The sequence below is a fragment of the Rosa chinensis genome, chromosome 4 (genome assembly GCF_002994745.2).
Source record: "Rosa chinensis cultivar Old Blush chromosome 4, RchiOBHm-V2, whole genome shotgun sequence".
NCBI classification, from domain to species: Eukaryota; Viridiplantae; Streptophyta; class Magnoliopsida; order Rosales; family Rosaceae; genus Rosa; species Rosa chinensis.
The window spans coordinates 54,314,192-54,383,686 of NC_037091.1; the positions used below are offsets into that span (position 1 = coordinate 54,314,192).

Consider the following 69,495-nt stretch of genomic DNA (forward strand, 5'->3'; position numbering starts at 1 on the left):
TGTAGGCTCATCTGTGGTAGACTTTAACTTACAATTGTTCGAACATGCGTAATTATGGATCCAATCCATATACATTCATGAACCACTTCGTGAAGAGCAATAATCTTTGCATTGTTCGAAGATATAACGACTAAGGCCTGTTCTGTAGACTTCCAAGATATCACGGTCTTTACCCATGGTGAACACTTAACCAGTTTGGGAATGACCTTTGTATGGGTCAGAGAGATACCCAATATCAGCAAAACCTTCCAAAACGCTTATCGTTTTTGGGATGGGGATAGTGGACGCAGGCCAGTGTTGGCGGTGTTCCTGGTGTGTGATGGGTCTGAATCCATCGTCTCTCTGTAGGGACAGAACAAGCCCATATCAATCGTACATCTCAAGTATCGAAAGATATATTTTTACACCAATCCAATAGTGTCGCGTTGGTGCAGAGCCATACCTTAGCTAACAAGTTCACTGCAAATGAGATGTCCGGTCTTGTGCATTGAGCTAAGTACAATAATGCGCCTATTGTACTTTAGTAAGACACTTCTACCTCTAGCACATCTTCGTCATCATCCTTTGGACGAAGAGAATCCTTTTCAGGATCAAGACTATGGACGATCATGGGGGTGCTTGAAGGTTTGACCTTGTCAAAATGCCTAAGCATCTATCAACACGATGCTCAAGTTCCAAACTGAGACATAATCGTGTTCTCCCAAAATCCTTCATCTCAAACTTAGATTTCAAGTGTTCAACGGTTTCCCTTAAATCTTTATGGAAACGCGCGGGCATATCCCTTCCCAATCAAGTAGTCACTTCAGTGAGCGTTTCAACCTCTTTGTAAACGCGCTCCATGGTCTAGAGCCACTTGACTTGGGTAAATGAAGTTCACCATGAACCTTCACTTATATTCCGTACCTAGATCCTCATAGAGATACGTAGTGACCATATTTGTAAGCTGCATAATTAGTTATTCGGAAACTACCAAACTGACAGGGTAGTGGAATGCAATGACATCCATTACGAGAGAATATGTCTCATCGTAGTTGATTCCAGGGCGTTTTGTGAGAAGCCTTGTGCTATAAGGCGAGATTTCCATCTCTTTTTCTCACCACACTTTCTAACGAAGACCCATTAGTGAATAGGTTTTGTGTCAGGAGGTGTTGGCATCACTGGCTCAAAAACCTTCCTCTTCGTTAGAAAATCCAACTTAACCTGGATCGCATCTTTCCATTTAGGCAAAATCTGTCTATGTTAGCATTCATTCATCAACGGAGCGTGGTTTGATATCATCTGACTCAACAAACTCATGCGCAACTAAATGCGCAACTACATCATCAATTATAATGGAGTTTCTATCCCACGTCTCATGTACACTAGTGTAATTTTCATAGAGCTCTATATTCTCAGGAATAGGTTCTGACGTTGAAGCGTCCCACAATGATAACCATAATCTGGAAGATACTCTTGAGACGGATTTTGAGTCTTGATGATCAAAGGATTGGAATGTGCCAAAGTATCATTCGAACCCACGAGCCTCCCACGCATCCTAGCTGGGGCCATGGCCTGTAACGCCAAAGTGCCACTCTCCATGGCGTTAGCGCCATGCCTACCTCATTGTAAGGGGGCGCTACGTCCTTTTGTAAAGATGTCCTTCCTTGCAGACATGTTTGCAGCATATTTGTGTGATCTCGTCACTTTAATGGGGATCGAGATGAGACATAGAGGGGACAGGCCACGACAATTCCTGTCGTTCCTACTGAACATTCGTGTTCTTATCTCTCCCTAACGAAGGGAAGACTGTCTCATCAAAGTGACAACCCGCAAATCTAGCGGTAAAGAGATCGCCTTGCAAGGGCATTAAGTGGCGGACGATTGTTGGAGTCTCAAATCGTAGTTGCCCATTTTTCTGTAAGGACCCATCATAGAGCGTTGTGGAGGCGCAATTGGCACATAAATGGCACACTCAAATATGCATAAGTACGATACTTGTACTCAATCACTAGCTGTAACGCAGAGGTAGATTGAGTGGCAGTGGGTTATAGAAGAATTAGCATAGCTGCATGCAATATTGCATCACCCCAAACAGATAAGCTGCATGCAATATTGCATCACCCCAAACGGATATAAGGAGATTGGTGCTCATTACCGATGTCCTGACTACCATCGTAGTCGTTTCCACGAGACCATTTGGCTGTGTTCATGGGAATATAATGTCCAACATCAGTCCCAATGCAATAACCATCGAAAGTCTTCGATGTAAACTCTTTAGCATCGTCAAGTCTGATTAACGGAATAGGATGATTCAGGCAGTGAGCCCGTTGTTATATGATATGTGCTAGGAGTGTAGCACAAGCAGCATTACAAGTGGACAATGGCACAACACGTGACCTGCGTGTTTGCGTGTCAACCAACATCATGAGATATTTAAACGTTCGCAAGTTGGTTGAATCAGATTCTATGTAAGAACAAAATGAGTATTATCATATCCTTTGCACAAGACGGTCTCAATCCTAATTTCCCTGATAAACGGGCTTTGTAAAACGAGCGAGAGGCTTTAGAAGTAACCAATGAGGATTTTAATTGGGCCTGAGCGTTTGAAAAGCTATTTGAAGCAAGTTGGTGATTGCAGCATCACCTGGGGTGCCATCACCATGATGGACGCCATCCATGGCGTCATAGATAGGGACTGCGCGCGGTGCCCTAGGCAGCAACGTCGGTCACACTTAGTCTAGGAATCAACTTTTGATTCATGCTTCGTTTTGCTCGAGAGAAAGGATGTCCATGTGAAGTCTTTAGTAGACGAACAATCATATCATGACCAGGATGACCTATCCTGTCGGGACAAAGCCAATATGTGTCTAAATCCAAGAGATCTTCTCTCATAACTTCATTGGATTTAATAGCTCGAATAGTGACATAGAGTCCACTAGAGAGACACATAAACTTTTCTAAGATGCGCCTTTGTTCGCAATCATTAGAGGTATTGCAAAGGAACTCATTTCCGTTCTCTACATGCGTTTTCGCATGGAATCCGTTGGCTATTCATAGGTGCGATTTGCCTTAGGAGCGTAGAGAGTTTCTGTGACAATAATCAAGGTGCCATTTGGCAAGGGGAACTTAGACTATTCCATGTCCTTGAATTAATATTGATGGACTAGCCATCGTAGTCACAAAGTCATATGCTCAGAATCAAAATTGAGTCATAATGAAAAGAATTTGAAATTTTATTCATAAGCCAATGGAGTTACATCATTGTCTCTTTGACCAAAGAAAATCTAATCCAAAATGCTAGCTAATGCAAAACAATGGTAGTCATCTAACTTCTTTCGGTAATTTCAAAATAAATATGACCAGGTGAGTAGAGAGATGTCGGTGGAGCAAGGCTCGCTTAAGTACCACTAATCTCATAACCTTCCTAGACATCACACTTACTTTGGGTGAGCCTACTTTGAAGAAAGACTAAACTATTGGCATTTACTACAAAGTATATGGCAATTTCCTATTACATCTCTTGGAAAAATAAAGACTTAAACAGAATTGACGATCTATTGATCCCAGCCAGATTTGTAGTCTTCAACCCTTCACTCTAGATCATCTTCTTAATTTTCTTGTTCCACATAGTGAGCTTCTCTTGCTTCACAATATGCTTTGTAGGTGGTGACAATTTCTTCACGAGCTCTACAAATGTGTGCCCAATAACCGGATACTCCACATCGAGAACATACATCCCTTTGCTTAGACTCCATTGATTGAGACACTTTGAAAGCGTCATTTAGATGGCTCTTAGTGTTGGTGGCCCCACCAACATGGCTAGAGTTGTTGCCTCCCTCTCTCTTTGCACGTTGACCTCTTCAGTTCCGTGTTCGCCTATTTTAGCGGTTACCTTCCCAAGTAGAGTGATTATATGGACCAGAAAGTCCAGAAGTATCCTTAAGATTAGGGTTTCGCTCTTGGCTCCCTCTCCTAAGGGCGCGACTATAATTGGATTCTGGAATAAGCTCTGTTTCCACGGATCTCGAATTATAGTTCTTCACAGGGATGTTGTCATGCTTTTCAGCGACATTCATAGCTCCAATGAGCTCATGAAACCTTGTGATCCGTCCTGCACTTAACATCGATTTGATAGTTCTTAGTAACCATCAATGCAGAGAAGGGGAAGGTAGAGAGAGTCTTCTCAATCAACATCGCATTTGTGATCTCTTTACCACAAAATTCCATTAAGGATTTAATGCGAAATGGTTCCAATTTGTAGTCAAGAACTGACTTGAAATCATAAGAGTGAAGGCTATGCCATCTCACTTCTAGGTCAAGAAGCAGGGAGTCTCAGACGTTGCCAAATCTTTCTTCGAGTGAGACCCACAGCCTTCTGGGGTGTTCTTCATTCATACACTCGTACTGGAGCGAATCATCCATATGATAAGTCATTAGGATGATGGCTTTCGCCTTATTTGCCTCTAAGGTTGCTCTATTTGCTTCCAAAGCTTGAGCTTGCTCAACAGTTAGCACGTCCTGGTTAGACTCGAGAATCGTATCCAGGATTCCATCGGCCTTGAGATTCTGGCGGACATCACGAACCCACCTATGATATCCAGAGCCAATTTTTCTCAATGGAGCAAAGTCCAATTTGTTTAGGTTACTCATCCTGAAAGAGAACAAGAAATTAAGGTTAGTTTAGGAGCGTAAAAGGCTACCACGAAAACATATAAAATTTCTGAGCATAGTTGCTCCCAAGAAATTATGAATTTCTAAGCGTAATCGCTTCCAAGAAATTCAATTCCAAGTGGTATTGGATTAGATCGAAACAATGACGTAAATGGTTGATCATAAATTCTCTACAAACTCTAAGTTTGGAGATCTCAACAAGCTCCAAGCTTGGAGTGAGCACAAACCCTCGCAGTTCGGCTTAATTTGGTCTCCCCTATGATGAAGAAAGGGGGGTAGAAGAAGGGAGGTTGCAAGTCCCCGAGAAAAGAAGAAAAGAGTGAAAAACTTCAAAAATGGGAACTTCAATCTTAAAAACTTACTTGTTGTTTCAAGGCTTGAGAACATGCGCGTGTTGATGCAGGAGTGTTGGAAAACAGACTGAGGGGATGTGCAAGGCTAGCTGAATGCGGGAGCTATGGGGGTAGGATGCGGGCGCTGCAGGGCTACGGGGCAGCAGTGGTAGAGCGCGCACGCATGGAGCAGCGAGTGAGCGTAGGGTTGCGGGGGAAGCGAATGCAGGGGTGCTCGCGGGGAGCAGCGAGCACAGGGGTGCGTAGAAACTGCAAGGGATTTGGTGAGAAGAGTTTTAGGGTTTTGGTTTTTAGGGCTAGGGTTAGGGCTCGTGCTGATAACGTGTTTAAGGAAAACTGAAATTTGGAGAGAATTGAGTCGTAATTTCATTAATAATAGGGGCCTCTTTATATAGAGGATTACAATGCATAGAATCATAGTTCTACAAGGAAAAGTAATATTACAATTGATTGGATATCTCCAAGATTCTCCGATATTATCTCTAATTCTAACTCTATTACCACTAGGTCAAGTAACCTAAAGTTTGGGCCAGACACATGTTTTTTTTTTTTTTTTTTTTTTTTAAGGGAAAAGAGGTTAGATTTTTATTGAAAAATAGAACAATTACAGAGTAGTAGCTTCAGCTGCTATTGCAACAAGCAAGAATGAAGGAGAAGAAAAATAAAAAAACTCTTGAGTTGCAGTACTAGCATAAGCTGCCATAAGGTGAGCTACCTTATTGGCACTTCGATGAATATGCACTATCTTCAAGTTGGAGTGACCCTCCAGAATCTTACTTAGGTCTTCATAGATTCGACCCAACAGAGAAGTGTTGATGCATTCCGGATGCGTTAACTGCCCCTGCACCAATTTAGCATCAGTTTCCAGAAAAGCTGGAACCAAACCATTTTCCACAGCAAATTTGATTGCCATCTTGCACCCCACCAGCTCGGCATGCTCAGGACCTAGCAATCCCTATAAGGGCTTACCTCCAGCATCCCTTACCACAAAACCACAGCCTCCACACTTTGTAGAAGAATTAAAAGCCCCATCCACATTAATCTTACACCATCCCAAAGGAGGAGTAGACCAACGTATTATCCTTCTATTAAGAGGAATAATAGGTTTCAAATTATGAGATCTAAAGTCTTGTAGTCTAGCCATAGACATAAACAAAACCTTAGAAGCAGTAACACTCTTATTTTCCCAAGTCCTGCAGTTTCTTTCCTTCCAAATACCCCAAAGTAAATAGAGTAGATCGCCCAAATCCTTGAGAGATAGTTCATGAACACAAAAGCTTAACCATTCTAACAAATTGAGATGTGTAGCATGAGGATTGTAGCATACCTGGCTAAGCACAACATTAGTTTGGAGAAGCTGCTTGGTAAATTGACAGTCTCGACATATATGCAAAGTAGACTCCAATGCATCAGAGCAAAGGACACAAATATGTGAATCTAGAGTCACCCATTTCGAAGCCAACCTTTCCAAAGAAGGTAGAATGTTATGGCAAACTCTCCAAATATGCACTTTAGCAGAATTTGGAATAACAACCTTCCATAATTTCTTCCAGAAGCTCACCCCCACAACAAATTGAAAAGAACTTCTTGAGTTGGAGAGTGAAAAGTCAAGAAGATAAGCAGACCTTACTGTAAATTTACCATTCTTTTCCAGCCTCCACACAACCCTATCATCAACACTTCGTGTACTTAAAAGAATACTTAAAATGGCTTCTGCCTCCCAACAGGAACAACCTTCTAATTAAGCATTCCTTCCACCCTCCAGTTTGATCACGCAGGTCACCAACCTGCTGTACTTCATTAAATGCCAACACATTCTCAATTGGTTTATAATCAGGAAGCCCAGGCACCCAACAATCTGTCCAGATATTAACAGATACACCACTCCCTATTTGCCAATAGGGGCCCTGCTTTAGAAAGTCTCTTGTGGAGAATAAACTTCTCCAAGAATAAGAAGGAGAAGAAGCAGCTTCTGCCAACCAAAAAGAGGTATCCGGAAAATATTTTGCCTTAAAAATTCGAGCAACCAGAGAGCTAGGATTATTCACTACCCGCCAAGCTTGTTTAGCAAGCATGGCAGAATTAAAATTCGACAAACTTTGAAATCCTAAGCCACCCTCTTCCTTAGGATTACATAAAGCATTCCAAGTTTTCCAATGGATTTTTTTCTTGTTAAGAGTGCTGCCCCACCAAAATCGGGCACACATTTGTTCCAAATCATCACAGAAATTCTTCGTTAGTTGAAAGCCACTCATTGCATATGTAGGCAAAGCTTGAGCAACAACCCGAATTAGAATGTCTTTTCCTGCTCCAGTTAACATTTTCCCTTACCAATTTGCTAACTTCTTAGCCAAGTTATCCTTTATAAACTGAAAAGTAGAAGTCTTCTTCCTCCCAACGTAAGTTGGCAATCCCAAATACTTCTCATGATACTGAACTACCTCTACTCTGATAGGAGCATAAATGTGATAAATATAATGTGAAACCTTTATACTTTTCTTAGCTATTTCCTTTAAAAAGTCAATTTTAACTTTGTTTTCTTTTTAGGTAGTTCGTGGAGTGATTCAAGAAAAATAAGAGCTTAAAGAGAGAAACAAAGCCATGGATCATGAAGTAATGATGCAAAGGACCAAAATTGATCAACCTTTTGGCTGGAAATTACAAGGGAAGTCCACGAAATTTGTTGTGCAAAACAGTTGCTGCAAAGCAGAAACTGCAGTTTCAGAATCAGCTTTCTGGGAACGGTTTTGAGGAGCAATTATTGCACTCTTCCAGATGCACCTTTGCAGAAAAAGCCAGCTATCCTTGAAGAAATGATGTTATACTTCAACAAGAGCCAAAGAACTGGTCATAAGTGTCAACGAGGCAGTGGGAAATCTAAGTCGAAATATGCTTCCCGATAAGGCAGAAACTGTCAGCTTTTCACGAAACTTTTTGGGAGATCTTTTCCGGAGATTTTATTGGAGTTTTTCCAGAAGGTTGTTGATCAATTTAGAAGATGTGATGTCATAGAACAAGTGGGAGTCAAGAACCATCCAGAAACTTGTCAAGACAAAGTTGTTCCTTGTCCAAGAAGGAAGATTCAGAGATAGAAATTGAATCCTAGTCAAAACAGGGCATTTTGGCCGAGATTCTTCTTTGGACGGATTTCCAGGGCATTTTTGGAAGATTATTGCTGCTTCAAATATTAAGGAGAGTCCAAGAATAATTCTACAAGATTACAACAAGATTACCAAGGCTTGAAAATCATTTAATTGTGCACCAATTAAAGGAATCCTCAAGCAACAAGGGAAAGTTTTAAAAGCATTGTTGAAGAAGGAAACTAGGGCTGAACTTCTCCTATATATATTGAGCTTCTGCACACATTGAAGTGAACCACGCCTTTCACCTTCTCTTCTATCTCTCTTTCTCATTCATCCGCCATCATCTTTTTCTTCTTTTTCTCTATTTGTTTTATTTTGGTTTTTAAAACAATGTGTAACTAACTATCTTTTTGTTAGGGGCAAGGTTTGAAGCCCCAATTATGTAGAACATATGTTTGTTTAAATCTAGTTTCTTGATCTTTGGTGTGAATTGGTTGTTTATTTCTGCTTGATTGAAAACTTTTATGTGTTTATGTTCTTTGGGTCAACACTTAGGATATATGCATGTAATTGGAGCTAGGTTTAGAAAATAATTCACCTAATCGTCTTGTTTTCTAATCCACAAGAATGCAAGGCTTTGGACAAAGGCTGATGTTTTAAACAACTAGAATAGCATGCTAGGTAGGCGTTCCACACTAGACTGCAACTCTATAATCAATCGTTTCCATGAGATCTTAATGCTTCAAATGTGTTGACACTATATGTGTTGTTGATAGGATAGCGTTCTATACCTTGATTGCATGTTTGATAGGCTTAGCTATTGTGCGTTCACGTAGACTAAGTAATTAGGGAAACATTAATAAGGGACATGATCTGCTCCGACTTGTTTCTTGGTTGATTTCTGTTCATACCTTAGTAATTGAAACTAGGTTAACTTAACATTGTTCGAAAGTAGTTGGTGGTGGATTTCCGAGTCTCTAACGTCTTCTCCATATTGTTTTTCAAACTCTAAAATCGTTTTTGTTTTCTTATTTTCCTTTTATTTTCATAGGAACATAAAAACCCCAAATCTATTTCAACTTAGGATTGCAACGCACCCTTCTATCCCCATCTTGTCCTGCCATCTTTTTCCCTCTTTGACGTTTTTCTTTTTCTTAGTTTTGTTATTTGTTTTGTGCTTTAGTTAGTTTAGTTTTGTTTTCTTTTGTGTGAATTATAAAGTTACCCTCAATCCCCGGCTTGAACGATCCCTGCTTACTCTATATTGCTAACGACTACATCTTGCAGGGTTAAGTTGAGCGTCTATTTTGGGCGTATCATACTCCCAACAGGCTGGCAATTTCTTCTCTCATAAACTCTGAGACATTTTTACTAAATACAACCGAGCTCTTGTCAAAATTGACTAATTGACCCGAGGCTCTCCCATATATCTCAATAACTTCCTGAATTTGGTAACAATCTTCTAATGAAGCATTAGCGTAAAGCATGCTATCATCTGCAAATAGTAGATGATTTACAGGAGGAGCACCCCCACATACCTCAATACCAGGTAACAATCCAAGCATCTATTTTTGTTGCAATAGAGCTGAAAACCCTTCTGCTCCAAGAAGAAACAAATAAGGTGACAAAGGATCACCTTGTCTCAACCCTCTGCTAGGTGTAACCAAACCCCAGGGTTTGCCTCGAATTAAGAAAGAATATCTTACAGTGCTAACACACTGCATCACCATCTCAATCCAACGAGAGGCAAAACTGAAACTCTCCAACACCTTTCTGAGGAAACCCCACTCCATTCTATCATAGGCCTTACTAAGATCTAGTTTCAATGCCATGAAACCCTCAATGCCTTCCCTTTTGTTATGCACAAAATGTGCCACTTCATTTGCCACCAAAATATTGTCTGTAATTAATCTCCCAGGCACAAATGCACTTTGGTATGGGGAGATCAGAGAAGGAAGAATCACCTTCAGCCTATTAACAATAACCTTTGAACAAATTTTATAAATTACATTACATAATGCAATAGGCCTTAATTCAGACATATGTTCCGGATTACTCACCTTTGGAATAAGGCATATATGAGTAAAGTTGATCTGTTTCAACAACTGACCGGTATGCAGAAAGTTTTGCACAGCCTCAAAAACATCACCACCAATCGTATCCCAATAGTGTTGGAAGAATAGAGGAGGCATTCCATATGGCCCCGGTGACTTGGTTGGATACATCTGGAATAATGCACACTTCACCTCCTCTTGAGAATATGGTGCACATAAATGCTCATTCATAGTGTACCTACATGTGCCAGAACGAGCATAATTAGCTATAATGAGCCACGCTCATGGTACCGCCAGAGGTACCGACTCCCACCAAGGGGGTAACCTGCGAAGGCACGGCCAGGCGGGCTACCGCTCGAGCCCTGGATCGCCCCCAGATCACCGCTGACGCGCCGCGTCAAGATGGCATCAGAAGCTCCAGACGCTGGGAATCGAAGCACATCAGTCCCACATCGGAAACAAGAAGAAGATCAACCTCTTCCTCACCTATAAAAGGTTCTCTCCTCTCCCCTCATTAATTACGCAATTACTACTCATTTATTGTTATGCTGCCCATATACAGTGACTGACTTAGGCATCGGAGAAGTGAAAATCGCCCAACGCGGTCTCCCTCTGACGCCCTGTCTCTTGTGTTGCAGTAAACGGAAGTCATCTAATCCTCGGAGTAGTGGTCCGCCCACCGGACCCGAGTTAAACAAAGAGTCGGCTACTGCCGGACTTGAGCATTAACACATAGCTAGCGAAACACAAGGTTGTATTGCTTCCAAAGTAATATTCAACGCTTCCATATCAATATCAAAGGCAGAAACATAGAAGAAAAATAAGAAGTTACCACCTTCTCCCTCCTCGTTAAACAAGCCACAAAGAGTATTTTTCCTCTTTCAATTAGCAGCTTTTCGGTGAAAAAAATTGGTATTACGGTCCCCTTCCTTTAGCCATTGAACTTTGGACCTATGCTTCCAGAAACTTTCTTCCTGTGAAAGAAGTTGTTGTAGGGTTGCCAATAGTTGTTGCTTCTCCACTACAACGGCCTCTGTTAAATGGGCATCAATAAGCTCCTCCAGCCTTGCTCTAACTCCGAGCATCTGCAGTTGTCGACCCTTAAAAGCCCTCTTCTGCCATTTATCCAATGCCAGTCTAGTATAACTGATTTTTTGTGCTACTTGGTACATAGGAGATCCAGTAACATCCCTAGCCCATGCTTCACTCACCACACCATCACATTCAGCATTCTGTAGCCAATAAGCCTCAAATTTGAATCGATGGTGCCTTCCCTTCACAACCAATGGTGTTGTGCTTGCTTGCAGCAATATTGGAACATGATCAGAGTCACTTGGTGCTAGATGCCTTAACCTAGCATGAGCATATATGTTGAACCAAGCCGGCGTGCAAACAGCTCTATCTAGACAGAGTTGTGTCTCTGAATTCCACCAAGTTGATTGAGGTCCCTGAAACCCTAGATCAAGCAAGTCACCATACCCTAGGGCATCACGGAAGCCTCTCATTTGTCTCTCTGCTCGTACAGGACCTTCCAATTTTTCACTACTGTTGAGGATTTCATTAAAATCCCCAATCACCACCCATGGCAAAGCATCAATGTCGCTCAAATCCCGTAGTAATTGCCAGGAATTATCTCGCTCAGAAGTACGGGAAAAGCCATAAAAACCCGTCAATCTCCATCTAGGGTTACCAACACCACAGTCAACAAAAAGATCCATATGGTGCGCAGAAACTGTCCCAATCGTAGCCTGCACATCATCACACCAAAACATCCCCAATCCACCGAACTGGCCATCACTTAGCACCTCACAAGAGTGAGGACACCCTAATGCTGCATGAAGAGCAGCAAAATCAGATAACCGACTGATTTTGGTTTCACAAAGGAAAACAATTTGGGGACGATTTTGAGAGATAAGATCTTTCAAAGCCCTAGTAGTAGTGTCATTGCAGATGCCTCTCCAATTCTAACTAAGAATATCCAAATCCATGGAAGGAGATCTTGCTTTCTATAATTCTAGAAAGTAAACCCTAGCAGAGGCGTGCTAGGTCAATGTGGTTAGTTCAGTAACTCAAACTTAGAGACCAATATCTATGCATTTGCCAGACACATATTCTGGATTTACTTGAACAGTTTAACTATTTTTGTATTTTGCTTCTTTTTAGTTTTTTTCCTTTTCCATATAAAAACAGACAATTATTTCATTTTCTTTTCCTTTTTCATATCAATAACTAATTCATTTCCTTCTCTATAAAAAAATTTTGACCAAAATTCTATATATTTACTATGTTTAACTATTTTTGTATTTCAGATATTTATTTACGAATAAAAATTCTTATATTTTTGTTTTGTTATTATTTCTTCAAATCTTCTTCGTCTCAGATCATTAAAATCTCAGAAGCGATCCTATAAAAATAGTATAATTAGGAACAGCTAATTTCACCTCAAGTCGAGTAGACTGTAGACATATATCGATCTCGAGTCTGCATCATTTGTTCACCACTTCAACTAATGCAACCTGGCGGGAAGGAACTAGTCACCTGCATTTGCACGTGCCACCTACTATTATTTAGACTTTAGACTTGCTTCGGTAGTAGTGTAGTACTAGGTACCATTTTCACAGATCTAGAACATTGTCAAATATTCCACTCAGAGAAAACTATAATTCCATTAGAGTGTGTTTGGATGAGGGAAAAAATGATGGAATTTAATTGAAAGTGAGGATTTCATAATTCTTAAAAGTCAATTCCCTTGTTTGGCATTATCAGCTTGGTAATTTTGAATTTCTCTGTGGAAAAAAACGAAGGAATTCGTTATTTAAATTCCTCACTTCAATTTCCACCAAAATAGGTGTTATTTACGAATTCCTTTACAGTATTCAATTTTTATTTCCAAAACAAAACTTTTTTCTATTTTATCTTTTTATTTGTTTTAAACTTTCTTAATTTATTACACATTTCAAATCCTAAATAGATGCAACCAAACAATAGAAATTGTAATTAATGGAATTTTAGATTGATGGAGTTAAAAATTCCATCATTTATAAATTCCTACGGATTTTATAATTTTCTCATCCAAACGCACCGTTAGGGTGTGACTTGTGAGCTCTAGACAAGGTGGCCCGAAGTCCAATTACAGATCCAAAATTAAGATTTACATATTGGCCCAAGCCTGCATTATATACACAAGGATGAGAATCATGAGATGTTTTTCCCTTTTAAAAATATATGGTCTTTCGTGAAAAACGAATCAATAGTAATTCAATATCATTTGATTTAGTGATATTATTTCTTTCTTTGTAAGTAGAAATAATGAAAAAAAACTGAAGCAACTTTTAGCAAATAAAGCTCATTACAAATCATAATTGAGCTAACTTGTTAGAGTAAAACAAACAAAATGCTATGCCTTGTTTGTCTTGAAGGGAAAAAAAAACACCAATAAAATTGCGACAATTCTAAATTCTTAATCGATGAATCATGAACCCGAAAAATAGACTAGAACATAAGACTAGTCATCCATGATTTGGGTTTGGCCCGGCCCCTCTGACGTTTCCAGGCTGCTGTCGGACGGGTAGTGAAGCTATGGCCGTGAAAGTTCTTGGTTGGGGTTCTCCTTAAGGTTTTGCAAGTCGGCTTTCGGCTTCTAGTTTTGCTTGACTTCTCTGAGGCGGGTTGTCATGCGAAACAGTTTTGGAGGGCCTCGTCAGTGGCGGCTTCGTTTTGGTCGCATCGTGGGTCTGATACGATGGCGGCATAGATCGTGGGATGCTGGTCGATAGGGTGCTGCTTCGTGATGGCTGGTGTCTAAGCGATGTAGAGAGCAGCGGCTCAGGTCGGGGCGCTGTGGATCGCGGCTGTGCAGGTCAGGGCGATATGGATTGCGGCGGAGCTCTACCGGAACTGAGATGTGCGACAGGGAAGATGCAGGTGAAGACTGGGTTTGGGCCAAGCTGGGCTGCGGGAACATTGGGGGGAACCCTCCTTGGACTGTCTGTTTGGGCCAAAATTTGGGCTGCTTTAACTTTAGGCCCTTTAGTTTAGTCTTTTGATTACAATAATTCCCTATTTGTTTAGGGACCTATATATGCTTCTAGTTTTTTAGTAAGCATCATCGAGTCTAGTTTACTCGGCCTATTTACTATGTAGTAGTTAATAGTTTATAGGATCTCCTTATGAGCGTGGAACCGTCAAATCATGTATCACTGTGCTACTAGCTACCACAAACTCTTTATCTACACAGAGATGGTAGAGGGAGGATATGTAATGGTCCTTTCTGGCCTGAGATTTATTAATATATCGACATGATATTCTTCAAAAATTAGGTCGTGACACCAATATTATTATTAAAAAATAAAAACGAAACTCCACGGTTCGCAGAAATTGTCTTCTGACAAAAGTATGCAACTCTTCACTTGACCTCCCGATTTTTTTAAAGCCAAACTCCACAGTCTGGGCAAATGGACGTGTGGACTTGATTTGCTGAAATCCTAATTTCTATGAACTATCGATTATTACCATGTTATGATTCAGATTTGTGATTGGTTTGGGATGATGCTTTGGTCAGGGTCTAATGTTTGTAAAAGCAATTTTGTCTGGTCAGCTAAAACGTGGAATCCCAAAGCTTGAACATTTAAACAAAGCTCTTAGTTTTCTTGAATTTCTCTCTTCTTTTTGCTTTTGTCGATTTCTTTATTGTTAATGATTGGTGCTGGAGATGCAGTACGCGCGTAAACTCTACTTGGGATATGCTTGACCAGTTGATTGCTATGATTTCAATGAATTTGAGAATCTGAAGGTTCTGGTGTTGAATTGGTATAGGTTTGGAATTGCTTGATATATATATATATATATATATATATATATATATATATATATTTCCAATTACTTGTTGCTTTTGATTCCATGAATTAGATAGAGAATATGTTGTTGCGCACAAGTGTTGTTTATAAATTGATGCAAGTGTCTGGGACTTAATGTTTATTAGGGCCCATGGCAGAAAGAGTTTGGTTTGAGAAAAAGGGAGGTCAATGGAGAATTGAAGGTGGTATTCAGAGTAATAAAATTGGCCGTTTTTCATGCACGAGTCAAACACAAAAAAGCTCCAAATTCAGTTTTATTTATTTATTTTTATTTATAATAATATAGGTGCCACGACTTGATTGGCTAGTTAGAAGAGGGGTGAATGAGTTGGTTCGGGGATGAACCTAAGAATTGTCCTTTTAACCCAATCTCCCCACACGGAACTCGTCTGCCTCTGGCAATCCACCCTACCAACACATGATAGCAGCCGCTGCGAGCTAGGAAAGGAAGAAAGCCCTTTTGAGTCCATCAACGAGAGTTGATGAGAATGAGTGGTGACAATCGTTATGAGTAATCAGAGATTCTAAAAGAACACCACCGCTAGTCCTACTATATTCGATCAATTAATCCATGAGTTCGATGTCTGGATATATAAACAAAGGATTTTAAAACTCAATAGAGAAAGCCTGCAACAATAAACCTGTGGAGCTGTTCTGAGATCTGAAGTTTTCAAAAACGATAAGAAGGGCTGGCTGTTGTCACTGCCGCTTACCTAGAAACCCTAGGAATGTAAGAGGGCTGGTAAATATATAGATAATTAGAAACCCGACCATAACCCCATATACGTAGAATTAATGGTTTGGTCAGTCGAAGTTTCTAGTAGTAGTGATATGACCAATCAGCTACCATGTGGCCATAACACATAACAATTTAATTAGATAGGTTAATTAAATTACACAACGTGACCACGTCGTATCTAGAATTCTAAACTATTGTTTGTGCACAATGACAAACTATTGTTTTAGTACATAACTCCACACGAGTATGCATGATACGATTCCAAAGTGATTCATAAATTAGAGTTTCATGCACAGAGTGGAACAGTCGTGGGAAGCACCAAACCAACCCTACAAAGAGGTCAACGGTCAACAGACCAACTTCCACCTCCCCTAGAACTAACGGCCAAAATCACCATTAAAACACAAGATCAGAACATCTTCGATCTCCTAAAAATTAAACTCCACCCTATCCATACGTATTACAACTCCCTCAAATTCCTCCGAAAAACCCTCCTTCATTCATTTCCGTTCTTTGTTGCGGATCCAGATTCTTGACTCTCTCCCAATTCCATTCCCATTTTGTTACCGCTATTCAATTTGCTGAGATTTTTTTTTTTTGCCAAAAGAAAAAACAACAGTAAAGAAGAATTTTCCGATAATTATAGTTGGCCGGAGAGTATCATCGATAGGACTTGATGGAGAAAAACGCACAGGCGCCTGAAAAGTCCGCGAGCTTCCCGAGACAACATTCCGGCAAGAAGAACATATTTTCAGGCCCCACCACACCAAAACACCGCTATGAAACAATCGACGAAGAAGAGACCGAAGAGAAAGAAGGTGGCGCCGATGAAGACCCTAATGTCCCTGTCATGAGCTACGATGAAGTCCTTGAAGAGGTCGATTGCTTCTACGTGCTCTTGTCCGAATCCGTCGAAGAAAAAAGGGACCCACCAAAGGTTCCCGGGTCGGTGGAGAGGCTCTGCAAAACCCTCGACTCCAAGATAAAAAAATTCGGCAAAGGCTTGGCGAGGTTCGGAGAAAACGAGGCCGAAGACTCGTCGTTCACGCAGGCGGTGGTTAGGGTTTCCAAGATCTCGATCAAGTTGGGGGATATCCCTTCCAACTCGGCAACTGCAGAGACGTTAAACCGGACCAGTGCGGTTCTGCAACGTGCCATGGCCGCATTGGACGAAGAGTTCCGCAGCCTTCTGAGTCAAGAAGAGAATAATAATAATAACAATAAAACGGACTCTAACCCTAGCTCTGAGCAGAGCCGGTCTCAGAAGCTAACTGCCAAGCTCTCCTCCTTCAACAATAACAATAACGATTCGGATCGGAAGCCAACGGAAGCAACCGAACCGGACCCATTGGAAGAGTTCCCGTCGTTTTCGCCGGAGAGCATAGTCGCCATGGAAAAAATAGCCAGCACAATGATCGCCTCGGGTTACGAGAACGAGTGCTGCATGATCTACAGCATTTCCCGGCGAATCGCATTCAAATCGGCGCTCAACGATCTCGGATACGAAAACATCAGCATTGACGATGTCCAGCGAATGCAGTGGGAGGCTCTCGAAGGAGAGATCGCCACGTGGATCACCGTCGTCAAGACGTGCTCCACCATTCTCTTCACCGGCGAGCGGAAGCTCTGCGACGCAGTCTTCGCCTGCCACTCCTCCATATCTGACAACATGTTCTGCAACATGGCGCGCGGTGTCGTCATCCAGCTCTTTAACTTCGCCGACGCCGTCGTGCTGACGAAGCGGTCGGCGGAGAAGCTGTTCAAGATATTGGACATGTATGAGTGCCTCCGCGATCTTGTCCCGGCTATTAAAAGCTCATATGCAGAGGAGGTTGCCAAGGACCTAATCTCGGAGGCCGAGGCGGCCATGAACCGTCTCGGCGAAGCAGCCGTGAGCATTTTCTGTGATCTAGAGAATTCTATCAAGTCCGATAACGGAAGAACTCCGGTGCCAAGTGGCGCGGTTCACCCCTTGACACGTTACGTCATGAATTATGTGAAGTACGCCTGTGAGTACAAGGACTCACTGGAAGAGGTGTTTCAGCAAAACCATGACACAAAAGGAAGCAGCGGAAATAACACCCCCGGAACGACGCCGTCCTGGTCTCCGTTTCAGTTGCAGTTAATTACCGTTATGGACATGTTGGACGCGAATTTGGACATGAAGTCCAAGCTGTATAGGGATTCTGCATTACGGTACATTTTCTTGATGAACAACGGTAGGTATATCATGCAGAAGGTGAAGGGTTCTAACGAGATTCACCAATTGATGGGCGACAAGTGGTGTAGAAAGCGGTCGACGGACTTGAGAGGGTACCATAAGAATTACCAGAGGGACACATGGAGCAAGGTGTTGCGGTGCCTGAACCATGAGGGTTTGCAAGTGAACGGGAAGGTGTCGAAGCCGGTGCTGAAGGAGAGGTTCAAAAGCTTCAATGCTATGTTCGATGAGATACACAAGACGCAGAGCACGTGGGTTGTGAGCGACGAGCAGCTTCAGTCGGAGCTTAGGGTTTCGGTGTCTGCAGTAATGATTCCGGCGTACAGGTCCTTCTGGGGGAGGTTCAAGCAGTACTTGGATTCCGGGAGGCAAACGGAGAAGTATATAAGGTATCAACCGGAAGATATTGAGAATATGATTGATGACTTGTTTGATGGGAACCCTACTTCTATGGTGAGAAGGAGATGAACTACTGAGTAGGCATTTGTCATGCTAGCTGGTACTGTTGGGAAATTTGAAATTAAGTTTCTGTTTTTGTTGTATCCTTATTTTCAGTTTGGAACACAAATTAAAACTATATGTTGGAATTATTTGACTTCGATCGTAGAATCTTACAGGAATTTTTGTAGCATGCATGCATGTAATTAATTATTTTGTATCATTTTCAAGTGGAGCTCTTCCAGGGACAGAATGTTGAAAGCTTATGAAAGCCTTAGAAGTGATACTGAATATTCAAATAGAGCTTTGCTAGGGTAATAACTTATCCTTGGACTACCGATATTTCCATTGAACCATTGAGGATGGTGTCTTTTAATAATCAGTGATTAATTAGTTGGAATATCATACGTGCATGGCACGAATGCAGTCAAGTTTTCAATTGAGATAATTGCGGACGATTTCAGTCACTATATATAAAGAGTTGAATCCTTTCCAAAAAAAAAAAGAACAGAGAAGGAAAAAGAGAGTTGATCGAATTGGATTATTGTTAAGATCTGTCAAGAATGTACGTGGCTTGTGATCACGATATACAGGTTCTCTAAGCACTTATTTAAAAGTTAACGGGGTGTATGAAGGATATATATATATATATATATATATATATGTTAAAAAGTATTGACTTACTTTGTAGAGAGTAAGAAACGTATGAAGAGAGATGAGGGGAAAATAGAGAAGTGTATTATTCAGTCTTAGAGGTCTCCCTTATATAGAGGTAGGGTTTATATGATAAGTGTTTAAACTATTGATATATTACATGTAGGTTCCTAACCAATAACGTGGACAGCCACATAAGAAATAATATTTACAACACTCCCCCTTGGATGTCCACCAATTGATGATGGCATTGGACGCGCTTATTGTTGCCTCGTTAAAAAATCTTGCCAGGTAACAAAAACCTAGTGGGATAAAAATAACCCTGGTCGAAGGACAAAAAGAGCACAACGCGCATATGTCCTAGGTAGCATGTTTCTTGATGCTCCCCCTGATTGCAATCTCCCCCTGATCTTTGCATGCGTCGCTTGATAGCTTCGAGAGTCGTCTCAATCCGATCCCTTCCACTAACTTCTGGAAAGTACACTTAGGTAGAGATTTGGTGAATAAATCAGCCAAGTTTTCGTCGGATCGAATTTGCTTCACTGCAATTTCTTGATTCTTCTGAAGCTCATGAGTGTGAAAGAACTTTGGTGCGATATGCTTAGTCTTGTCACCTTTGATGAATCCTTCTTTAATCTGAGCAATACAAGCAGTATTGTCTTCATACATGACTGTTGGTTTGTCAGTTACTGAAGGTAAATCACAGGTGCTTCGAATGTGGCGAATCATGGATCTTAACCAAAAACATTCTCAGCCAGCCTCATATAAAGCAATTATTTCTGAATGATTAGAGGAAGTTGCCACGAGTGTTTGCTTAGATGATCGCCATGAAATTGCTGTGTCTCCACAAGTAAAAACATATCCTGTTTGAGAGCGACCTCTATGCGGATCAGAGAGATATCCTGCATCAGCATATCCAACAATCGTGGAATTATCAACAGATTTATTTGTATAGAATAAATCCATATCTGTTGTACCACGAAGGTAGCGTAAAATGTCTTTTACGCCCTTCCAATGGCGTGATGTTGGAGCAGAGCTATATCTTGCCAATACGCTAACTGCAAATGCAATGTCTGGTCTTGTACATTGCGCCAAATAAAGAAGGGCACCAATAGCACTAAGATATGGTACTTCTGGACCAAGGATAATTTCGTCATCTTGTCTTGGACGAAATGGATCTTTCATAGTGTCAAGACTCCGAACAACCATTGGGGTACTCAGTGGGTGAGCCTTTTCCATACCAAATCTCTTCAGAATTTTTTCTGTATAAGCAGATTGATGGACAAGAATCCCACTATCCAAATGCTCAATTTGCAGCCCGAGGCAATACCTTATTTTTCCAAGGTCTTTCATTTCAAATTCTTTCTTTAAAAATTCAGCAGTTTTTCCAAGTTCTGAAGAACTTCCAATCAGATTCATGTCATCGACATAAACTGCGACTATTGCAAAACCAGAATTTGATTTCTTAATGAACACGCAAGGACATATAGGATCATTGACATATCCTTCCTTAAGTAGATACTCACTGAGGCGGTTGTACCACATTCGTCCAGATTGCTTCAATCCATATAAGGATCGTCTCAGTTTGATTGAGTACATACTGCGTGGTTTTGCAGTTGCTTCAGGCAACCTAAGTCCTTCTGGGACTTTCATGTAGATATCAGTATATAACTCACCGTATAGGTATGCAGTAACAACATCCATAAGACGCATATCAAATTTTTCTGAAACTACTAAACTTATTAGATAGCGGAATGTGATAGCATCCATTACAGGATAATATGTTTCCTCATAATCTATCCCAGGCCTTTGTGAAAAACCTTGCGCAACAAGTCGCGCCTTATATCTTGCAATCTCATTTTTCTCATTACGCTTTCTCACAAATACTCATTTATATCCAACCGGTTTGACATTGGGTGGTGTTTGGACAACAGGTCCGAAAACACTGCGTTTTTCTAGAGAATTTAATTCAGTTTGGATTGCATCTTTCCATTTGAGCCAGTCATGTCTCTGTCTACATTCATTAACAGAGCGAGGTTCAGTGTCATCGCCTTTTATTATTTCAGTAGCTACTGCGAATGAGAATATATTGTCTATGATCATATCTCGAAGATCCCACAACTCATTAGTGTACACATAGTTTACGGAAATTTCCTTATTTTCAGGTACCTGAGCCTCTTCATGGGCTGGTGTCTCACCAATGTCATTTTCCTCTTCTGTAGTCACAGAATCATGAATTGTGGATCGGACATTAATGTCTTGGCCAATATTCTCTTCAGGGGCGATTTCATTAGGATTCAGATGTGCCTTTGTTTTCCTCTTTCTAGGAACTGAATCTTTTGAACCTACAGGTCTGCCACGCTTCAGGCGTGCAGCAGATGGCTCATTGGCCGCCACATTATTTTGTCCAATTTGGACATTAATTCTTGCCGGTGCATTTATTGCTGGGATATGTGATCTTGTCACTTTTGCTATGTCAGTGAAAGCATCAGGCATTGTGTTAGCAATATTTTGAAGGTGCAGAATCCTTCGTACTTCAATTTCACTTTCTTTAGTACGAGGATCAAGATGAGATATAGTAGGTACAATCCACATTAATTCACGACGTTCATTTGGAACAGTCTTATCTCCCCCTAACGGCGGGAATATTGTCTCATCAAAATGGCAATCTGCAAACCGTGCGGTGAAGGTATCACCCGTCATGGGTTCTAAATACCGAATAATGGATGGTGAATCAAAACCAATGTAGATTCCCAATCGACGTTGAGGGCCCATTTTTGTTCGTTGTGGCGGTGCAATAGGCACATAAACAACACAACCAAATGTTCGAAGATGGGAGATATTGGGCTGGCTCCCAGAAACAAGTTGTAATGGGGAATATTGATGGTTGGCTATGGGCCTTAACCGAATTAAAGCTGCTGCATGCAAAATTGCATGTCCCCATGCAAAAACTGGCATCTTTGTTTTCATTAGCAAAGTGCGAGCTATTATTTGAAGTCTCTTAATAAGTGCTTCTGCCAAACCATTTTGTGTATGAACATGAGGAACTGAATGTTCAATTTCAATTCCCATAGACATGCAATAATCATCAAACGTTTGAGATGTAAATTCACCAGCATTGTCTAAACGAATGGACTTGATAGAGTAGTCCGGGAATTGAGCTCATAATTTAATTATCTGAGCAAGTAGTTTGGCAAATGCCACATTACGGGTAGACAAGAGGCAAACATGTGACCATCTTGTAGAGGCATCAACTAGGACCATAAAATATCGAAATGGTCCACAAGATGGGTCAATAGGTCCACAAATGTCCCCTTGAATTCTTTGTAGAAAAGATGGGGATTCGATATCTATCTTTGCATAAGATGGTTTAACCACCAATTTCCCTTGTGAGCAGGCTTTGCAAGGGTTGCTTGACAAAACAATATGTTTAGTCATCAATGGATGTCCATTGGAATTTGTAATGATCCTACGCATCATGGTGGATCCAGGGTGACCCAAACGGTCATGCCAAAGCATAAATGTATGTTGATTTTTGAACTGCTGGTTCACAACATGGTATGCCTCAATTGGTTGAATGGTTGTGTAATACAACCCAGATGATAGGGCAACCAATTTTTCCAATATATGCTTTTGGCAGTTTTTATTGGATGTAATGCAAAGATATTCCACATGATTATCATTTGTGGTCTCAATGTGGTATCCATTTAAACGGATATCTCTAAAACTGAGGAGATTTCTTCTGGATCTCGAAGAGTATAAAGCCTCTTGAATGGACAATTGAGTTCCATTGGGTAGCCTAATGTGGGCTCTTCCAGAGCCTTCAATCACGTCTGCAGGACCTGAGATAGTAGTCACATTGGCTTTAGAAGGTGTTAAAGTGGAGAAATAAACCCGATCGCGAAGGATCGTATGTGTGGTGGCACTGTCAGCAAGACATATTTCTTCTCCATCCTTCATAAGTTGAGAGCATACAAAATCCATGTTCATGCCTTCATAAAAGAAATAATAATAATAATTAATTAATTAGTCTGACTAAGGCAATAAAACATGATATTATAGATCATTTATAGATAAAAACAATTTAGTCATTCATTTGGGTACGAGAGAAAAAAAAAAATATATATATATATATATATATATATATATATATATACCCATCATAATTCCTTTTTGCAAACTGACGTCAAAAAAATAGATGCATCATAGACCACATGCAATTTAATTAATGAGCTCCAGAAAAAAATAGGGAGGCCCCTTATGCAATTTAATTAATGCATCATAAACCACATGATAGAGCAAAAAGTATCCAGAAAAAAACTTCTTTTTATTGCCTTGCAAAATATCTAGGAACAAACCAAACTAAAAAAAATCAGAGGCCTAAACAAAAGGTGACTAATGTAGAAAGAAAATAAAAAAAAGCCTAAACATAGGCTGACAACTAGTAGTCGTCAAGAATTCCACCACTGGTCATATCATCAAAATTGCTTCCATTGTTCGCAAAAAAATCTGAGACATCGAGCGGAGTAATGTCTATAGGCTCAGATGAATCCCAAGGGTCAGAGTGGTCAATGTAGTTTGTCTCCACATGTTTCTTTTTCAAGGAAGCTTTGTAGAGGGCCACCAAATGGTCTTCTACACGACAGGTGCGAGCCCAATGGCCTTTACCACCACATCTAAGACAAACATTGTCTTCATTTTTATGAGGTTTGATCATCTGACCATTTCCTTTAGTAATCTTGGCATTGTTCCTTGGGCCCAACTGCTGGTTGTAGCCCCCACGAGCTTGGCCATTTTGTCGACCCTGACCACGTCTATGACCACGGTTACGGGCTTTGCCATGCCTTCCACCACGTCTATTGCCATAACCACTAGTAAAAGTAGCATTCGCTTCAGGGAATGGTTGTGATCCTGTAGGGCCAGACTGATGGTTCTTCATTAAGAGCTCATTGTTTTGCTCAGCCACCAGAAGACAAGAGATGAGATCAGAATATTTGGTGAATCCTCTTTCTCTGTATTGCTGCTGTAAGACCATATTGGAGGCATGAAAAGTGGAGAAGGTCTTTTCAAGCATTATGGCCTGAGTTACAGTTTCTCCACAAAGATTCATTTGGGAGGTGATCCTGAACATGGCAGAATTATAATCTATCACAGAACTGTAATCTTGAAGGCGCAGATGCGTCCATTCATAACGTGCTCTAGGGAGCACAACAGTCTTTTGGTGAGCGAACCTATCTGCCAAACCTGTCCATAGCTCAAGTGGGTCTTTGACAGTTAAGTACTCGTCCTTCAATCCCTGATGGAGATGGTGGCGCAGAAAAATCATAGCCTTAGCTTTATTCTGCGGGGACGCTGAGTTTCCTTCCTTGATTGTAGGCCCAAGGTTTTGGGCTTCGAGATGAATCTCTGCATCAAGGGCCCAAGACAGGTAGTTCTTGCCAGAGATGTCAAGGGCGACAAAATCCAATTTTGCCAAATTCGTCATTTTCCTGCCACAATGAGGATGAGGTATGTTAGGATCCATGTATAGTGTTAGAACTACAGGTTCTTAACAAATAAGTAATCAATATCGAAACTTCAGGTTCGAAAAAAAAAATGAACATTGGATCGCAATTATATACACGAAGCTTCAGGTTCGTGGTCTTATGATTAGAACTTCAGGTTCTAAAATTCCGTATTTTTGAACTTCGGGTTCAAACAGATATGTACTCGAAACTTCTGGCTCGAGTAGCAGTAGTGAAACTTCAGGTTCACTTGTATTATGAATATTAAGTATGTTTAATTGATAAAACATATAAGATAAATTTAATTAAATAAATATCAGATATGCTATAAGGAATGAAACAGCAAAAATATATCCATTATGTTAACAACATATACCTCATATATATATATATATATATATATATGTATATGTATATGTATACAGGAACATGCGATTAGAGAATCATATGAAACCATATATATATAGCTAGATAAGTGCGATTAGAGAATCATAGCTAGTAAACCATATAAGTATAAAGGAACGTGTTTGTGAAGCAGGATACACTACTAGAATTCTGTTCATTTACATCAGTCCAGAACCTATGTAAAACTAAATTCTGACCGATGTCTTTGTGGCTGATGTAAAAGATATAGACATCAGTATAAGCGCGTTTTTAACTGATGTCCCAAACAACAATCAATATCGATTCTAAAAAACAAATCGATGTATAATCATTATAATCATCATAATCTTATATGTTAACTTTATTTAATTCTTCAAATTTTCACATTTTATGCTTTATAAAGTATATCTCGAACAATACTTAAGTGAACATTTAAATCGATTTCAATTTCAGAATTGATGTCTAATACACTCGTAGACATCAGTCTCCAAAAATTTTTGTTTGTTCGTGTCCATTTTTATGTGCATCTTGCCGCCTTATTCTCCTGAGAACGATGTATGTACCTTTAGGCAACATCAGTTAATCTATTAAGAGTGATGTTTTATGTTACTAGGAACATCGCTTTTCGTTTGTTGAAACGATGTCTAGTAGTTTTGTAGACATCATTTTTGGGTGACATTTTGATATGTTCATAATCATGAGACATCAGTCCAGTTTTAGGTACTGATTTGTAATCTCTGAATTGACATCGTTTTCTTTGACATTAGTGTTTTGTTTCCCATTTATATACATTAGTTCATATATATAAGAATGATGTGCAAATAATCATCTAGCTGGTGGTGGTTGGAAAAGATCTAGAAATACATTTCTCATCATCCAAAAATTAGGGCTTTCCATTAATTTTCTCATCTTCATTCATGATTCTACATAATTCACAAAATAAAACCCCAAAACCTACAAAGGCTAGCCCATAAACATAATAGCAACCAACTATATCAGTTCTACATATATACACCAAACTTTCCTTCAAAGCAAAAACTAGCTAGCCTTACTCAAAAATTTCTTCGTAGCCACAAGTCCTACACCCAACTCTGTATATAATCAGCCACTTCAATGCGCATCTCGTCAATTTGAGCTTGGCTATATGATTTGCGCGTCTTTACCGCCCACTAGAAATGTATTAAAGAACATAAGTCACAATGGGGCTAAACAAGCTAATACTTAATTAAACCAAAATGTTCTTCATAATAATGCATATGCCACTAAACTATCAAAGGAAAGCTAATCAGCACGACAATATAGCTAATTAGCAAATATACCCCCAGTTCAAAGTTTCAACTTCTCAGCCACAAGCAAGTTCCAAATGATTCAAAGGCTCACTAACATTAATAATCAAATTCTCAGCAATCTATATAATTTCCTAACTCTACAAAGCATTACCAGCTATATATTCAATCCAAAATGCATGAACATCACCTACAAATTCTTATTTCCATACTCCTAGATGCAGGTAACCATCAATATTTCCAAAGGTAACGAGTATATAGTACCTACCGAGAAGATGTTGCATTAGCCTCCATGCTTTCAGTTTTCCGTCGGCTGTTCCCCACGTTTAAGAGTTCAAGGATCTTATCAGCTGACTGAACCTGAATTAGTGGCACATGTCATAAAGGATCAGTGAAAATTCTGCCCATAGTACAGACATAGTTGCCCTTGAATTAACACATGCTGTTGCTTACTGTAATATAAAAACCAAATTATTTTAAGAAAAACATTTGATATATAAGGTAGAATGGCAGATTGATAACACTTGTGGAAAGTTAAATGGGATGCAACTAAGTGGCCAAGTGTGGACCTTTATACACCTGAGGCCAGCAACAATGATTCCTTGCTCTGGATCCTCTCTGAGTTCCAAATGGCCGGATGACTTTTCAAGCAAATCATAGATAACCTATATTTGATGAAATTAGAATATTTACACATTTTTCTACGAGAATAGAGGTAAGGCATAATAAATTAAATTTTCATAACACATTGCATGACCCACTTCATTATAGACTTCAAGATAGGAGCAGGTAACTTCAAATTCATCAGAGCTCTTGTCCTTTTTTATCAGATCAAATATTGTATGCAAACTGAGAACCATGAGCCCGGGATCATTTTATGTCCCCACCATTGTATATATTTTACCACTGAAACCAGAAAGACAAAGATGTAAGACATAATGGAGAATATTTATCAAGTGATCGACAATGCAAATGACAAAAAAGCATGGTGAAATCACAAAATCAGAAGAATACTTGCACATTGGACATTGACCTCAGAACTCAGACAAACACTCCCAAAAAGTAAATTAGTCACACATGCAATGAACAGTTATTTGAGCATAAACGCAAACTACCTCAGCTCATATGGAGAGCATAAAGATGAAAATGAAACACAAGAATACATGTTCTTAGTACCTTCCCGTAGAACCATACGCAAACATAGTTGCATTGAGACCATGAACAACCCCAGAGATCACGGACGATATGCATTTTGTGTTGACATCCTGTATACATATATAAAACACAGTCAGAAGAATAACTCCAATCACAGCTACCAGAAATCAACAACTACATCTTCTGTGGTTTACGCTAAATTTCAAGAATCAATTTACCAAATTAGTACAGTCAGGATCGAATGCATGATCAAAGCAATACTTCTTCTCCTTGGTTCGATTCTGTATCCTCTCCAGAATTGATAACGTCAGGCCATGCAAGCTGCACAGTCATGTAAACTAATTGCAAAAGTTCTTTCTACTAAGTCAAAAGTTGAAAGGAAAAGATTAGAACTTGCCTGAAGCACAACAGAATTGATAACGTCTGCATATCTAACAGCTAAGTTCCATGAAATTAAACAATATCACCAAATACACACACACACACACACACACACATAAACAAACCTTTGCTTGAGAAAGCTCATATATTTCCAGGAATAGCTGCTTTGGAAGCTCTTCTAACGATTGCACCTCTGCTTCCATGTTATATATATATATATATATATATATATATATATATAGAGAGAGAGAGAGAGAGAGAGTATTAGGGAGATAAACTGAATAAAACAACTATGGAAATTCATTATATAGAAATGAAATAATGATGATCCTCTGAAAACTTAATAATACAACAACATATTTTGATTGTTTTAGATGCATGCAAGTAACTTGGCTATAAAAGTATAAAAATTAGAAACGATCAAATTCTACAAGAAAAATATGCAGTACGTATTCTATTCTAAGGAAAAACATAAAGATACCAACCTTGCTCCTTTTGATCCGCTTGCATAGATCACACAACAGTGCCAATAATTCTTTTAAAGAAAATTCTAGCTTTAATTTTTGCAACATATAAATTTAATAAGGCAAAACCAGGACTTGGGTTTATAAACAATGCTAGTGACTAGAAAGTTATAGCATATACTAGTAGAAATTGAACCAAGGGGCACAAGTACTAGAACTATTGAACCAGAGGATAAAACATCCAGTCATAAACAAACAGTCCAATTAGTCTATCATTCATGGTGCCTGAATACAAATCCTGACCAGAAGTGAATGCCAGAAAAAAAAACGATCAGAGTATCTAAAATTTTTTTCTATAAATTCATTACCATAATTTGTAAAACACAAGAACAGAAACTGAATAGCTAAAAATGAGTACCATACAACTAACATACCAATCTTCTCTGCTTGCCGCCACCATTTGACGCAAGTAGTCCGTCCACATGAGGATGATGATATGATCATTTCTGTCTCATTGTTTTGTATCTCACCTTTGTTTCTGTAGTTAATCAATGAATGATACATGAGCTACTTTAAAGCCAAACACCAACACTAAAGATTGAAACAAATTGGGAGGTGGCTAATAAACCCTCTGTCTATACAACACATGGATGAGATTAATAGATAAATTAAGTCTTTTGCCTTTTTTGCTTATGGTTGTCACTACCATCTTTTCTTTCCCGTCTTCCTGGCATTAGATTATAACAAATCAATTAGCAACTTCTGGTCTCTGCCTACCAACATGAAGTATAATCATGAAGAAATAAGTCCAAAAAGGAAGCTAAAGTATACCTGAGCACTGAGTGACTTAAGGGGGTCCTTATCTTTCTTGAATCCATGGCGACCAGGGTTGTTGTTACCCATTGTAGCTCTCGCAAGCTTAACTTTCTCGTTGGCTTCTTTAGCTGTTGCATCCAACAGATAATCAGGCACAACTCGCAGGTGAGGAGCAGGGGGCTTCTTGCTCAGAACCTTGTCACTTTTTAGAGGTGAGAATTTCATTCCTCAAATCCTGAGCTCGGGATTCTCTCACGGAAAGTTTTGTCACACTCTTTGAGACATCCTGCATAATTCACATTTTACCATTAATGACCGTCCACCCTATCTTTCTATCATCCAATGCAATGTCAGAATTAGGAATCACAAGAGTGCAACTTAAACAAGGTGATTAAGACAATTAAAGAATAGTACAGGGGTTCAGAGCCAGCAGAAAAGCATAAAACTTTACATCAAAATCCCAACTTCTGGACACCCAAATACACCCAGTCACCAGATCTCAAACAAAACACACAAAACCCATCAACCCAACTATAAATCCATCCTTCACTCACTACCCAAAACCTAATTAAGCAAAATTCCATCAATTTTCTTCAACAATATTCCAAATAAACCAACAAAACCACATCAAAATCGCACCTTGATGAGGATTGTGTCGCCCCTAAAGAGCTAAAGCTTCTCCATGGTCTCAGGGTGGAGAGTGACGACGGAGTTGTCATCATAGATGGCCTCATCGACGACGAGGACATTTACTGCCTTCTTCCGCTCGAGAATCGCAGTGCTGAAATCCCTCTTGGTCCCCTTATTGCAACAATTTTCAAAGCAATCGCATCAAAAATCAAAATCCCTAAAAAATAAAAATTTCAGAAAACCAAAAAAGTTAGGTCAAAATCGAAAAGAAGAGGAATTGAATCTGAGGGATTACGGGTCGGACGATTCAGCTTTATCGGTCATGGTGGAAGAAGAGCAGGAAACTGAGACTCATCCATAACTCATTCTCCTTATATGTGAGGCCGGGCTCTAGCCCACAAATCCATAGAATAAAAGCAACTAGAAGAAAACGTCGAAGAGCGAAAAAGAAAAATAGGGGTTGGATTTAGAGTAAGGACCTCAGAATGGCGGCGAGTTCGAGTGAGCTTAGGGTCCCGAATGGAGGTCGAGTTTGGGAGGAGATCCAGTTTGGGGTGAGTTCCATATGAAGGAGTGGTCTTCGATCTGTTTCAGTTTTGGGGTCAGGCGCAATTTCTTTTTCTAAGTGTGAAAATTTTAAGTTTTCCTCCCCGCGTACTTGAATTCATTAAAACACTTAGCGCGTCCACGAAAAAGAGGTTCCCGCAAATTTTCAAACAAAACTTTTAACACTGGTCATTTTAAGAACTGATGTTAATAGTATACATTTAAATCGGTATTTTTCTAAAACGATGTTAACTTACTTTTTTACATCATGTGTAAGTCTGACCGATTTAAATGACGTGATGTAAATGAAAAGATTTCTAGTAGTGATATATTAAACTATATATATATAGTGTACTTGATAAAGTGATATATTAAACAAAACAACCATATCGCAACAAGCCAACAACCATATTAAACTATATACATATAGGATTGCAGAAGCACATGTCAGATGAAGAATGGAAAAAAAAATAAACAAAACCCCAACATACAAGGGACAGTTCCCGTGCTATTAATTAACAAAACATTGATATGATGCCGTATATCTCCATAAACCCTAATATGCATAATTGATATAGATTATAAATAAACTCATAGATCATGAGTTATAGTTAAGAGCAACAACGTTGCACCATAAACTTGTAGATCATCATAGAGTTTTAAGAAAAATAGCGGAGCGTGCTGATAACGTGTTAAAAAGTATTGACTTACTTTGTAGAGAGTAAGAAACGTATAAAGAGAGATGAGGGGAAAATAGAGAAGTGTATTATTCAGTCTTAGAGGCCTCCCTTATATAGAGGTAGGGTTTACATGATAAGTGTTTAAACTATTGATATATTACATGTAGGTCCCTAACCAATAACGTGGACAGCCACATAAGAAATAATATTTACAACAATATATATATATATATATATATATATATTTTATCCAGATCAGAGTTTCGCTATGAAATTAAAGTGTGAACTTCGAGTTTTTGGTCGCTTTTCAGTCGCATATCCACATCTCGACCGTTCAGTTTTTAGGTACTAGTGTATGGATCATCTCTGCAAATTTTCAGCCAAAGGCATTGATTACTACCTTAAAGCTAGTACGGTTCAGGTTGATAGATTCAGTGTGTGTGTGTGTGTGTGTAATCAGATTCTATTCAGAGCGGAGGTCCGCTTTGAAATTAACGTGTGAAGTTCGAGTTTTTTGTTGCTTTTCGGTCGCACATCCACATCTTGACCGTTCAGTTTTTAGGTACTAGTGTATAGATCATCTTTGCAAAATTTTCAGCCAAATTAATGATCGTTAAGGCATTGATTACTGCCTTAAATCTAGTACGGTTCAGGTTGACAGATTCAGTCCGTCGATTTGTTTAAGCGAGTTAGATACCTTAACGATCATCAATTTGGCTGAAAATTTACAGAGATGATCCATACACTATTACCTAAAAACTGAACGGTCGAAATGTGGATATACGACTGAAAAGCGACCCAAAACTCTAACTTTACACGTTAATTTCAAAGAGGAGCTCCTATATATATATATATATATATATATATATATATATATATATAGCACCTTTAATTACATTCATTTTTACCTCTAACGTACACTCAAGTCAGATCTATTTGTTCTTTAAACTAACAAGAAAACATATAGGGTACGCAAAAATGGGTTTGCTCTATGGTGTAGGCTCTCCTTAGGGTGTTTGGGCGGCGTCTATGCACGCTGGTTTCAGAATGGTCTCAGACCCTTTTCGACCTCTCGCTAGGTTGATAGTGGTCTAATTCGATATCGTCTAGCGCTTTTGTCTACTTTGTCTCCTTTATATACCGTTCTTTATAAAGGGGCTATGATCGAGATCCCCGTAAGGATGGGATCAAGATCAATCCTCGTCAAGATTGTATGGCAGTTCTTCTCTTGCAGATTAGGCTCCGATGATCGCTAGTGGGCTAGTTCTGCCGGACAATCATTGTAGCAAGGGAAGCAATGACTTTGGGGCTGGTGGTTTTCAACTATTCATGGTAGCATAGTGGATCGCAGTCATTCTACCCGCAGTGATAGTGGTCGTGTTGTTCGGCAGCACAGTCTTTCCTGAGCATCTACTTAAGACGTACGGTAATGCGGTACGTGGTATTGGGTAACTCCCAACTGTGGCAATGGCAACATTGTTGGTTAGTTGGTTTTGCAATCAATCCTAGCCTCTATTTAATTTATAAAAAATAATAATAAATAAATAAATAAAACTTGGTTGATTGCAATTGAATTAGAGTTTGTTGTCCTCATGGGGCTTGGTATTTTCCATGGACCCTTGGACTTTGGTTTAGCGCCTAGCATTTGGACTTTAGTTCACAAGTTTCAGGCTTCCAAGTTTGTAGGCATTAATTTATGGGGAAGTCTCTACATAGGGAGGTTTTAGGGAGTTTGAATAAATTAGGGTTAAATCTTGAATTGTTCAGTGACAACCTTAGTGTTAGGTTACTGGTTACTGGTTACTTTAAGTTTCTCTATAGTTTAGCATTGCTTAGGTAACTTTAGGGCTTCCTAAGCAATGATACAATTCAACATAGTCCTCCTTGAGAATTGTTACCTACGTTTACTTTTAATGAACCGACACCCAATTTCTTAAAAAAAATATATAAAAAAACATAGAGTATATTTTTTTGGTGTAATGCATGTTTTGTAATTGGTGTAATATCACTACTACAAAAATTGAATCAGACAACGGCTAAAAACCGTCGTCTAATATGAAGCCAAACCGTCGTATATCGAGGCGCCGTCTGATGAAGGTCGATTGTAGGGAACCATCGTGTGAAGGACTCGGCAGCATGCCGGCAGCCTGTCGACAGCATTAGCTATTACGTGACTATTCTTCAAACGACGGGCAACTTTAGAAACTGTTGTGTGATTGCGATTTAGAGGTCGCTTTATTTTATAGCCGTTGTGTGAGTTTTATTCAGACGACAAATTTTATTTTGTAGCTATCGTGACTATTGTATACATTCGACTTCTTTTGACAAAAAACGTGGTGTGAAGACTAACAATTAAATGTATTTATGCTTTGAGACGACACATTGAGCTTTTACCATTGTGCTATAACGTGTTGGACAATACTTTTCATTTATTCTTGTTGTCTAATTGTTACAAATGTTCTCAAAAATCATATTAACACAAATCCCACTATATATAAAATGTATTCAGTAAATTGATATCAAAACGGGAGTATCCCTAATCTCCATACATAAAAACACTAAATGCATTTGTTCCTTCCATGCATCAAAACCAAGTCTCTTTTATCTAACTCTCATCTTCCTTCCATTTTTGCTGCTTGAAATCAATAGTAATCTGCAAAGTAAGGCCTAGAATCCCATTTCTTGACTAAGAGGCATCTCTTTGCAACCTCCTGTTGACATCAGCAACTTATTTATAATACATATTCACCATACTTAAAACTAAAGCCTTATGAATTCCTGCAAAGGAGTACAAACATAAGCTACTTATCTTGCATGAGTCCAAGTAGTTACCAGGTTTAATTAATTAAAGAAATTGAGTATTAATGTGTATTACACTATTTTAGTATCCCACTATGATGTTAAAGAAACACATATTGCATAATGAAGATATTGAGATAATTACCTATAAGGCCATTCATTATCATACCAAGAGACAAGCTTCACAAAGTAGTCATTCAAAGCAATTCTAGCCTTGGCATCGAAAATGTTCGACCTACAACATAACATAAGGTGCACTCACTGAGAAATAGCTCATGCAATATTTGCCATGAAAGGCATACAAACTTGCCATAGCAAGAAAAAATCCAATTCTATTATAATCACACACACACACACACACACATATCCATCATGATCTAATCAAATCCCATTATAAAAACACATATAGAACACCGAACCCACCATTTATCAAAACTAGAAAAAACCAACTAAGCAATCATATGCAGGTAAGGTTAGTTAGTTAGTTACAACCATTAGTTAGCTTGAAAGAATCTTTATGATCATATGCTTCTGCATTTTCTAATACCATGTACAAGTATCACTGCATTTGTAAGGAATCACAAAGATTCGTTCACTATTTCTTAAAAATCTGAGTTCTAGCTAGGAAATTGTGAAGTATATTCCCATAATTAAAGTATGACACAAGGAGTAATTCATATCAAGGGTTTGGAGCATGCATATTCTAAAAAGAAAGAAAAGAAAATAGAGAGAGATAGATGGAGAACCATTTTGTTCTCTTCTGAATGATTTAATCACATAGTTTAAGGATGAACTTAATTTATATTTTTCCTAGTATTAGCAGTTTCGGAGTATCAATGTCAAAGCTTTGTGTTCTGTAACCACTAGTTACTGCCTAAAAAGAGTCCATGGACTATACATATTTCTAACTGCCAATGCATACATCAATTTGAATGTACTATGTAGTGCTTATGGTGAGTGACTTGCTGGGCCATTTGGTCAATTCTGAAGTAACAGCTGCTAGGTTGAAAACGTGAAACTTGCCCTTAATGCACATCAAAATAGGGCAGAATTCAATTGTAGATGATGTACATGGTTACAAAGTATCAAGTTCTAATGCAGTAACAAACAACATAGATTTGCCCATGTGCTCTAAAAGAAAAGGATGAATATATGAACTTATAGATTGATGAGTAAATAGCTTATGAAGATAGCCTGCAGTAGCCTCAAAACAGGCTCATACCCGAACCTGAAAAATGTTGAAATGTTAATAGTTCTGGCACACTATGGAGCTTCAAGTATAATAAATAGCAGGTGGGTTTTCAACTGATGGCGACGCTACCTCTATCAATGATTCACAACCACTTATGTCTAGGCCAACCTTTATTAGTGTAAGATGGCCTGTAGCCTTATTATGTCTTTGAGGGCCCAAAAGGCGCATCGAGCCTTCACATAGTATACCAATATCAATGATTATTCAACTAATGTAAAAATGTTGGCACTAGACAAAAACATACAATAGACTGAAATGTTTTCTTTTAAAGTGGACAAAAACATACAATAGACAAAAATAAAGTGGAAGTTTCTTTTAAAGTGAAAACACAATTTGAATACTATCACAATTTCAATATACATGAATTACAAATTGAAACACAAGATAAAACTAAATTAATGGAATGGATTCCAAGAAACAAGAAGAATATCATATAATGGTATTTTTGAAAATTTTCCAGAACCAAATACTGTAAGAGCAAATCTCTGGATGCTTATGATAACACCAGACAACTGATGAGGTATTAACTTCAGACAATCTAAAAGAAAAGGCTTTATCATTTTAGCTTAGTCAATTCTATTCTAATTACAAACTAATGAGGCATGCATTTCTAAGAACTGCATAAATCAAAGTACACACCCAATAAGATAGAGAGAGATCCTCAAAGCATTTTTCTTTTGATCTTAACATGCCTAAAGTTTCAAACTTCCAACCATCAACACCTTGAAAAACAAGAACCATATGCCAAAACATAATCCACATTTGATCTATTTGAGAAAATTAACTACCATACCATACCATACCATACATTCCAAGTAAAAATCCCTCAACACTATCAAAACCAACCACCATTTATGCCAATTATCCTAACCCACAAACAACCAACCAAGCAACTACATCACACCCACTGAACCCAAAAAGGAAATCCACCCAGAAATTTCAAAACCCACAAGATCTTACAAGCTTCACAAATTGCAAGACACAAATGAGGCCCAGCTACCCCAGATCTGAAACTCACTTACCAAATCCCTGAACCAACTTTCCCTGCAAAACACAAATCTCAAAAAACAATCAGACCTAGTAAAACACACAACAAAAAAAGCAGCTCCAATCATTATACACACAACATCCAATCCACCTTTGAACCAAAAAACCCCAAACCAATCAGTTCACACACTAAAACGCAATTCAATTCCTTCAATTTCAGAAACAAAACAATAAGATGACGACAAAGAAGATGCGTTGGAAATTGCAAGAGAGAGGAAGTTGTTACCGGTGAGATTGTTGGATTTGATGTTGGCCTGAGTGCGGTCAGAGTAGAGCTCGGAGTTGTTGGAGTCAACGGTGATGGCCTGGGTGTAGAGGTTGACAGCGAACTCAAAGTGGTCGTCGATGAAGGCCTTCACTATTTCCCAAATTGAATAACCCATTAAGTTTTAGTCGGGGTTTGGCGAGGAGAGAGAGAGAGAGAGAGAGCTTTTGGTTGGGGTTTGTAGAAGAAGAAGAGATAGGGTTTGACGAAAAAGGATTTGTCGAGTAGAGAGAGAGAGGTCGGGTTTGTCAAGAAGAGAGAGTTTTGGGGTTGCCGGTGAGTGCCGAGTGTGAGGCGAGTCGAGAGAGGGTTTTGTTATAGGTTTGGATCTGTCGAGACTCGAGAGTAAAGAAAGTCGAGAGTGAGGCGCTGTCGAGAGAAGGTTTTGGTTTTTGGTATGTTTTGTTATTTTTTTGCGCAAGGCCCGACCCTATCAATTTGGACAAGGACTCACACAACATATTTGTATAAAAATGCGGTCTGAATGTAGCCAATTAAATTTCTGGTTTGTCTCCTATTAATTTGGCTTCCCTCTTTAGGGAGCTGGAGAAAATTTTTGGTGGGAGATCTCCCTCCTTTCTGTCAAACATATTAATCAGACCACAGTTTTATTGTTTCTCGTCATATGATTAATACACGTTTAAGGAAAATTTGGGGTTTGAGATCAGGTTTGGCACCACATACATGGTGGGAAACTTGCCGCTCAATTTTTTTAGGGTCATACAACGGTTTTGTCCTTAAACATCTTCTGAACTAATTCATAATTCTATATCAGACGACGGATTTTATAAAAATGATGTCTAAAAAAATAAAAATCAATCAGACGACAGAAAACTATAATGCGTCGTCTGATTCAATTTTTGTAGTAGTGAATGATTTGTCCTTGTTTGTGTGTGTCTCACTACAATTAAAAAAAAATGAAGAGATTTTTTTTTTTTTTTTTTTTTTTTGCGTGTAACGCATTTTTTGTAAGGGAGTTTCTATTTATACCTTTTAAATTGACATTTGGATCTCCCATTCTAAAATTTGCACAAAACTTCCAATCTTGTCCTTTCAAGCACATAATTTTTATCCAGTGCACATCAACTAGTAATTTCTTTTTTCTCATCACTTAAAACCCAAGTCATAGCCAATGGTGTTAACTTGTAGGCCTAGATATTCTTATGAAGTTCCTTCTATTTCTTAATATATCATGCAATTTAAAATACCATAAGAGAACTATTATCAAAATCAACTTCCGTAAACCCAAACCAGGCTACCAACATAGTCTACTCTAGCAAAAAAAAAAACAAAAAAAAAACAAAACAAGCATGAAAAGAAACCAAGATAACAATTGACTTTACATATGAAGTGAAGCAATTAAGCCAAACTGGAAAAAAAAAAAAAAAAATAGGCAATAGAAATTGTTTTTCGATAATTATTTTCTTGATTCTTCTTCTTTATATTTCTTGTCCTTTCTTCCATTTTGTAATCTTTAACATTCTACTTAATCAAAGTTGCCCAAGAATCCTTAGGTATGGCTGCAAGAGAATAAGGGAGAAGAGAAGGTGCAGATTTTATTTTATTTTTCATCTTGTTCATTTTTTAAGAAGGGCAAAGTTGGATTTAAAAACTTTCAAAAATTGTTGGAGGTCTAAATAACATTTTAGGAGGTATGAATAGAACTTCCATTTTTGTAATTGGTGTAATGTTTTGTCCTTATATGTGTGTCTCGTTACAATTTTGAGAATGCTCTTGTATATGTAGTTATGTACCCCAATACATTCTGAGTTAATCAATTGACAACTTAATGATCAATGTACTACGACAATCACCCAAAAAAAGAGCTATGTAATCAATCAGATGATTAATCATTTTGTAGTTTGAATTCTTACTATCAACATATAATTAGTAATTCTGGAGTTCTGGCTTTAAGGCTATGTTTGGTTGGTGGAAAGGAAAGGAATCAATTTCCTTTCCCATGGGAAAGTGAATCCGGAGGGGAGGGGAGGGAATGAATTTCCTCCACTTTTTCCCTTCATTTGGGAAACACTTTCCCTTCCAATGGCTGTCCCAAACACAGGAAAGGAAAGTGTTTCCTTTCCCAATGCCAATTTTCCAGGAAACAAACATGGCCTAAAAGTGGCACATGCATTAGAAGGTCAATTGGGTTAAACATAAAGAGTACTGAGCTTTTGAGTAATGGAATGTATTTTGCTGCTTGTTGCTCCCAACTCTGTTACTTTTTTTTTTTTGAAAGGCCAACTCTGTTACTTAACAGTGACCAGTGCTTGGGAACCGTTTGCCCAGATTAATTGACAAACACCCTAGAAGAGACCTAAGCACAAAAGACATCAGCACTGAAAAGGCGAGAGTGCGTACGTTAATGGTCGGACCTAGCTTAGATAGAGCAATCCTATTCCTTGCGTACACCCAAACCCGTTGAATTAACCCGAATCCCCACATGTTTCTCGATCGCTGGTATTCGGAGCAAACTGTACCCGCCGCCGGATTGCAGGGCACGCCTAAACTACTTTGTTCATCTCTCTCTCTCTCTCTCGATCAACTCCAACTTGGACTGCTTTGTCCTTGCTTTAGTTGTACATGCTACTAAAAATAGTGTACATCCTATGCTCCTTTCTTGGTTTTTTTCCTACCATTACAATTCTGCTTTGCTCTGCTTCAGTGTGTACGTCCATATTCCTCTGCAATTCAACTGCATAACAAAGCACTCGTTTTTTTTTTTTTTCTCTGAAAGTAACTTGACCAATTAAGCTAGCTCTTGCACCTTGTATGCAGCTCAATAGTTGGCCATTTAGATGTTTCCTTTGGTTAAGTTCCAATTGACATTGAAACTACGGTTCATCAATATCAAGCTTTGGAGTTGAATAAATCGAATGCCACATTAGCGACCAGGTAGGCATTCCAGTGTTTAAGAATTGAGGTTCACGGTGAGCTTTAGAATTGAATAAATGAGGCTGACACAATGTTTTGCTGAAGAAATTCGCTGCTTGTTATTTCATAATTTTCATTAAATCAGAAGGATTCTAATAATATTTAACTTGTATTTCAGCGATATTAATTTTCTCCTAACCTTCTCTACATGTTAAATAAAATAGAAATGTACTGTCCAAAGAATGTTTGATACCTAAGTCATATTAATTTGGATAAGAATTTGAGAGTGTTGAAATAAATATCATTCAAGGTAGTGTGATACCTTAAATGATTGACATCTGTAGAGCTCAAATAGTCAAATAATATATATATATATATATATATCCATACATACATACATATATATGAAGCTCGGAATGAGCCTCAAAAATTGAATATGAAGCACTTATCCTAACCATTTTGTTAAGTCAAATTTGGTGAGATCACTGAAATAGGATGCGTTTTACACTTTCATTATTCTACTAACTTTTCTCAAGTCCATGTTTCATCAACAAGCATACTTTAAAAACTATCAGTAATCAAGGAGTCACAACTCTCCAAAAAGAAGATTAACGTGCATGCATGCTCTTGCTTCCACTTTTTTCACGGGAAGAGAGTTGGAGGAGGGATCAAACTGACAAACCCAGTTAATAATAACCGTTGATCATCATCATGTTCGTCCTCTCCCAATATTTATTCATTTATTTTGTTGGTCAACATCATCTTCTCCGATCGATATGAAGAAAAGGACAGACCAAAGAGACATGCGCGTAATGGTCACGTCAGAAGCAAAAGGAGTTTTTTGCTTTCGGACCCACCAGAACGCCCGGAACCGACAGCCAGGACCAGCCCAGCCGTCTAATCCCTCTGCTTCCTGCCAAAGCCTGTAACCAATGTCTCAAACCTGAAAAGCAGACATCTCCACCGTCGACAAATACACACTCGCCGCCTTAATACCTGACACGCGCCGCTTCAACCAGTACGTACTTGAATATTTAGTTTTCAATGTGCCTCTGTACTCCGTCTACGTGTACACCCTTGTACGTCGTAGTACAGACAAGAATCCTTTTCCAGTGAAAATCCTAGCATGCGCTGCGACAGCAACAGACAAAGTCACAAAACCCTAGACATCTCCATTATTACCATATTATCCTCGCCCCCGTTCCCTATATAAACCCTACCCATACTTGCTTCTTTCACTACTCGCATTTCCAACGAAACATCTTCTTCATATAATCATATCCAACTTCTTCTTCTCCTTCGTCTTGTTCTTCTTCTTCAGTCTTTTCTTCTTTTCACTTCTTTGGGTTTTTGTTAACTCGTGAGTTATAAGCAAAAATGCAATACCAAAAGGAGCATTACCAAGCAGAGTCATGGGGTTACTATATGCCGGTGAGGAGCATGCACATGACGGACCCTCTGGAGCGAGTTGGGAGGCTGGCGTCGAAAAGCGCTGTGGTGATATTCAGCGTGAGCAGCTGTTGCATGTGCCACGCCGTCAAGAGGCTCTTCTGCGGAATGGGGGTGAATCCGACGGTCTACGAGCTGGACCAAGACCCGAGAGGGAAGGAGATCGAGAGGGCTCTCATGAGGTTGCTTGGAAACTCGTCTGCCGTTCCGGTGGTGTTCATCGGCGGCAAGTTGATAGGTGCCATGGACCGAGTTATGGCTTCCCATATCAATGGGTCCCTGGTGCCACTTCTCAAGGAGGCTGGGGCACTCTGGCTCTGATCACTTTCACTTTATTTACATGTCAAAAAAAAAATGTAGAAGATTGTGAGGTCAGTGTAGCTTCATGATGTAGTTGAAATACATTAATGGAAAATTATGTTAATTTTATGTTAATCTTGTTTTCGTTTTGTGCAACCATAATCACCACGTAATGGCATGTTGTCTACTGTGAGGGTAGAGCAGTAATTTCGGTGTTAAGGAAGAGTCGGTAGTGGGTTGTTGGTTCTGCATCTGCACTGTGCTGCTCAAAAGCACAGAGATATGATGATGGTGATAATAGGAATTAGGGAACAGTATGATGCCCTTGATGCGGGGCGTATATTTCTTGCGAGGCAATCAGTGATCGTCACGTCATAGAGAGGGGAAGGACTGTTTTGTTATAGTGGTTGGTTTATGATACTCATGGCCTGAGTAGAAAATAGAGATAGTCTCCTCGACAGTCGACACATTTATTAGCCTTATGATGCCAAATACTATTGTGATTAGTGCCTTCTCTGTTGAACAGATCGAATGAGCAGCGGAGAAATTAATCACATGAGAAAAGGCTTAATGACTATTGTAGCTCCTAAGATAGGTGTCGGTTGTTCATGCCAATGAGTTTTGTGCCTTGTGTATTTTTTTTTCCTAATGTTTTAAAGGGCGATGACGTGTTGATGGAGCTTTAAGCCTTCAAAGAGTTGAGGCGTTTATGAGATGTGGAGACATAAATTTTAAGAACAATTCTTAAGTTCACCCTTTAGAGTGAATCAGCATATTCACCATCTCTTATGATTTACGCATAATAATTTTTTTATTTTCTAATCTAATCATTCAAGTTGTATAATATAATACAAAGATTAGTTTGGTAAAAAACTACATTTTAATTATTCATTTATATGAAATACATGGACGGCTCATCATAATAGCAGTAAGTATTGTTAGAACCATTTATTTATTTGATTCAATTAAATCATTAAATTATTTCTGATTCGATTGATTTTTTACAGAGATGATCTTTAAATGCTAATTTAAGATATGGACCATCAGATTATAAATTTATTAAGTAAAAACGAGTTAATTATCGATTGAGTGAATATGCTTGTTCACCCTAGGAGTGAACCTAAGAATTGTTCAAATTTTAATAACAAAAAATTATATTATGGGTAGCAAAAGTAAAAATAATCTTCATTTTATCAGAATTAATAAAATACCGATGTTAATAGGAACCACATAAACCACATTGAACACGTGTGTCACATACAAAATTAGTTTCCTACAAGGAATCATGGGCGGATCTAAGTAGTAGCTTGGGTGGGCTGGAGCCCGTCCGAGATTTTTAGGCTTAAAAAAAAAATTAGATGTATACTTTAATTGATGTGGGTTTAAATGTTTAATTGACGTGGGTAAGTGGGTTTAATTGATTTCAAAACTTATCAAGGTCGATCAATGGGTCTTCTTTCTGCTGTGCAATTGTTGTGGGTTTAATTGATTTCAATACTTATCATTTTATCAATTATTGTGCTATCTCAATATCTCGGCCAGGAGCTTGGCCTCATTCGAATGTCGAGTAATCAATTCAAGTTTATAGAGTTAACTTTGCAGATTGGACTTGGGTTTATTTGCTAACTATTTCGTCCTATCCATGACTTTATATTCAGAACAAACTTTTGGGTTGAAAAAAAAAACTATATATATGATGTATATTTTTTGTTTATATGTATGTTTGTTTAACGAAGCCACCCAAACTCTCAAATTATCGAAGTTAAACTCCTCTCTGGCTCTTCCATTCTCTCCGTCCATCACAAATTCTCATTCTTCTTCTTCGCAAAAAGGCCTAAATTACGGACTAAATTCAATCTTTGAACACTTGAACTCTCAAGTTCTCATCTCCCCACTCTTGCATTCACACACCTGTGCATTATTGTACTAAAAAAAAAAAATTTAGGCTTCGCCCAAAGGGACACATAAATATGTAGCCCTCCATATTTTCAAATCCTAAATCCGCCACTGCAAGGAATTGTACTTTATACTTGTTTCACGTTAAAAATATACATGCAAATAATTTCCACTTCCAAAGCAGCTCCTTATGGTATTTTGGCGAAGCTTCGCCACGCCTCAAGGTATAGAGATGTCAATTAGCATTTAAGGCAATTTTTTCTCTAACTATGTATTGGTATAGATGCTAATTTGATTCATCCATCTATCGGTTGCAGTTGATGAAACAAAAGAATGTAGAATTGAAACTCTTTAATAATCTTTTGTGACTATAAAACAAGAGAGTGCTTAAAAGATGATGGGTAGCAAGTACAGGAGCCCAGAGGCCTAAGATGAAATACCCAACAGAACGCAGAAACTGCCCAAACAAATAGACGCCCAGCAGAAGCACCGAAAGGCCCAACCAGCAAAATATTACGTCTTGTTATTCGTAATTTTGTACTTTAAACCACAACTCCACGAGCGCAAGTGTAACCAGAAAATAGTGGCTGCACCAATCATTGTTATTACCAAAACACAAAAGTTGATCAATTTTCGTTTTGTATATTGATTTTTGGGATACTAATAGGACAGTTAATCCAAGAAAACCCAAAGACTATAGTATAGTACAAAACCTTGAGTCCTTGATATATTCCAGCAATGGAAACCCAAAGACTAGAGAATCAATATTACCACCTAATGTTGTAGCCACTTCTTAATAACTCACAAAACTATGATTAAGTTATTAGGAACACTACAAATGAACTTGTTGGGGTTTCAAAAGCCTATAAACTAATGTAGCCTAGATCACACAAGGTAAAATCTACCAAGTCTGTCCAAAACACTGTATACTAGCTATGGAGAGCTGTGCATTGTCAGTGATCTAGTGGGTTCTAAGTCACCAAATGAGGGGAGCCCCAATCCCTCAGTGTCCCAAAACCAAAAGAGTCCCATGTCTTAAAGCAACTGAAGTCCTTAAATTCATAGAGCTCATTTTCAATCAAGAAAAGCACACAGCCTCTTGTTCAATTTCCACTACCTGTTAGTTTGCTACAGATGTCATTCAAGTCCCTCCATGTCCCTCTTCCCTGACAATCTGGCAACAGGTTCTTCACATGTCTTTGTTTTCTTGTGAATAGATAAAGCATTTTCATCTCTCTGTTTACAGATGGGGTCCTAACACCAAAAGCTCACGGGCTCATTATACTGCATAGTCACCATAAATGACTGAATGAACCTCTAGCTATATAATGTAGCTCTAGATGCACTCAATGGAGTACCATATATGCTTTGGTCGAAGCTGCTTTCGTACCTTTCCCATGGATGCTATTATTTTTCACCTTCTTCTTCTTCTTACATGTTTCCTCACCCACCCAATTGCTCCGGTAGCTCATAAAGCAACAACCCCAACCGCTCGGATCACCGTCGTGGGAGCGGTTTATTGTGATACTTGTTCAAGCAACACATTCTCAAGAAGCAGCTACTTTCTCCCAGGTACTCAACTCATTCATAGTCACTAGTAGCAATATAAGTAGTTAAGGGCTTGTCCCGGTAACGTTTTGCAAAACGACTTTTAAAAATTTGTTTCGCGAAATGGAAACATTTTCGCATTTGTAAGATCTAAGAGTGTGTCAAGCAAAAAATAAGGGCATGTTCAGTAACATATTGCAAAATGATTTTTTGACCAGGTGTGGATGTTGTGATACAATGCAAGTTCAGAGGGAACTCGGCCAAAGCCTCAGAGGATATGAATTTCTCAGTCAACAAAACCACAAACAAGTATGGAGTTTACAAACTGGAAATACCTTCTGTTGATGGGGTCAACTGCTTAAGTGGTGTGTCAATTAAGTCAATGTGCCAAGCAAGTTTGATATGGAGCTCATCCAAAAGTTGCAATGTTCCTGGTTTACGAACCACAGCAGATGAGATTTCAGTCAAGTCAAAACAAGATAACCTCTGTATTTACAGCATGAATGCCTTGAGTTACAGGCCACCAAAGAAGAATCTTACCCTATGTGGAAAGAGGAAGGAAGAGGAATCGGCAAGTTCTTTCAATTCCTCCAAGTTTTTTCTCCCATACTTTCCACCATTCTATCAATTCCCATGGCCTCCTTTGCCTCAATTCCCTTTCCCTCCTCTTCCACCTCTACCATCCTTGCCCCCATTTCCATCTTTTCCATTCCCTCCATCTTTGCCTTTCCCATTTCCAAGTCTACCTCCTTTTCCATCCCCAAATCCTCTTGCCCCAAACACTCCACCTCCATTTAATTTAGGAGACCCAAGAACTTGGATACCTTATATTCCTTCTGTCTTTCCTCCACCTCCTCCCCCACCAGGATTCAATCTCAGAGACCCCAGAACCTGGATACCATATATTCCTCCATCCCCTCCCAATAGGCCTCAAAACCAGAACCCATAGTTTAAGTCTCACTGTCTGTACAACAACCATGTTCAGTACATTATTATATATCATGGTGGATTCATGGGTATAAAAAAGAGCTGTTTATGTATGAGATGGAGAACATATACATACATATATATAGCAATTGCTACATGTTTTACTTGTATAGATTGACTAGATAATCATGTTATCACAATATCTATGTGAAGGTAAAGTTAAAACTGTTAACAAGCAATACATTTCTGAGAAAAATAATATCGATCGGAATAGCTATAATTAGATCCACAATGGATGAGATACAACAACAATAGCATGGTTTAGTCAACAAAATTAAACCACAGATGGGCAGAGTGCATCTCCTAATGTTAGAAAAGAAAAAAGAAATGAATCTGTTAATTCACTTTAATCCAGCGCATACAATTAGCCATCTGCAAACAGTGGATAATTTCAAATACCAGACCAGGGCGAAAAACAATGATGTACAAGGCCTGTGTTGCAACTTCCATATATTTCTAAGTTTCTAACTGCACATATTCTGCAGTGGTATTCAGGGCAAGTAGGCCCTCGGTCTGTACAAATAGGCCCCATGTATAGTTGAAGAATTGAAGCCTAGAGGCTCATACTGTTAGATTTTCATTCTTTTTCAACTTTGCAGGTCACTGGCGTCCTTCCTTCTAATCGTTTCACCTTCTCAAGCAGCTCATCAATGGTTTTAGAAGCATCCTGCAACCAGAAAAGAAAAAGAAAATCTTATAGAATGCACAATTGCTGATGCTAAATTATTGGTAGGACTTTGTCGATTACTCACCGTTAGCCTTTTCCTGAGTCGTTCTTCCTCCTGTTCTCTTTCAGTCTTTTCTGCCACTAGTATCTGAATAAGTGCTTCTTGCTCTTTGTCCAACTCTTCTATTCTTTCGTTTGCCTTCTCAAGCTGATTCAAAAGAAAAAACAATTGTAAAAGTCAGAAGTCATAATTTTATCCGCAACCGAATTTCAATGAAAACTGCTGTTCCTTCCTTCCATTCCATCTATTGCCAAGTAACAGTAGTCTATCTAAGTTTGATTTCAATGTATCCACTTTGTGTCAATGTTCTACTAGAAGCTCCTTAATTCCATGGAGTTGACTGATTTGCAGTAACAGTAAAGCATTACCGACCCAAGGCCAGAATAGACCACATCAGCCGTAAAATAAATGTTCACTTCAACTAAGCAGCAAATTCAAACAGTCAAGCACTAGTATATTAATAGAATGTAGAACATTTGCAAGCTTTACAGCGGGTGGACCTTGGTCACATAGCATTTTTCTATAGTATATTAGGCAACAAATTTTGGATAAGAAGCAATATTTTGATTTTAAAACCAGATTTCACACCAAACTCAACCTAACCAACTGTGCACTTACTTCAGTTTTAAGAGATTTACACCTATCTCTTTCATGATTGAGATCATTTAGAGCCTCCTCCAATCTGAAAAAGGAAAAAGACATTTACAATAATAAATTCTGGATAGAAAACTATTGGCACAAGGAAACTGCAAACACATAGAGTTGAATTCCAGAACTGCTGACACCACCTTTCCACAATCGATGAATCTGTTCTCAACAGAATCGAACGCTCAATTACATGGTCTGTCGTGACTTGTCCCTCTCCATTTGTATCAGCTATCTGTTAATGTGGAGGAAATATAAGCATACAGGAGGAATACACAAACACTGCCCGAGCCATTTCTATGTTCGCTACAAGCATATCAGTACTTTGTTATTGAGATATCAGATAAAGAGCAGGTTATTGACTATATCTTAAAACTATATAGAATTTCTACGGTTAAAGGAGAAAACCAGATTGTGCTAACAATTCGTAGATCCAAGAAAATTCATTTGTCATATGTGTAGGTATAAATGACCGTAAGGCATAAGATCTAAAGCAGCAAATAACCATAATTTAATTAGAAGTAATGGGGAGACATACTTTCAAAGGTATGAGAACCTCCCTCGAGTCTGACGCATGATCTTGCTGAGGTTTAATGGAAGCATGCAATGCCTCATTACAGTTCCCATCTTCACTTCCAGCATTCACAGGCGATGATCCTTTTTTGAGTTTTTTAGTACTTGAGCTTGCCTTAAACCCTCCACTACTAGAACCATGACCATTCTGATTTCTGGGTGATTTCTCTTTATCAGATACTGAAGAATCTCTTTCTGGAAAGTCACTAGTACGTCTTCTTGGAGCATAGCCAACAATCTGGCAATTTTTAGACCTGGGAAAAAATGTTTCTGTAAATCGAAGACACAGCCTCAAGATACTGAAATGACATGAAGAGGGAATAGAACAAACCAGAACTCCTTTTGCATTCCAATCAATCGTTGCTCAAGTCTTTGAAGAACATTTGTCCGCTCAAAGCCCTGTTTGTCGTGAGCTGGTTCAACAAAATTAGCTTCCAACACACCTGTTACAGAAAGAGTGAAAAGAGTGGAGTAACATCAATTAGTCACTGCATGCCAAAAACAACACTACAATGAATTCAAACATTAATTAAACTATCATAAAATACCTATAACTCCACGACCATCACTGCCTGCAGCATTCCAAACACGCCAAAAAGGCTGCCCAAAAAAAAAAAAAAAAGGAAACTCAAGAGTAGGGAATGTTTGGTTAATAACTTAAGATTACAAAAATGCAGGTCTTCCCATGTATCAGTCTACAAAGACTAAACAAGGAAATCATATTGAACATTCTAACTGTTCCATTGTCAGGAAGTATCCAGTATGACAACCTAGAATATTTATGAGCCACAACACCTAACATCAAGATCATGTTCTCTCAACCATGTTCTGGATTTGACTATGAAAAAATTACCACGTGTGTAGAGAAGAATACCGACAACTACCTTAATCAGTCTATTTTTATGATAAACGTTGAACCCTTGGATATCAATATGAGAGCGTGCATCCTTCACAAACCCAAGAGTCACTTTGGCAGCCATCTGTAGAAAGAAGAGAAATATCAGGACTTTGATTAGTTGAAGACAAAATAAATCTAATGCGAAGATTAAGTCTCGAAGACATTACATTTGAATCTTTTGGCATTCCCTCTGGGAGATTTACAGGTCTGTAAGTCACCACCTTCGTCATCATCATGTCATTCACTATATTGTGATGTTTGATATCTTGCCCGCGCAGAATGATTCTAAAGTGAGATGGAAGCCTGAGATAGAGAATTGATGCATAACTCTGGCAAAACGAGTTAGATACCATGATTAGTAGTGTGTTCCTATGTTCATATTAAAGCTTATGTTGCAGTGAATCCAGTTGAATGTATACTCCAGGCGTACCCTCAATGAATGTCGATAAGTTAAAAAGTGTCTAGAATTGGGATATTTTTTTGACATCTGAATGCTCTTCTCATCCCTGTTGACCCCTCTAATTTGAATGTCCTGTGATTTCAAACATGAAAAATAAGACCTCATATCTGAACTGCAGTGCCCCTTTTAATGCAGCAGAAAAACAATCAGCGAAAGAGAGTCAAACTCACATGGGGATCAGTATCAAAATCAAGTTCCAGATGTCCTTCATCATCCTCCCAAAGGTTGTATATTACTATCCGTGTGCCATGCCCTCTAAATAACTTAAACTACAGTTTGACAAAGCACAAGCAAAAAGGATGTCATAATATAGATGTTCGTGCAAAAAGTTATAGCCAACAAAGATGATAACATAAGATATACCAAGAAAAGGTAATGTGGTAAATCAATCAAAAAATACATCCAATGTTCGGCCGACATTGCGAGCAAAGGATACAATGATACTAAAAACAGCTTGACTGACTAGATTGTGAGACAGAGTCCTGCACCTATGCCTAAAACTGCCAACAATTTTTAATTTCTAGGATGGTTATATATTAAGAGATTAGGGGTTCAACCGTTATATATTAATGAATGCAGCTGTTAGCAATAAGGGGTCAACCCAAGCACTAACAAGTCATAGAATATAGAACAGGACACCCCTGTTAAAAAACATTAGAAATGAATACAGTACATCAATAAGAAACAACAGTACACTAAATTGGATTTCTCTCACACACAGTCAGATTATGCCAGCAATAAGAAAAAGTAAAATGAAACTAGCCATATGAAAATTCAATGTCAAAAGATATATCTAAAAAGAAAACGAAGGGAGCTAATTACTTGCTGAAGAAGATCTTCTTCACTTGAATAAGGAGACCACTGCACAATGGTTGCTAAATTTCTTGTCCAATCATCTGGAGAAGCCCGCACCATCTTGTTCCAACCTCGACCACTTTTCTCATAGTCAATCTTATGATAAAAAAATGATAAATAAGTCATAAACATATGAGAAAAATTCACACAAATTTATGTAAGAAAACAATTTATATCATTCTCCAACGTTACTGTCGATAAGCTTTCTGGTAAGAATATCGCTCGCTAATTAACTACAGTGACTATTGGCTAGATAAGAAAAGGAGTCCTGTGTTTTAACATTTGTTCCAGAAATAACAGCAGATCATAGCAAGAAAGTCCTTCAGTTGAGGATGCTCAAACTAACTAGTATACCTCCAATTTGAGAGCAGTCCAGAATCAAAGCAAGTAAAAATTCTTATCACTATCTACCAAAAAAATTCTTACCATGGGAACAACTATATCTTCCTTTCCAGTACCCCTCAGGAAATTGTAAGATAGCAGTCCAATGGTCTGTGTTGGGCTAATTAAGAGAAAAGAATGAGTTGGTTACTTTTGATGTTTGCAATTAAACAAACACAAAGCAGCAGAACGTAAAGTAAAAAAGCAGGAAAAAGTCTACTATTTCAGCAGGTGGCCTTATTAAATGTACATTTAACAATCATGCAAAATTTCAGATTTTTCAAGTGATGGTTTTAGAAAGATAGACTAGGTGTAAGACAAACCTTGTTCCATTAATCCCCTGACAACGAGAGAACACTATAACATCTGCTCCAAGTCTCATAGTACTAGTCTTAAACCCATTGCCATCTAAGAGAATGAAATTATGAGAACAACAGAGAAATGATTAGTCAAACAATATTCTAGCTTGTTATAATACTCATTCCCCGACCCGTTTACAGAAAAGATAACATCTCACATTGACCAATTGTATTTGCCATTTTGCTTTTTGCTGAATACCCAAGAGACATGCACTGTCTCATTTTATCAGGAGTCATTCCACCACCATTATCTGCAGTCAGCAGGTTATACAGAAACGAATCATTATGATTTGTATGAAGTGAGTTGAGTGATGTTTCTCAGAAATAGCAAACGAATTTGAGAATTCTAAAAATTCAAGTGGGAATGTACGTAAGAACATGGACACGGCACATATGTCCTAGAATACAGATGAAATTAAACTGAACTAACAACACCCTGTGATACATAAAAGCTCTCTTAATACCTAGAATATGAAAGAAGGTATACGAAGAAAAGGGTATCCTATGCCACTAGTTCAACACAACAAAGTGACAGAAGATGTACGTAGCCGCATACCTTCCACCTCAATCATCAGATTGCCATCTTTTTTATTTCTTGCCATGTCAATATTAACATAAGTGGCTCCATTGCAGACCTGGGCAACACAAATAGTCAAGGAACATGCAGTAGGATAAGCCAAATTCCTTAAGGCCATGTTTGGAAGAAAGGAGAAGCCGAGGACAGGACAGGCTCCCATCATGGACAGAGAATCGATCCACACTCCGGCCCCTATTTTGCTCTAGCCATCACAACCTCAACTAGGAAAGCTCCCTCATGAAAGGAATTAATGCTCAAGCATGTTCTCCTGTGCTGTCCAGCCTCCCAAACATAGCCGCCGAAAAAGAAAAGAAAGTTCAATTACCTCATCTAAAGAATTGTCTAGCAGCTCTGCAAAAGCTGCAATCAAAAATAGTACGTCACTCCCGGCCATAGATTGTATCATAAAGTCGATTAAGTTGCAACACAATGTACCTACCTCCCAAAGCCCATTTGTGACTGGTGGCATTCGAATGCAGAAACCTAGGGTGAATTCTCGCATGATCCATGCCAACTGCAAAACCAAAATTACGAAAGCCATGATCAAACTGACATGCACGCACACACTAGTTCGAAAACATAAACATGCAAGACTGTGAGAAAATTTACCGGAAGAAAAGGCAGAATTAGCATCGTTGTCCTTGTCACCCTCATAATCCCCAGCTTTCCAAAACTGCTTGCAACCCCGTAAAACTGGACCTACTTGATTATCATTCATATTGATATTATTACTATTTTTATCCCCAATTTTCCGTGTCACGCACGTTGAGTCCGGCAACACCCGAGCCATTGCCAAAGGCACCGCCGCCGTCACAGGCAAGTTGAGCGGCACCGGTTCAGGAAACCCTAGCCTCAACGAGGATTCGCCGTCGCGTTTCGTTTTCTTCGCCGGAGGGGCTTCATCGAAGTTACGTTCGTTCCTTGACTTGCACGTGATGGACTCGATCAAGGAAGTGGTCTCTAGGTCGTCGATGTCCGAAGAAGAATCGACGGAGTTACTACTGCTCTCACTGTCGCTGCTGATGTCGATCGGGGAGGGATTGGGGATTCCGGCGGTTTTCTCGGCGGAGGAGAGTTCCGGGATTTCTTGCTTGACGGCGGAGGACATGGTTTTAGGTGACAATGTGGGGGAAGATTCAGTGTGAGGGAGAGTAAGGGATTTTAGGGTTTGTTTTTGGGCGAGAGATCAAATATGTGAGGGTTTTGAAAGTGAATGGAAGAGAAGAAGAGGGAGAGTTATATTCGGCCTCTACGACGATTATGAGGAGAGAAGTGGCGCGACTCTGTTTTGGAAAGGAAGGGTAGCCCAACCGGTTTTGCACGTGGCAATCACGTGGATGCTATTTTTATAATTTTTTTTTTTTTTTTTTAAAAAACGACTGCAACAAACTAAAAGTGTTTTTGTTTTATTTTCTTGATGCCGGTGAGATAAGAAGCACGGTAAAGTTGATGGGCTCTGATGCTCAATTACCTCGCTACTTCTCAATAGAAACAAATTGGGATTTGTGTCACTCCGATATCGAATTAATTTCTTTGTATTTAAAGAGGGTGGTTAGCCTCCTTAAATAGGCATCAAGAAGAGTAGATTTTACCTTATTTTCAATGTGGGAGAGATGTCTTTTCTATTTAGTAATATCTTAGACCGGGACATCTCTCCAGTCACTCATGAATGTCACCCTTGGGTATCAACAAGGTGGGAGGTCCCAACAATTACTCCAATGACGTCGATCCCAACATGGGTACCATGGTACGAGATCTCGAAGGAGGTAATCGACACTAGTGCATGTGTCTGTTAATGTTGTATTCTGCTGGTATGTACAAGCAACACTGAGATTAGGGCTAAATACTGGTTACTATTTTGTGGTTTAGATTTAAAATCAATTCAATTCCTAAACTTCAAATTTCATCAAAAACACTCCTACACTATCAACAAGGAGGATTGCTGCTCCTTGGTACAAGCAACTCTGAGATTATCAAAAACTGAAATAGCAACAAGATTAGAGGAAAGATTGCTGCTCCACGGTAACAAAAACGATGATTAAAACAAATAAAAAGATTAAATATAGGCTAGTACAAACAAAAAACAAAAGAAACAAAAGAAACATATCAACAAGGAGGCCCAGCCCAGCCGCCACGCTGCCATGTGCCACATGAACATGGCACACCCGAGATCGAGATACGCTAGGTGGAAATCCTATGTCATCGTCCAATTTTGCTGTTGAGGGAGGATTTAAATTTTCTAGAGTTTGCAATTATTATAAGTATTTTGTTTTTTTTTTTTTTTGAGAAAATTATTTTAAGTACTTAAGTAGAGTTATTCATGATTCAAGTAATCAAACTCCAAGTACTTAAGTTATTTTAAGTACTTAAGTAGAGTTATTCATGATTCAAGTAATCAAACTCCAAGTACTTAAGTTTTTTTTTTTGAGAAAATTATTTTAAGTTCTTAAGTTGAAAAAAATAAATAACTCCCAGTAATCAAACTCCAAGTTATTCATGATTCAATTCTTGACATTAATGAGGCATAATACCTGCATGTGTTAATAAACTCATAATGATTGTGAGAGTGGTCAAATATTTAAGACATACAATTATAATAACCTAGTCATAAACACAACAATAGTTCCGGCCATAAAAGCGATAATGATTGCAGCCACGAAGTGCGGTAATAATTGCAATTATAAGTATGGAAATCATTGCAGCTATAATTGCGAAAACGGTTACAACAATAATTGTGAAATGATTACAGTTATAAATGCGGTAATGATGACGGTCATAAGTCCGGTAATGATGACAGTCATAAATGTAGTAATGATGACAACTTGCCGCCCAAGTAAGCATTCACCTATAAATAGGGGGCTCGACAGCCAAGTAAGATATCTCATTTTGACTCATTCTACTTTACTCGACTAAATAAAATACTGACTTAGGCATAAAAGAGTTTTCTGTAGATACCCCCCATTCTCTTCGAACCAACGATCAAACTCTGAAGTTAGCAGTTAAAAGAAGCTTCTCAATATATTGTTCTGAGTCAGCTTCCGCTCTACTCTGTATTCATTGGTGAGTCAAAATCTTAATTAGAATATTTCATCACCAACAATGATTCATACCTTAGAATTGGTTCCTTCAATGTCATTTAAAAAAAAAATCAAACTCATAGGAGCATTAATAATATTCATCTTAAGCCATAATGGTCATTACATACTCTTCCACTGTCATTTATAGACAGACAAGGAGGTGTGTTAGTACCCACAATAATACGTAGTACTAGGTCTACTCATTACATATCAAATACGTCGAAAAGCAGGTCTCTTCCTTCTAGAGGTGGCAAACGGGCCGGGCCAGCACGACCCGGCCCATTTTAAGCAGGCATAATCGTGCTTCTTGCTGTGCTTGGGCTGGCCCATTTATTATAGTGCAGGGCTCGTGCCGGCCCATTTACTTAAACATTAAGCCCGGTCTGGCCTATGACCCGAGCCCATATCGTGCCGGGCCATAGTCGTGCCGGGTCAATAAATGGGCCGTGATCGTGCCTACCCACTATAAAACACGATTTTAAAATCTTAATTTGAATGAATGAAATTATTTTTATTTAACTATTTAGAAAATTAAAATAAATTAACTTCTACAATGTATTTCTTAATCTTAGCTTTTTAAGATTAGTTTTCTAATAATTTTTTATATTCTACTACAATAAAGAAATAAAGAAAAAAATAACTCAAAATATATTGCTTTTAGTATATTATTGTGAGATTAATCTTTATTAATATAATGAAGATTTAGTATCATATTATTCTTTCCTCATTCTATGATTGTATTATTATGAGATTAGTCTTTATTAATAAACATATATTTAATATTTAGAAAAATTACTTTATGTCAAAACAATGACATAATGTTGTATTTCACTATTTTGACAACATAAAAGAAATAGCATTGAAGACCCTAGCCGCAAAAACATTCTCTCTCACCTAAAACCTAAAAACCTTCAGGTTGCAAATTTCTTCTCGTCCGGCGGCGCCCGGACATCGGATCTGGCCTATGGCCTCCCGCTGTCATGGGGTTTGCTGCTGGACGGGAGAACTACTACCCATGGGACACCGTCAGGAATTCTCTCTGGTTTTGTTAGTTGTTTTTCGGCTGGGATGGTGGAGATGATGATGGTTGTGCTGTTTGGGTTGGGATTCTATCCCCACTGATAGGTTTCTTGGATCGTCGGTGTAATGGATCTGGATCAATGGCGGTGTGGTTTGCAAGGCTGAGATTGGGGATGGTTTGGTTGTTGTGATGCAGGTTGCGGCAGCGTGGCTTGGGCGACGGGTGATGCAGGTCGTGGCAGTTTGGATCTTGCACCGACAGCGCCGCCATGGGTTCGATCGATGGCGTTGAGCTGTGGGGTAGGGGAACCCGGATCGAAAGGTCTCTGCCGGAGGACGACGTACGACGAGGGTGATGAGAAGGATGGCGGACTGGGCCCGAATCGGGCTGTTGGGCCTGAAGATCTCCTTGGTGACTGCCTTGTTGGGCTTAGTTGTTGGGCTGAGGTTCTACCTTAGTCCATTAACTTCTAAATTTGGGCTAGGGTTTAGGCTCTTGATCCAAACCTATGTTTTTAGCTTTTTGACTAATTACCATAAATTTCCTTGTATTAGGAACCTAACGAGTGTAGTTTGGCTTGTCTATTCGATATGGTTTTTGTCCATAGCTTATAGGCTCTCTTTTAAGTGAGCGATAAGTTCAAATATAATTGGTCTATCCTATGTGCCACTGTGGCTCCTCCACCAAACCTTGTTCTGGCCATTATTATGTGTCAGCGGGTGGGTATGTAATAGCATTGGTGGAATTGTCATGAGATTTTAAATAAAGATGTCTAATATTCAAATCTCATCATTGTGGTTTTTTAATATTTTTAAAAACAAAATGAAATTTTGTGTTTGTAATGGGCCGGCCCACAATATGTCGTGCTCAGGCCGTGCCGGGTGCATTACGAGCTCGGGCCAATGGGCCAATATTCCTAGACCCATCCCGACCCGTTATTCTAACGTGCTTGGGTTGTGCCGGGCCACTAACAGGATTGGGCAGTGCCGGGCCTCTTTTAAGCGTGTTGGGCCGCACAGTGCTAGTGCTTAGCGGCCCATTTACTACCTCTACTTCCTTCGGTACTGTTCCACAAGATTCGCTAAAAACACCTAAAAGTGTATAGCTCCTTAAAAACTAGAGAATTATTGAAAATAGACTAAGCTACTAACATTGGGTTCCCTAAACAAAATAGGGAAATAAAAGAAAGAAAACTAACTAATTATCAGCCTATAATGCCCAAAGAAAAGTAGCATCCAAAGCCCAAACTTGATTAGCCCAACCTAGTTCAAGCCTCCACCTTTCTGCAGAAAAGCTGTCGCATGCAACATGAGTGTATCTCTGACGCCATCGTCGCTGCAAGCATATCTCCAACGCCACATCTTAAGGAAACATCATCACCATCACAACGCTGCTATCCATAAGACACCAAAAGAAGTAGGAACATCTCGGTCATTCCCAAATCCAACTAAGGGCCCCCACGCCCCAAGCCTCCAGTAGATCCTCGAAAGAGCGTCATCGTCGTCGTCGAGCAGAACCTAGCCACCCTGCCAATGCGCGTTGTCCCCGTGAAGTAGTGCCCACGACCTTCTAAAACTTAGAAGAGCTTCTAACCCGATCAAAACTGCCCACTCATTGTCTAAACCCCAAATACTACAATATCAAGAGCCAAGGGCAATAGCAAGCATTTCCATCTAGCAGCATCCTACCGCCGGCGAGGCAAGTGCCAACCTTAATTCCGGATGCCGCCAAATGAGAAGAAGATTTCTTGGGTTTTGCTCCCTGACCGTGTACGGCTCATTACTTCAACTGTATAATTATATATTTCAAATTGTGTTGAGAATATATACATCCCACATAGGAAAAATGAGACCTTGCCTGTAGGTTTATAAGGGTTTGAGTCACTCCATCCATTACCAATTAGTTTTGGATGTGAACGCTAGATTACTTATCATGGTCTCAGAGCAGGTTATCCCACTTGTGCATGTCTCACAGCCATACGGACTCCACGTCACCTAAAGTTGTCCACGTGTATGGCTTGAAAATTCGTCATACGTGCGAGAGCGTGATGAGAGTATATACATCCCACATGGAAAAAATGGGACCTTGTCTGTGGGTTTATAAGGATTTGGATCACTCCATCCATTGCCAATTAGTTTTGGATGTAAACCCCATATTACTTTATCAAATTGTATTATAGCTTTTAAATTAAATCTTTGAAATTTAAGGCTCTAAAGATTTTGGTGGCCGGATTAAGGTAATTGCCCTATCAAATTCATGTCAAGTAAAGCAAAATTTTTATATATAGTGCTTTTTAAGGCTTTCACCTCCCATTAAGTTCTCTCCGTGTGAAACTCACTCTTCATTGTGTGTGTGTGTGTGTGTTCAAGTAAATCCAGTGTCTAGCCCAAACTCTATGTTATTTGACCTAGTTGTAATAGGGTTTTGAATTAGAGATATTCTCGGAGATATTCATAGATATCCGATTAATTGTACGATCACTACTAGAATTCTGTTCATTAACATCAGTCCAGAACCGATGTAAAACTAAATTCTGACAGATGTCTTTGTGGCTGATGTAAAAGATATAGACATCAGTATAAGTGCGTTTTTAACCGATGTCCTAGACAACGATCAACATCGATTCTTAAAAACAAATTAATGTATAATCATTATAATCATCATAATCTTATATGTTAACTATATTTAATTCTTCATATTTTCACATTTTATGCTTAATAAAGTATATCTCGAACAATACCTAAGTGAACATTTAAATCGATTACAATTTTAGAAATGATGTCTAATACACTCGTAGACATCAGTCTCCAAAAAATTTTGTTTGTTCGTGTCCATTTTTACGTGCATCTTGCCGCCTTATTCTCCTGAGAACGATGTATGTATCTTTAGGCAACATCAGTTAATCTATTAAGAATGATGTTTTATGTTACTAGGAACATCGCTTTTCTTTAGTTGAAACGATGTCTAGTAGTTTTGTAGGCATCATTTTTGGGTGACATTTCGTTATGTTCATAATCATAAGACATCAGTCCAGTTTTAGGTATTGATTTGTAATCTCTGAATTGACATTGTTTTCTTTGACATTAGTGTTTTGTTTCCCATTTATATACATCAGTTCATACATATAAGAATGTTGTGTAAATAATTATGTAGCTGCTGGTGGTGGGAAAAGGCTAGTCCAATGATGTGCAAAAATACATTTCTCATCATCCAAAAATTGGAGCTTTCTATTAATTTTCTCATCTTCATTCATGATTCTACATAATTCACAAAATAAAACCCCAAAAACATATTAGCAACCAACTACATCAGTTCTACATACACCAAACTTTCCTTCAAAGCAAAAACTAGCCTTACTCAAAATCATGTTAGTAGCCTAAAGTCTTACACCAAACTCTACATATAATCAACCACTTCAATGCGCACCTCATCAATTTCCGCTTTGCTATATGATTCGCGTGTCTTGACCGCCCACGTACTAGAACTGTATAGACCAACATATAAGTCACAATCATTGGGTAAACAAGTTAATATTTAATTAACCTAAAAACAAAACCAAAAAATCAAACAGACTGCAGCACTTGAACTAAAGATGGATCTGCACAACTACAAATCACATCCAATACTAATATACCAAATGTAAACACACATAAATTAATGACAAGAAAATTATAGATCCACCTATACTGAATGGCAAAAGACTGAACTAGTATAACATGAGTATTCGTGATTTTGAATCTAGTATAACATGAGTATTCATGATTTTGAATCTGCAAATGGAACAACTGAAAACATAATCCTGAAGAAAAAGTCAATAGGGGAAGCGCAAAGAAAGAATCAATCAAGCAAAATAGGAATAACTCTTGAGTTTAAACTCTGGAGCTTTGACACTGTTGCTGCTGTTCTGCTTTAAACCTACACAAAAGAGTTCAGTTAGCCCCAGTTTTTGGTACTTTGTATGGTTACCTTCACAAACAAATCAAAAGCATTTTGTGAACTAAATGTTTCCGGTGGAGTCGATAGAGTACCAATTCAAAAAAAGAAAAAAGAAAAGAAAAGCACAACCAGTGCAAAGAAAGTAAAAGAAATAAATAGGGGACTCACCCTCAATTTAAAACTTAGAACTATGGCATTTTCTGACACTGCAGTTGCTGTCCTTGTTTGGAGCCTGCAAAGCAAACAAGTTTGTCAAGATTAAATACAACTGGGTAGCAGCCAAGTCCAAGATAAACAGACGGTCTAAAAGAATGACAAGTAAATTTCTTCGGTACAATGTGTCATGATGCAAATGAAATGCAGAACCAAAAAAGAAGAAGTTGAAAGTCACACCATCTTGAAACAAGCCCTTCGATCCGCTGTTTAAAACAGAGAATGTTCCTAGGGACGGAACCAGGCAAAAGAAAAAAAAAGAAAAAAAAAAAAAAAGGGTTTTTAGTACCCATGTCTCATATTTTTCAATGGCAGTCATCTCAATGTAATGAGACTAAGTCAACAAGCACTTATTAGAGACAACAACTTCACCTTTAGATAAGCATTTTTCCCTCACCCTTTCCTTGAGCAGCGTACTTCATCCCAATTACCGTTGGCAAACTTGCAAGAAAAATCCAACACAATTAACTTGGTTCACCCATGTATCTCTTAAAGAAAGTAGAGAGCAGAAAAGCAAACCAGATACATGCAAGAGGACTAGTAAGGAAGACATAAAATCAAATAGCATGCGAGTGTCTATGTCAATGATTCTTCCTGTTGATATCACATGCAAGCAAAGAGCTAAGTTCCTTCGACATGGAAAAACTACCGTCTCCTTAGTGGATTAAAAACAAAAAGACAAAATCATTTAAGATTATACAGTCAGATATTCACTATAATGATAAAGCACATAACCAAAATTCTTGCCTTCACAAAACTCACTGTTTGCTCTTTTCTAGTATACCACGATCCAAGTTACGCAAAACATACTAGTTATAATCTTTTACAATCCTCATTATAATGTTCGATGTCGATATCCCCTCAGTTCGTTTTGTCTCCTTAAACCTGCCAACGGCTTTGACCTATAAGAAAAGAAGCATCTAATAACAAATTAAATGCTAAAGTATAAGGTGACAAAACAAAAGAAACGTAACTATTATGTGAAACTTACAAATTCATATACATCCTTTCTAGCCCTACTAGCATCAGCATAACTATACAAGACTCATCAAAGAGTATAAACAATTGCATGGTCAGTGTGTCACTAATAATAAAAAAAAGTGTGAAACATATGCAACTACTATTGATATCTATAAGATCTAAGTTATACCATATCTTATAAAGAAGCAAAGAGTAAACAAAGAAACAAATATTAAGTTAATCCATGATTTCAGTACTTAAAGTCACCAAGAAGCAGCATAACATTCGTGCTGAAAAGTGAGAAATTTAAAAAATTGTCCTTACGGGAGAGAGTCATGGGCTATATAGTCAATACTATGCTTGTCAAGAAATTCTTCGTTGACTACCCAGGGTGCATCAGGAATGACTTCATCCACCCACCTGCACAAGTAAAACTCACTGTTTATGGTCTTGATTACACAACTCTATGGTATGAAAATTTCATTGACACACACACACACACAGATACATATGTATGTGTGTATACATGTATTAAACTATAGTCCCAAGAATATCCACAAAACCAAAAATAAATTTTCTGGAAAAAGGACGTGAAATTTAAGAGGGGGGAGGAGGGAGAAGAAAGTAACAGAGAAATCATCATACTTGCAATGGCAAAGAGATTCATACCGTTCGGACTCCGTCATAACAGTTTTCCCTTTAAACTTGTGAGTGGTAGCATTATTGCAAACACCAACGAGCAAATAGGTGTTAGGAAACCTGAATTCAGAATTTCGACTTACAAGCAAAATGCAAACAAGGATGCCACATGGTATCAATTTCAAACATAGACATAGCAAGCACCCCATAAGGATATAGAATATCACATACAACAGCAAATCGCAAAAACAAGAGCAAAAGTAACAAACCAAACAAAACTTAATCCCTGCTTTTTTTTTCTCTCTACTCTGCTTGTAGTCCAATATAATGCCTACAAACAGTATCTTACATGTTTCACCCTCAGAACCATCTCTATAATCTTACAAAAATAGCTTCAATGTTGTTAAAAATCCAGAAATTCATACATAATATAAAAGCAATTCTGAAGTGTGAGAAATTGATTGCGAAAGATTAAAAACCCATAAGGAGCACTAGCTCCAAACCCAGCAGAGCAAAACCCATCTGCCCCAACCCAGAATCAAGAAGGAAAGAGAAAAACAAAATGATAATCACAAGGGCTTTATGTGAATACGGAGTTAGGAGTTCAAACAGATTGAGGATAGAGAGACGCTTACCGAGCTGGTTGGAGTCGAGCACCCACCGAGTTGAATCAAACTCTTTCATTGAAGCTGACATAATCGAATCCTCCGGTCGTTCTCTGAAGCCACTCGCACCGAATCGCCACCGCTCTCTTGTCCCCGAGCTTCAATTCGAGCGAGTAAAACGGAACGGCGCAGTCTAGAATGGTCTGGGTGATGTCCTCGTCCTCCTCAGAGCACAATACGGGGTCGGCGTCCACGAATTTGGGTTTGGCAGGGGGAGGGCAGCAGCGGGAGTGGATGAGGACGTCTTTGTTGTCGTCGTCCCAGGTGTCGTCGATGTCGAAGAGATGAAGGACTAGACCAACTCGATGCCGAAGAAGCCGATAAGGTAGATGCAGGAGGCAATCTGTTTAACAATGGCAGCGAGTTCGAGTGAGGAGAGAGGAGCTCGAGTTTGGGAGGAGACAGCAGCTCGAACTTTAGGGTTTCTATTTTAGTTTTGGGGTCGGGTGCTTTTTTTTTTAAGTGTGAAAATTTTAAGTTTTAGAACCCGCTTCCATTCAATTCATTAAACACTTAGCGCGTTCACGAATTTGAGGTTCCCGTAAATTTTGAAACAAAATTTTTAACATCTGTCATTTTAAGAACTGATGTTAATGATACACATTTAAATCGGTATTTTTCAAAAGCGACGTTAGCTTACTTTTTTACATCGTGTGCAAGTCTGATCGATTTAAATGATGTGATGTAAATGAACAGATTTCTAGTAGTGGATTATCTTTCCTTAATGTACAACTCTGATTCTATGTCTTGTAATCCTCTATATAACCCTTTTTGAAAACCATACTCCCTCTTAATATTTTAATAGTTTTAGTTGATTGATGAATTCTTGTCTTCCAAAAATATCCCTGGGTGAATCTTTGTATTTGCGATGGTTTCCCTGTCGACCTGGTTCTGATACATAGCCTACAAGCTCCAATACTCTGCCATTATCAGCTGGAAGAACTATAAAAAATAAAGATGGAATTTCAAGCTGTTCTTCAGTCATGGGATGGTTCATGGTTGTAAGTTTATGAGTTTATGGTTGTTCAGCTGCTCATAGCTCAGTAATTGTGTCTTTCGTTCTTGTTGAAGAATATGAAGCGGCATGTACGGAATTTTGAGTTTAGAAATGGTATTTTTATTCTCTTGTAGCATTATAATCTTATTACTGAAGAAAAAAAAAAGGATAAGTCTAGATGTTAATCTGAAAATATCCCTTCCCAATCACTTTATTTTCCCCAGCTCTCTAATCTCTCTCTGTAACTCGATAGATTAGAACCCAGCAACAAGGCCAAAATTATGAATACAGATGTTCAAAATCAAACAATCTCACAATAACGATTCACCTAATTTCTCTTTTGTTGCTTTTCTAATGTTGGTCTTTGTTTGGCAAACAAATATGGAAAATTTGGTTGGACTGTATAATTTTAGGCTTAGGCTGATTAAATAAGGGAGGGACAGAAATTACATTAACTGTAGGTTCATCAGAAGACAGAACAACATGTTCTAGATTTCCCAATGATATGAGGATAACCTTTATTCTTCGAAATCAAAAAAAAAAAAATCTTTTGTTTTCTGGGTTGTTGTTCCTCTTCGATCTTTGAGTTTCAATCACAGTTGAAACAACACGAAATCTATTTTATTTAGAGGCCAATCTAGATTGTGAGAGCAAAGGAGAGAAAAAATGTTTGGTTGTTTAATCATGAGACAAATCAAGATAAAGATAATGATCTAATTGATGTAATTCCTATATCAGATGACAAAAGTCGTAGAAGCCAAATCAGAGAAATGGGAAGATGATGAGAAGGAATAGAGGTTCCACTGAGAGGAAGAGAGGGGAGAGATGGAAGGAGTCAGTTATGATTGTAAGGGTAATGTGGGAAACAAATATAAGGATAACAAAAGAAATTATTAAAAAAAGAAGAGGGAGTGTAGAATGTAATTTTGGGATTTTGGGGAGTGCAAATTTCACTCCCCTATAAAAATGCCTTTATTATCAATGAAAACACGACTCAATTCTCTCCAAATTTTGGTTTTCTTTAAACACGTTATCAGCACGAAGCCCTAACCCTGAAACAAATAGCTAAAACCCTAAATATGAATACAAAACCTTGAAACCTTCTCTGCCTCCGCCACACAACTTGAAGCCCTCAACCCCAGGAATCCAGAACCTGTGACAGAACCGGCCAGAAACCTACTGAATAGGCCACCGGAAGATCCAAACCACCCGCAGCAAATATTCCACCGGTTCACCACCTTCCGGACCTCCAATTGCTACCAAATTTTGCCAGCAGTAGCATCTCAATCCCAGGATCAGGGAACAGGAAATTTTTTCCCCTGAACCGACCTAAAAGTATGTGAACCGGCCACCTGACTGCTCTTCACCTTGAACCGACAAAGGAGGAAAAAAAAAAAAAGTTTGGCCCAGAAAGAAAGAAGAAGCAGCCCAGCCCAAAGAAATCCAGAAGCAGGCCCACTACCACATCAGCAACCACGTCAGCAGATCCAATGCCACGTCAGCACCGGCGAAAGGTCACCGCTAATGACTTTTCCGGCCTTTTTCCGGGTACTTTTCTGACCAATTTCAGTCCACTTTTTCTTGCCAAATTTTCCGGCAACCTATTTCAAGGTATTTTTTTCTAAAAGTGCCCATTTCTTAATTAACTTTCTTTTCTTTTTCTCGGGGACTTGCAAACCACTTTCTTTTACCCCCCCTTTCTTCATCATAAGGGAGACCTAATTAAGCCGAACTGTGGGGGTTCGTGCTCACTCCAAGCTTGGAGCTTGTTGTTGAGATCTTCAAACTTAGATTTATAGAGAATTTATGATTGACCACTTAAGTCATTGTTTCGATCAAATCCAATACCTCTTGGAATTGAATTTCTTGGAAACAATTACCCTTAGAAATTCCTAATTTCTTGGAAGCGATTACGCAAAGAAATTTTATATGTTTTCGTGGTAGCTTTTTCCGCTCCTAAACTAACCCTTTTTCTTGTTCTCTTTCAGGATGAGTAACCTGAACAAATTGGACTTTACTCCATTGGGAACAACTGACTCTGGATATCACAGGTGGGTTCGTGATGTTTGCCAGCATCTCAAGGCCGATGGAATCCTGGATACGATTCTCTAGTCTAGTCAGGACTTGCTAACTGTTGAGCAAGCTCAAGCTTTGGAAGCAAATAGAGTAGCCTTAGAGGCAAATAAGGCGAAAGCCATCATCCTAATGACTCGTTTGCTCCAGTACGAGTGTATGAATGAAGAAGACCCAAGAAGGTTGTGGGTCTCACTCGAAGAAAGATTTGGTAACATCCGTGACTCCCTGCTTCCTGACCTAGAAGTGAGATGGCATAGCCTCCGCTTATGTGATTTCAAGTCAGTTATTGACTATAACTCAGAAGCACTTCGCATTAAATCCTTAATGGAATTCTGTGGTAAAGATATCACATATGCGATGTTGATTGAGAAGACTATGTCTACCTTCCCCGTCTCTGCATTGATGGTTACTAAGAACTATCGAATCAATGTCACTGCAGGACGGATCACTAGGTTTCATTAGCTCATTGGAGCTATGAATGTCGCTGAAAAGCATGACAACATCCTTATGAAGAACAATAATTCGAGATCAGTAGAAACAGAGCTTATTCCAGAATCCAATTATAGTTGCGCCCCTACGAGAGGGCGCTAAGAGCGAAACCCTAATCTTAGGGATACTTCTGGAAGTTCTGGTCCATATAATCACTCTACTTAGGAAGGTAACAACTAAAATAGGCGAACACGAAACCGAAGATGTCAACGTGCAAAGTGAGAGGGAGGCAATGCCTCTGGCCATGTTGGTGGCGCCACCAATACTAAGAGCCATCTAAATGACGCTTTCAAAGCGCTTCAATCAATGGAGTTTGAGCAAAGATATGTATGTTCTCGATGTGGAGTATCTGGTCATTGGGCACACATTTGTAGAGTTCGTGAAGAAATTGTCACCGCCTACAAAGCATATTGTGAAACAAGAGAAGCTCACTATGTGGAACAAGAAGATCAAGAAGATGATCTAAAGTAAAGGGTTGAAGACTACAAATCTGGCTGGGATCATTAGATCGCTAATCCTGTTTAAATCTTTATTTTTCCAAGAGATGTAATGGGCAATTGTCATATACTTTGTAGTAAATACCATTGGTTTAGTTTTTCTTCACATATGCTCATCCAAAATGAGTATGATGTTTAGGAAGGTTTTGAGATAAGTGGTACTTAAGCGAGATTTGCTCCACCGACATCTCTCTGCTCACCTGGTCATATTTATTTTGGAGTTACTGAAAGAAGTCAAACGACTGCCTTTGTTTTGCATTAGCTAGCATTTGGATTAGATTCTCCTAATGGTTAAGAGGCAATGATGTACTCTGTTAGCTTATGAATAAAATTTTGAGTTCTTTTCATTATGACTCCATTTTGATTATGAGCATATTATTTTGTGACTATGACGGCTGGGCCATCAGTATTAATTCAAGCACATGGAATAGCCTAAGTTCCCCTTGCCAAATGACACCTTGATTACTGTCACATAAACTCTCCACTCTCCTAGGGCAAATTGTACCCTATGAATAGCCAATGGATTCCATGCGAAATCGCATGTAGAGAATAAAAATGAGTTCCTTTGCAATACCTCTAACGATTGCGAATAAAAGCGCATCTTAGAGAAGTTTATGTGTCTCTCTAGTGGACTCTATGTCACTATTCGAGCTATTAAATCTAATAAAGTTATGAGAGAAGATCTCTTGGATTTAGACACATATTGGCTTTGTCACGACAGGATAGGTCATCCTGGTCATGATATGATGATCCGTCTACTAAAGACTTCACATGGACATCCTTTCTCTCGAGCGAAACGAAGCATGAATCAAAAGTTGATTCCTGGACTAAGTGTGACCGCCGCCGCTGCCTCTGGCACCACCGCCTTCCACCACCAGCTTAGGGCTGGCACAGTCCCTATCCATGACTAAGTGTGACCTCCGCCGCTGCCTCTGGCACCGCCGCCGTCCACCACTAGCTTAGAGTTGGCACAGTACCTATCCATGACGCCATGCGTGGCGTCCATCATGGTGATGGCGCCCTAGGTGATGCTGCAATCATCGACTTTGCTTCAAATAGCGTTTCAGACGCTCAGGCCCAACTAAAATCCTCATTGGTTGCTTCTAAAACCTCTCGCTTGTTTACAAAGCCTGTTCCTTAGGGAAATTAGGACTGAGACCGTCCTATTCAAAGGATATGAAAATACTCATTCTGTTCTTACATAGAATCTATGGGGCATGGATTCTGTGGACTGATTCAACCAACCTGCAGACGTTTAAATATCTCATGATATTGGTTGACATGCAAACACGTTGGTCATGTGTTGTGCCATTGTCTACCTGTAAATGCTGCTTATACTACACTCCTAGCACATATCATAAGACAACGGGCTCACTCCTAGGATCATCTTATTCAGTCAATTGGATTTGACATTGCTAGAAAGTTTACATCGAAGATTTTCGATGGTTATTGCATATCACTGGGACTGATGTTGGACATCATATTCCCATGTACACACCCAAATGGTTTCGGGGTAAACAAATATGATGGTAGCCCGGATATTGGTAATGCGCACCAATCTCCCTATATCCGCTTGGGGTGATGCAATATCGCATGCAGCTATGCTAATTCATCTATGACCCACCGCATCTCAATCTACCTCTGCATTACAGCTAGTGACTGAGCACCATCTCGTACTTACGCACACTTGAGTGAGCCATTTACGTGTCAATTGCGCCGCCACAATGCACTATGATGGGTTCTTACAAATGAATTGGCAAATCAGTTGGATTTAAGACTCCAACAATCGTCCGTCACTTAATGCCCTTGCTAGGTGATCTCTTTACCGCATGTCTTGCGGATGATCACTTTGATGAGATAGTCTTCCCGTTGTTAGGAGGAGATAAGAACACGAATGTTCTGCAGTTACGACAAGAATTGTCGTAGTCTGTCAGCACTATGTCTCATCTCGATCCCACTAAAATGACGAGATCACACATATCTGCTGCAAACATGCCTGCAAGGAAGGAACTCCCTACGAGAGGACGTAGCGCCACCCTATACGGAGGTAGGCATGGCGCCAATGTCAAAGAGAGTGACACTCTGGCGTTATAGGCTATGGCCCCAGCTAGGATGAGTGAGAGGCCCGTGGGTTCGAAGGATACTTTGGCACATTCCAATCCTTTGATCATCAACACTTAAAATCCGTCTCATAAGAATTTTTTGGATTATGGTTATCTTTGGGGGACGCCTCAACATCAGAACTTATTCTTGAGAATATAGAGCTCTATGAAAATTACACTAGTGTACATGAGACGTGGGATAGAAACTCCATCATAATTGATGATGAAATAGCTCATTTCATTGCGCATGAGTTTGTTGAGTCTGATGATATTGAACCACGCTCCGTTAATGAATGAATGCCAACGTAAAGAAAATTGGCCTAAATGGAAATATGCGATCCAGGTTAAGTTGGATTGGATTATCTAACGAAGATGAAGGTTTTTGAGCCAGTGATGCCAACACCTCTTGACATAAAACCTATTGACTAATGGGTCTTCATTAGAAAGCGTGTTGAGAAAAAGAGATGGTAATCTCGCCTTATGGTGCTAGGCTTCTCACACAACGCTTTGGAATCAACTATGATGAGACATATTCTCTCGTAATGGATGTCATTGCACTCCACTACCCTGTCAGTTTGGTAGTTTCCGAATACTGAACATACAGCTTACAAATGTGGTCACTACGTATCTCTATGAGGATCTAGATACAAAATATAAATGAAGGTTCATGGTGAACTTCATTTACCCAAGTGAAGTAGCTCTAAACCACAAAGCGCATTTACAATAAGGTTGAAACGCTCACTAAGTGACTACTTGATTAAGAAGGGATATGCCCACGCATTTCCATAACAAGTTTCGGATTCTATCGTGGTTCATGTTGGACATGATCTTCATTGGAAGCCCTTAAAGAGTTAAGGGAAACCGATGAACACTTGAAATCCGATTTTGAGATGAACGATTTTGGGAGAACATGATTATCTCTCAGTTTGGAACTTAAGCATCGTGTTGATAGATGATTAAACATTTTGATAAGGTCAAGCCTTCAAGCACCCCCATGACCATCCATAGTCTTTATTCTGAAAATGATCCTCTTCGTCCACAGGATGATGACGAATCCTGTGGACGAAGACGTGCTAAAGGCAAAAGTGTCATGCTTAAGTACAATAGGCGCATTATTGTACTTAGCTCAATGCGCAAGACCGAACATCTCATTTGTAGTGAACTTGTTAGCTAAATTTAGCTTTGCGCCAACGCGACGTCATTGGATTGGTATAAAAGATATCTTTCGGTACTTGAGATGTATGATTGATATGGGCTTGTTTTATCCCTACAGAGAGATGATGGATTCAGACTCATCACACACCAAGAATGCCGCCACCATTGGCCTGCGTCCTCTATCCCCATCCCAACACAACATGTGTTTTGGAAGGTTTTACTAATATTTGGTATCTCTCTAACCCATACACAGGTTATTCCCAAATTGGTTAAGTGTTCACCATGGGTAAAGATCGTGATATCTTGGAGGTCTACAGAACAAAGTCTAGTCGCTATATCTTCGAACCATGTAGAGATTATTGCTCTTCACGAAGTGGTTCGTGAATGTTTATGGATTGGATCCATAATTACGCATATTCGAACAATTGTGGTTTGAAGTCTACCACAGATGAGCTTACGAGCATTTAGGATAATGTTGCTTATTTTGAATAAATGAAGCAATGCTACATCAAAAGAGACAACACCAAGCATAATCAGCAACAACAGACTCTCCTCAAGATCAACGTAAACTAGGTTCGATCTGAGGACAGTGTGGCAAACTTGCTCACTAAGTCATTGCCTAAATTCCACTTTCGAGAAACATGTTGGTAGCATCGTTTGTGGAAGTTATCCGAACTCCCATGACAGTAGTCATCAGGGGGAGAGGAAGACGTCAGGGGGAGATGTCTACATGTATGGTCTCGAAACGTGAAGGGTGTGTTGTGCTCTTTTCCCCTTCGACCGAGCTTATTTTTGTCCCAATGGGTTTTTGTTACTCGGCAAAGTTTTTAATGAGGCAACAAGAGGAGCACCAAGTTTGGGCGACACAAGGGGGAGTGTTC

General features: G+C 39.0%; 5 protein-coding genes across 5 annotated transcripts; 3 read left to right on the forward strand and 2 right to left on the reverse strand.

The window, feature by feature from the left end:
- The first annotated feature begins 16,113 nt into the window (after window positions 1-16,113).
- Window positions 16,114-18,643, forward strand: LOC112199564 (exocyst complex component EXO70B1). The gene has a single exon (XM_024340564.2). It carries the CDS (start codon window positions 16,412-16,414, stop codon window positions 18,422-18,424), a length of 2,013 nt encoding a protein of 670 aa, XP_024196332.1. The 5' UTR covers window positions 16,114-16,411; the 3' UTR covers window positions 18,425-18,643.
- An 11,064-nt stretch (window positions 18,644-29,707) lies between these two features.
- LOC121052869 lies at window positions 29,708-36,375 on the reverse strand. Its single transcript, XM_040518800.1, has 4 exons — window positions 36,219-36,375; window positions 35,968-35,989; window positions 33,871-33,928; window positions 29,708-29,839 (listed from the first exon to the last, which is right to left on the reverse strand). Exons 1-4 carry the CDS (start codon window positions 36,373-36,375, stop codon window positions 29,708-29,710), a joined length of 369 nt encoding a protein of 122 aa, XP_040374734.1.
- Window positions 36,376-40,388: 4,013 nt separating this feature from the next.
- Window positions 40,389-41,015, forward strand: LOC112195848 (glutaredoxin-C1). Its single transcript, XM_024336066.2, has one exon. It carries the CDS (start codon window positions 40,509-40,511, stop codon window positions 40,899-40,901), a length of 393 nt encoding a protein of 130 aa, XP_024191834.1. The 5' UTR covers window positions 40,389-40,508; the 3' UTR covers window positions 40,902-41,015.
- Window positions 41,016-44,069: 3,054 nt separating this feature from the next.
- Window positions 44,070-45,421, forward strand: LOC112196299 (formin-1). The gene is made up of 2 exons (XM_024336615.2): window positions 44,070-44,348; window positions 44,543-45,421. The coding sequence occupies exons 1-2, from the start codon at window positions 44,117-44,119 to the stop codon at window positions 45,271-45,273; spliced, it is 963 nt and encodes a 320-aa protein (XP_024192383.1). The 5' UTR covers window positions 44,070-44,116; the 3' UTR covers window positions 45,274-45,421.
- Window positions 45,422-45,506: 85 nt separating this feature from the next.
- On the reverse strand, window positions 45,507-52,073 carry LOC112199565 (protein MICRORCHIDIA 7). The gene is made up of 19 exons (XM_040517711.1): window positions 51,397-52,073; window positions 51,227-51,301; window positions 51,113-51,147; window positions 50,767-50,845; window positions 50,369-50,461; window positions 50,175-50,259; window positions 49,897-49,972; window positions 49,438-49,566; window positions 48,786-48,884; window positions 48,586-48,687; window positions 48,323-48,484; window positions 48,142-48,237; window positions 47,806-47,857; window positions 47,589-47,700; window positions 47,223-47,511; window positions 46,828-46,919; window positions 46,658-46,721; window positions 46,064-46,186; window positions 45,507-45,978 (listed from the first exon to the last, which is right to left on the reverse strand). The coding sequence occupies exons 1-19, from the start codon at window positions 51,893-51,895 to the stop codon at window positions 45,889-45,891; spliced, it is 2,352 nt and encodes a 783-aa protein (XP_040373645.1). The 5' UTR covers window positions 51,896-52,073; the 3' UTR covers window positions 45,507-45,888.
- Window positions 52,074-69,495: the final 17,422 nt, after the last annotated feature.

Coding starts and splice junctions, on each gene's coding strand:
- LOC121052869 (XM_040518800.1), bottom strand. CDS start 36,375: ATGGGTTATTCAATTTGGGAAATAGTGAAGGCCTTCATCGACGACCAC. Junction 35,990..36,218: donor CAAATCCAACAATCTCACCG/GTAACAACTTCC, acceptor TGTGTTTTGCAG/GGAAAGTTGGTTCAGGGATT. Junction 33,929..35,967: donor AAAGTTGGTTCAGGGATTTG/GTAAGTGAGTTT, acceptor GTTATGTTGTAG/GTCGAACATTTTCGATGCCA.
- LOC112196299 (XM_024336615.2), top strand. CDS start 44,117: ATGCACTCAATGGAGTACCATATATGCTTTGGTCGAAGCTGCTTTCGT. Junction 44,349..44,542: donor AAGCAGCTACTTTCTCCCAG/GTACTCAACTCA, acceptor TTTTTTGACCAG/GTGTGGATGTTGTGATACAA.
- LOC112199565 (XM_040517711.1), bottom strand. CDS start 51,895: ATGTCCTCCGCCGTCAAGCAAGAAATCCCGGAACTCTCCTCCGCCGAG. Junction 51,148..51,226: donor TCACAAATGGGCTTTGGGAG/GTAGGTACATTG, acceptor TTTTGATTGCAG/CTTTTGCAGAGCTGCTAGAC. Junction 50,260..50,368: donor GGCAAATACAATTGGTCAAT/GTGAGATGTTAT, acceptor TCATTCTCTTAG/ATGGCAATGGGTTTAAGACT.
- LOC112199564 (XM_024340564.2), top strand. CDS start 16,412: ATGGAGAAAAACGCACAGGCGCCTGAAAAGTCCGCGAGCTTCCCGAGA.
- LOC112195848 (XM_024336066.2), top strand. CDS start 40,509: ATGCAATACCAAAAGGAGCATTACCAAGCAGAGTCATGGGGTTACTAT.